At 51.1% G+C, this 72089-nt stretch overlaps 2 protein-coding genes across 3 annotated transcripts in view; one reads left to right on the top strand and one right to left on the bottom strand.

Moving 5' to 3' along the window:
- Positions 1-1904: 1904 nt before the first annotated feature.
- LOC142471038 (beta-1,3-galactosyltransferase 2-like) lies at positions 1905-29765 on the top strand. Its single transcript, XM_075577836.1, has 2 exons — positions 1905-2071; positions 28758-29765. The coding sequence occupies exon 2, from the start codon at positions 28770-28772 to the stop codon at positions 29763-29765; it is 996 nt and encodes a 331-aa protein (XP_075433951.1). The 5' UTR covers positions 1905-2071; positions 28758-28769.
- Positions 29766-64705: 34940 nt separating this feature from the next.
- LOC142470766 (beta-1,3-galactosyltransferase 2-like) overlaps positions 64706-72089 on the bottom strand; it is an 83073-nt gene continuing 75689 nt past the window's right edge. For both annotated transcript variants that reach the window (XM_075577468.1, XM_075577467.1), the window contains exon 2: positions 64706-68395. In XM_075577468.1, the coding sequence (XP_075433583.1) occupies positions 67272-68309 (1038 nt within the window). In that variant the 5' untranslated portion in view covers positions 68310-68395 and the 3' untranslated portion in view covers positions 64706-67271. The remainder of the gene's footprint in view (positions 68396-72089) is intronic.

The raw sequence follows: 72089 nt of genomic DNA on the forward strand, positions 1-72089 counted from the left end.
CTCTCTGTGTGTTTACTAGAGTAATAGAAGGGGATAAGGGTGAGTAGTAGATGCTAAGCTCCACCCTGTGGGGACTCAGAGGTACTGTGTCACAGGATGTATAAAAAAGGAGGGAGTTCCAGAAGTTAGGTTCCAGCATGGCAGGAGGAGATGAGCCTCGGGGTGTAGAGGTAGGCGATCTGTTCCCACAGTTATAGTGTAGATCAGGCCCCCCTTTTATTGTGTTTCAGCTAGGTACAGTTCCCTATCTGTTAGGATCCCATAGTGTGGCCATAAGAGAAGAGCAGGTCCCAGAGAGGGAATGCAGACACGCCACAGTGGTCAAAGCAGAGAAGCCCCCAGGACGTCAGGGGATAAGCCCTACAAACGGATCCCCATCTAATTATCCCTGAGGAAGTGGCTGTTTCATAACAGGACTGGAGAGTAATAGTAACGTACACAGAACAGGCCAAGATCTCAGCAGGGGCCCGCAGTATAAGGGACCAAAAGGATGTTGCTAAAAATGTGGTCCCGGACCACAAATAAAATCAGTAACAAATGAACGCACCTCCCATGTGTGTTAAGAGTGGGCACCCAGGGAAGAAATGTCTCAAGAGTGATAGCGGTATGGATTAAATAAGGTACCACTAGGCCAATCTGATTGTATATGCCAAGTGTTCCCATGCCCGGGAACATGAATAAAGATTGCTGTTGTACCTGTAACCCCCCTAGTGGGGTTACTAGTGTCCATATAAGGTGTTATTAGGGTGTTAACAGGTTAAAGTTTAGGAGAAGGCCCCAGCTACCTGTAACTAATGTGATGGAGCGTATTCCATGTAACATATTTCAGGATCACTGATGTTGCCAGAGTAGTCCCTGTCGGGTGACCAGCCCCTCCTTAGTTCCAGAACCTGCCAACGGTGGATCCTATTGGTTAAGGGTGTCTGTATCTTGCCCAGTTACATGGGCAGGATAGTGACATCACACAGGGGTATAAAAGGAGCTGTTCCAGACCCCGGGCTCCTGGAGGACACCAGAGGAGAGGAGTCCCGCTGTGTTACATGTATGGTGATCCTAGTATGTCCTTTATGTGTAACCTTGCATGAAGAAGGCCCTTTTCACCTTATGTTGTTTTGCAGTTGGTGAAGAGTGTCCCCAGTTAGAGAGCTCCCCTAATAAATTATGATGATGTCATAGGTGCTATCTATCCTTCAAGGAGGACGCCTGTGACAGGCCAAGACCAGGGTTCCTGGGAACTGTCATAGCTAGCGTTTCTCTAACGCCAACTCTTAGTACAGACGCAACTGCCAGTTGTAGACTGCTTGCCAAGGAAAATCTGTGACCATCTTGCAGCAACTCGTGAGAAGGTCCACAGCAGGCTGCAATGGCCCGTCAGATTAACACAGCGGGAGCCCCTGCTTTTGAATCGGACTCTTAGTTCGGTAGGATTGACACAGCGTGAGTCCCATTCAAATGCAGAGACCCCCGCTGTGTTAATCCAATGGGCCATTAGTCTGGCTGCAGGAATCTCGCAGCGCAGGATGGGTTTAAGTGCAGAATTGTCAAGGCAATCGGTCTACAACCGGCAGTTCCAGCTGTATATGCACACCAGGTTGCTACAGTGAAGGCTGCTAGGTCAGTGTAACGATGATGGGTAGATGGGAACCTGGGTAGAAGTACACCCCTATCCCGATTCTAGGAAAGTACCTGGGAGTGACTCCAGATCGCTGAAGTTACAGAAGCGCAGTACCCCTTAACCGTGGGCAAGGGAAGGTGATTTCAAGCCGTGTGTGCCTCCTTGAGAAGCTACCTGGCACCCAGCGAAGAAGGATGTAGGAAGCCTTGCCTTGTGTCAACAAAGAAATGATCTGTCACATAAAGTTCCTGGCAACCTTTCTCAGCTTGCAGAACCAGCCAGCACAAACACCAGCACCCCGGTAAAGAGGTATGAGAATCTACCTCCAACTTCCATCACTACCTCACACACGTGTGGCTCTCCTTAGTAAGAGCCAGGCAAGGAAGGGAGTTACATACCATACAAAGCTTCTGGCGCCCGTCTGCATCATCGCCCAGCCGACCACCACCAGACAAGGTAAATCAAGGCTGTTGGGGATATAGACCAGGCACTGATGCAGGCTCCCCGGGGGGTCGGGCAGGGAGGGTTCCTTTTGTCACAGAGTTGTTGCTTTTTGTTGTTGCATGCGTTTAGCTTCTTCACTATATATAAGTTGTGCTTTCGACTTTGTGTCTTGCATGTTGTTTTGTTTCGCCTATACGCCACAGCGTTGGCTCGTAACGGTGACTTTTGTGCCTTACAGGAAGTCGGTGGCTTCGCAACTGCCGTCAAGACGCCCCCCCCCCCCCCACCCCCACAAAAGTCAAGTTTGGAGCATATCCCTTAGGCCGCGCTTATAGTGCCGGCGACGCGACGTCGCCCGAAAACAAATGCATTGTCGCCGCCGCCGCGTGCGCTTATAGTAAGCGCGACGGCGACAAAGTGATGGGGATACGGGGCGACGCGATTTTTGGAAGCCGGGAATATTTGATTTTTCAGAGGCTGTCGCCTCATGTGACAGCCGCTGAACCAATCAATGGCCTGGTCACCCGCGCCGCCGCCGCAAAGCGAAATACAACTTTCGCTAGCGGCGATGGGTGACGTCGCGGTCGCGGTGGCAGGCACTATATGCGCGGCCTTAAGTAGCACCGGTGGCTCAATCAGTGCCTGCTTCAGCACAGATGGCTCCATCTTCGACTGAGCCACTGATTAAGCCACTTGTGCTGAAGCAGGGATATCCTGAAAAACCTGAGCTGTTGGGGGGGTCTTGAGGACTGGATTTAGGGAACCCCTGCATTAGTCTCAACACCAACCTCAGCATCTTGCATAAAGACACTGCTTATGTATTCATGCAACAGCATTGGAACTTTGACTATTACACACCGTGTGTGTATGTGTGTGTGTCACTGTGTGTGTGTCACTGTGTGTGTGTGTCACTGTGTGTGTGTGTCACTGTGTGTGTGTGTCACTGTGTGTGTGTGTCTGTGTGTGTCACTGTGTGTGTGTGTGTCACTTTGTGTGTGTGTCACTGTGTGTGTGTCACTGTGTGTGTGTGTCACTGTGTGTGTGTGTCACTGTGTGTGTGTGTCACTGTGTGTGTGTGTCACTGTGTGTGTGTGTCTGTGTGTGTCACTGTGTGTGTGTGTCACTGTGTGTGTGTGTCACTGTGTGTGTGTGTCTGTGTGTGTCACTGTGTGTGTGTGTCACTGTGTGTGTGTATATGGGGACCCCACATTTTTCTGTACCATAGTTCTGGTTCTGTTTGCTCACTTTCCCACTGTATGTATGGGTGCAGGGTTTAATTTATCACTTTTTCACCCACCATAACCTAAGTAATGTGTGGCTGAAACGGATCCCCGCTTCACGTGGCAAAGCCGGTATAACCAGCCGCACACTGGAGAGAGCCAAAAGGCTGAGGGGCTTATTCTAGTGGCGTCGGTAAAATCACTGCCAAATGGAACGGTGTGACATGACCCTACCTCACGGTGTGACATGACCCTGCCTCACGGTGTGACATGACCCTGCCTCACGATGTGACATGACCCTACCTCACGGTCTGACGGGACCCTACCTCACGGTGTGACGTGACCCTACCTCACGGTGTGACATGTGTGTTATCACGGTGTGACATGACCCTACCTCACGGTGTGACATGACCCTACCTCACGGTCTGACATGACCCTACCTCACGGTCTGACATGACCCTACCTCACGGTGTGACATGACCCTGCCTCACGGTCTGACATGACCCTACCTCACGGTGTGACGTGACCCTACCTCACGGTGTGACATGTGTGTTATCACGGTGTGACATGACCCTACCTCACGGTGTGACATGACCCTACCTCACGGTCTGACATGACCCTACCTCACGGTCTGACATGACCCTGCCTCACGGTGTGACATGACCCTACCTCACGGTGTGACATGACCCTGCCTCACGGTGTGACGTGACCCTACCTCACGGTGTGACATGACCCTGCCTCACGGTGTGACGTCACCCTACCTCACGGTCTGACATGACCCTACCTCATGGTCTGACATGACCCTGCCTCACGGTGTGACGTGACCCTGCCTCACGGTCTGACATGACCCTGCCTCACGGTGTGACATGACCCTGCCTCACGGTCTGACATGACCCTACCTCACGGTCTGACATGACCCTACCTCACGGTCTGACATGACCCTACCTCACGGTCTGACATGACCCTGCCTCACGGTCTGACATGACCCTACCTCACGGTGTGACGTGACCCTACCTCACGGTGTGACATGACCCTGCCTCACGGTGTGACATGACCCTGCCTCACGGTGTGACATGACCCTGCCTCACGGTGTGACATGACCCTGCCTCACGGTCTGACGTGACCCTACCTCACGGTGTGACGTGACCCTACCTCACGGTGTGACGTGACCCTACCTCACGGTGTGACGTGACCCTACCTCACGGTGTGACATGACCCTGCCTCACGGTGTGACATGACCCTGCCTCACGGTGTGACATGACCCTGCCTCACGGTGTGACATGACCCTGCCTCACGGTCTGACGTGACCCTACCTCACGGTGTGACGTGACCCTACCTCACGGTGTGACATGACCCTACCTCACGGTGTGACGTGACCCTGCCTCACGGTGTGACATGACCCTGCCTCACGGTGTGACATGACCCTGCCTCACGGTCTGACGTGACCCTACCTCACGGTGTGACGTGACCCTACCTCACGGTGTGACGTGACCCTACCTCACGGTGTGACATGACCCTACCTCACGGTCTGACATGACCCTACCTCACGGTGTGACATGACCCTGCCTCACGGTGTGACATGACCCTACCTCACGGTGTGACGTGACCCTACCTCACGGTCTGACATGACCCTACCTCACGGTGTGACATGACCCTACCTCACGGTCTGACGTGACCCTACCTCACGGTCTGACATGACCCTACCTCACGGTGTGACATGACCCTGCCTCACGGTGTGACATGACCCTACCTCACGGTGTGACGTGACCCTACCTCACGGTCTGACATGACCCTACCTCACGGTGTGACATGACCCTACCTCACGGTCTGACGTGACCCTACCTCACGGTGTGACATGACCCTGCCTCACGGTGTGACATGACCCTGCCTCACGGTGTGACATGACCCTACCTCACGGTGTGACGTGACCCTGCCTCACGGTGTGACGTGACCCTACCTCACGGTGTGACGTGACCCTGCCTCACGGTGTGACGTGACCCTGCCTCACGGTCTGATGTGACCCTACCTCACGGTGTGACATGACCCTGCCTCACGGTGTGACATGACCCTACCTCACGGTGTGACATGACCCTACCTCACGGTGTGACGTGACCCTACCTCACGGTCTGACATGACCCTGCCTCACAGTGTGACATGACCCTACCTCACGGTGTGACGTGACCCTGCCTCACGGTGTGACATGACCCTACCTCACGGTCTGACATGACCCTACCTCACGGTCTGACATGACCCTACCTCACGGTGTGACGTGACCCTACCTCACGGTGTGACGTGACCCTGCCTCACGGTCTGACATGACCCTACCTCACGGTCTGACATGACCCTGCCTCATGGTCTGACATGACCCTGCCTCACGGTGTGACGTGACCCTGCCTCACGGTCTGACATGACCCTACCTCACGGTGTGACGTGACCCTGCCTCACGGTGTGACATGACCCTGCCTCACGGTGTGACATGACCCTACCTCACGGTGTGATGTGACCCTACCTAACGATCTGACATGACCCTACCTCACGGTGTGACGTGACCCTGCCTCACGGTGTGACATGACCCTACCTCACGGTCTGACATGACCCTACCTCACGGTCTGACATGACCCTACCTCACGGTGTGACGTGACCCTACCTCACGGTGTGACGTGACCCTACCTCACGGTCTGACATGACCCTACCTCACGGTCTGACATGACCCTGCCTCACGGTCTGACATGACCCTACCTCACGGTCTGACATGACCCTACCTCACAGTCTGACATGACCCTACCTCACGGTGTGACATGACCCTGCCTCACGGTGTGACATGACCCTGCCTCACGGTGTGACATGACCCTGCCTCACGGTGTGACATGACCCTGCCTCACGGTCTGACATGACCCTACCTCACAGTCTGACATGACCCTACCTCACGGTGTGACATGACCCTACCTCACGGTGTGACGTGACCCTACCTCACGGTCTGACATGACCCTGCCTCACGGTGTGACATGACCCTACCTCACGGTGTGACGTGACCCTGCCTCACGGTGTGACATGACCCTGCCTCACGGTGTGACATGACCCTGCCTCACGGTGTGACATGACCCTGCCTCACGGTGTGACATGACCCTGCCTCACGGTGTGACATGACCCTGCCTCACGGTGTGACATGACCCTGCCTCACGGTGTGACATGACCCTACCTCACGGTCTGACATGACCCTGCCTCACGGTGTGACATGACCCTGCCTCACGGTGTGACATGACCCTGCCTCACAGTCTGACGTGACCCTACCTCACGGTCTGACATGACCCTGCCTCACGGTCTGACATGACCCTACCTCACGGTCTGACATGACCCTACCTCACGGTGTGACATGACCCTACCTCACGGTGTGACGTGACCCTGCCTCACGGTCTGACATGACCCTACCTCACGGTGTGACATGACCCTACCTCACGGTGTGACATGACCCTACCTCACGGTCTGACATGACCCTGCCTCACGGTGTGACATGACCCTGCCTCACGGTGTGACATGACCCTACCTCACGGTGTGACATGACCCTACCTCACGGTGTGACGTGACCCTGCCTCACGGTCTGACATGACCCTACCTCACGGTCTGACATGACCCTACCTCACGGTGTGACATGACCCTACCTCACGGTGTTACATGACCCTACCTCACGGTCTGACATGACCCTACCTCACGGTCTGACATGACCCTACCTCACGGTGTTACATGACCCTACCTCACGGTGTGACATGACCCTGCCTCACGGTCTGACATGACCCTACCTCACAGTCTGACATGACCCTACCTCACGGTCTGACATGACCCTGCCTCACGGTGTGACATGACCCTACCTCACGGTCTGACATGACCCTGCCTCACGGTGTGACATGACCCTACCTCACGGTGTGACGTGACCCTGCCTCACGGTCTGACATGACCCTACCTCACGGTCTGACATGACCCTACCTCACGGTGTGACGTGACCCTACCTCACGGTCTGACATGACCCTACCTCACGGTCTGACATGACCCTACCTCACGGTCTGACATGACCCTACCTCACGGTGTGACATGACCCTACCTCACGGTGTGACGTGACCCTGCCTCACGGTGTGACATGACCCTACCTCACGGTGTGACATGACCCTACCTCACGGTGTGACGTGACCCTGCCTCACGGTGTGACATGACCCTACCTCACGGTGTGACATGACCCTACCTCACGGTCTGACATGACCCTACCTCACGGTGTGACGTGACCCTACCTCACGGTCTGACGTGACCCTACCTCACGGTGTGACGTGACCCTACCTCACGGTGTGATGTGACCCTACCTCACGGTCTGACATGACCCTACCTCACGGTCTGACGTGACCCTACCTCACGGTGTGACGTGACCCTACCTCACGGTCTGACATGACCCTACCTCACGGTCTGACATGACCCTGCCTCACGGTGTGACGTGACCCTGCCTCACGGTCTGACATGACCCTACCTCACGGTCTGACGTGACCCTACCTCACGGTGTGACGTGACCCTACCTCACGGTGTGACATGACCCTGCCTCACGGTCTGACATGACCCTACCTCACGGTGTGACGTGACCCTACCTCACGGTGTGACATGACCCTACCTCACGGTGTGACGTGACCCTGCCTCACGGTGTGACATGACCCTACCTCACGGTCTGACATGACCCTACCTCACGGTCTGACATGACCCTACCTCACGGTCTGACATGACCCTACCTCACGGTCTGACATGACCCTACCTCACGGTCTGACATGACCCTACCTCACGGTGTGACGTGACCCTACCTCACGGTCTGACATGACCCTACCTCACGGTCTGACATGACCCTACCTCACGGTGTGACATGACCCTACCTCACAGTCTGACGTGACCCTACCTCACGGTGTGACATGACCCTGCCTCATGGTCTGACATGACCCTACCTCACAGTCTGACATGACCCTGCCTCACGGTGTGACATGACCCTGCCTCACGGTCTGACATGACCCTACCTCACGGTCTGACGTGACCCTGCCTCACAGTCTGACGTGACCCTACCTCACGGTGTGACATGACCCTACCTCACGGTCTGACATGACCCTACCTCACGGTCTGACATGACCCTACCTCACGGTGTGACGTGACCCTGCCTCACGGTGTGACGTGACCCTACCTCACGGTGTGACATGACCCTACCTCACGGTCTGACATGACCCTGCCTCACGGTGTGACATGACCCTACCTCACGGTGTGACGTGACCCTGCCTCACGGTCTGACATGACCCTGCCTCACGGTGTGACGTGACCCTGCCTCACGGTCTGACATGACCCTGCCTCACGGTCTGACATGACCCTGCCTCACGGTCTGACATGACCCTGCCTCACGGTCTGACATGACCCTGCCTCACAGTCTGACATGACCCTGCCTCACGGTGTGACGTGACCCTGCCTCACAGTCTGACTTGACCCTACCTCACGGTGTGACGTGACCCTGCCTCACAGTCTGACGTGACCCTACCTCACAGTCTGACGTGACCCTACCTCACGGTCTGACATGACCCTACCTCACGGTCTGACATGACCCTACCTCACGGTCTGACATGACCCTGCCTCACGGTCTGACATGACCCTGCCTCACAGTCTGACATGACCCTGCCTCACGGTGTGACGTGACCCTGCCTCACAGTCTGACTTGACCCTACCTCACGGTGTGACGTGACCCTGCCTCACAGTCTGACTTGACCCTACCTCACGGTGTGACGTGACCCTGCCTCACAGTCTGACTTGACCCTACCTCACGGTGTGACATGACCCTGCCTCACGGTCTGACATGACCCTACCTCACGGTCTGACATGACCCTACCTCACGGTCTGACATGACCCTGCCTCACGGTGTGACATGACCCTGCCTCACGGTCTGACATGACCCTACCTCACGGTGTTACATGACCCTGCCTCACGGTGTTACATGACCCTGCCTCACGGTGTGACGTGACCCTGCCTCACAGTCTGACGTGACCCTACCTCACAGTCTGACGTGACCCTGCCTCACGGTGTGACGTGACCCTGCCTCACGGTGTGACGTGACCCTGCCTCACGGTCTGACATGACCCTACCTCACGGTGTTACATGACCCTGCCTCACGGTGTTACATGACCCTGCCTCACGGTGTGACGTGACCCTGCCTCACAGTCTGACGTGACCCTACCTCACAGTCTGACGTGACCCTGCCTCACGGTGTGACGTGACCCTACCTCACGGTCTGACATGACCCTACCTCACGGTGTGACGTGACCCTGCCTCACAGTCTGACGTGACCCTACCTCACAGTCTGACGTGACCCTACCTCACGGTGTGACGTGACCCTACCTCACGGTCTGACATGACCCTACCTCACGGTCTGACATGACCCTACCTCACGGTGTGACGTGACCCTACCTCACGGTCTGACATGACCCTGCCTCACGGTGTGACATGACCCTGCCTCACGGTGTGACGTGACCCTGCCTCACGGTGTGACGTGACCCTACCTCACGGTGTGACATGACCCTGCCTCACGGTGTGACATGACCCTACCTCACGGTGTTACATGACCCTACCTCACGGTCTGACATGATCCTGCCTCACGGTCTGACATGACCCTACCTCACGGTCTGACGTGACCCTACCTCACGGTGTGACATGACCCTGCCTCACGGTCTGACATGACCCTGCCTCACAGTCTGACATGACCCTGCCTCACGGTCTGACATGACCCTGCCTCACGGTCTGACATGACCCTACCTCACGGTGTGACGTGACCCTGCCTCACGGTCTGACGTGACCCTACCTCACGGTGTGACATGACCCTGCCTCACGGTGTGACATGACCCTGCCTCACGGTGTGACATGACCCTGCCTCACGGTGTGACGTGACCCTACCTCACGGTCTGACATGACCCTACCTCACGGTGTGACGTGACCCTACCTCACGGTGTGACATGACCCTACCTCACGGTGTGACGTGACCCTGCCTCACGGTGTGACATGACCCTACCTCACAGTGTGACATGACCCTACCTCACGGTGTGACGTGACCCTGCCTCACGGTGTGACATGACCCTACCTCACGGTGTGACGTGACCCTACCTCACGGTGTGACATGACCCTACCTCACGGTGTGACGTGACCCTACCTCACGGTGTGACATGACCCTACCTCACGGTGTGACGTGACCCTACCTCACGGTCTGACATGACCCTGCCTCACGGTCTGACATGACCCTGCCTCACGGTGTGACGTGACCCTGCCTCACGGTGTGACATGACCCTGCCTCACGGTGTGACATGACCCTGCCTCACGGTGTGACGTGACCCTACCTCACGGTGTGACGTGACCCTGCCTCACGGTGTGACATGACCCTGCCTCACGGTGTGACATGACCCTGCCTCACGGTGTGACATGACCCTGCCTCACGGTGTGACGTGACCCTACCTCACGGTGTGACATGACCCTGCCTCACGGTGTGACGTGACCCTGCCTCACGGTGTGACATGACCCTGCCTCACGGTGTGACATGACCCTGCCTCACGGTGTGACGTGACCCTACCTCACGGTGTGACATGACCCTACCTCACGGTGTGACATGACCCTGCCTCACGGTGTGACATGACCCTGCCTCACGGTGTGACGTGACCCTACCTCACGGTCTGACATGACCCTGCCTCACGGTGTGACATGACCCTGCCTCACGGTGTGACATGACCCTGCCTCACGGTGTGACGTGACCCTACCTCACGGTCTGACATGACCCTACCTCACGGTGTGACATGACCCTGCCTCACGGTGTGACATGACCCTGCCTCACGGTCTGACATGACCCTACCTCACGGTCTGACATGACCCTGCCTCACGGTCTGACATGACCCTACCTCACGGTGTGACATGACCCTACCTCACAGTCTGACATGACCCTACCTCACGGTGTGACGTGACCCTGCCTCACGGTCTGACATGACCCTACCTCACGGTGTGACGTGACCCTGCCTCACGGTGTGACATGACCCTACCTCACGGTGTGACATGACCCTGCCTCACGGTGTGACATGACCCTGCCTCACGGTGTGACGTGACCCTACCTCACGGTGTGACATGACCCTGCCTCACGGTGTGACATGACCCTGCCTCACGGTCTGACATGACCCTACCTCATGGTCTGACATGACCCTGCCTCACGGTGTGACGTGACCCTACCTCACGGTGTGACATGACCCTGCCTCACGGTGTGACATGACCCTGCCTCACGGTCTGACATGACCCTGCCTCACGGTCTGACATGACCCTACCTCACGGTGTGACGTGACCCTGCCTCACGGTGTGACATGACCCTACCTCACAGTGTGACATGACCCTGCCTCACGGTCTGACATGACCCTGCCTCACGGTGTGACGTGACCCTGCCTCACGGTGTGACGTGACCCTGCCTCACGGTGTGACATGACCCTACCTCACGGTGTGACATGACCCTACCTCACGGTGTGACGTGACCCTGCCTCACGGTGTGACATGACCCTACCTCACGGTCTGACATGACCCTACCTCACGGTGTGACATGACCCTACCTCACGGTGTGACATGACCCTACCTCACGGTGTGACGTGACCCTGCCTCACGGTGTGACATGACCCTGCCTCACGGTCTGACGTGACCCTGCCTCACGGTGTGACATGACCCTACCTCACGGTGTGACATGACCCTACCTCACGGTGTGACGTGACCCTGCCTCACGGTGTGACATGACCCTGCCTCACGGTCTGACATGACCCTACCTCACGGTGTGACATGACCCTACCTCACGGTCTGACGTGACCCTACCTCACGGTGTGACATGACCCTGCCTCACGGTGTGACGTGACCCTACCTCACGGTGTGACATGACCCTGCCTCACGGTGTGACATGACCCTGCCTCACGGTGTGACGTGACCCTACCTCACGGTGTGACATGACCCTACCTCACGGTGTGACGTGACCCTACCTCACGGTCTGACATGACCCTACCTCACGGTGTGACGTGACCCTACCTCACGGTGTGACATGACCCTACCTCACGGTGTGACGTGACCCTGCCTCACGGTGTGACATGACCCTACCTCACGGTGTGACGTGACCCTACCTCACGGTGTGACATGACCCTACCTCACGGTGTGACGTGACCCTACCTCACGGTCTGACATGACCCTGCCTCACGGTCTGACATGACCCTGCCTCACGGTGTGACGTGACCCTACCTCACGGTGTGACGTGACCCTACCTCACGGTGTGACGTGACCCTACCTCACGGTGTGACATGACCCTGCCTCACGGTCTGACATGACCCTGCCTCACGGTCTGACATGACCCTACCTCACGGTCTGACGTGACCCTGCCTCACGGTGTGACGTGACCCTACCTCACGGTGTGACGTGACCCTACCTCACGGTGTGACGTGACCCTACCTCACGGTCTGACATGACCCTGCCTCACGGTCTGACATGACCCTGCCTCACGGTGTGACGTGACCCTGCCTCACGGTGTGACATGACCCTGCCTCACGGTCTGACATGACCCTGCCTCACGGTGTGACATGACCCTGCCTCACGGTGTGACATGACCCTGCCTCACGGTGTGACGTGACCCTACCTCACGGTGTGACATGACCCTGCCTCACGGTGTGACGTGACCCTGCCTCACGGTGTGACATGACCCTGCCTCACGGTGTGACATGACCCTGCCTCACGGTGTGACATGACCCTGCCTCACGGTGTGACATGACCCTGCCTCACGGTGTGACGTGACCCTACCTCACGGTCTGACATGACCCTGCCTCACGGTGTGACATGACCCTGCCTCACGGTCTGACGTGACCCTGCCTCACGGTGTGACGTGACCCTACCTCACGGTGTGACATGACCCTGCCTCACGGTGTGACATGACCCTGCCTCACGGTGTGACATGACCCTGCCTCACGGTGTGACGTGACCCTACCTCACGGTCTGACATGACCCTGCCTCACGGTCTGACATGACCCTACCTCACGGTGTGACGTGACCCTGCCTCACGGTGTGACATGACCCTACCTCACGGTGTGACATGACTCTGCCTCACGGTGTGACATGACCCTGCCTCACGGTGTGACGTGACCCTACCTCACGGTGTGACATGACCCTGCCTCACGGTGTGACATGACCCTACCTCACGGTGTGACGTGACCCTGCCTCACGGTGTGACATGACCCTGCCTCACGGTCTGACATGACCCTACCTCATGGTCTGACATGACCCTACCTCACGGTGTGACATGACCCTGCCTCACGGTGTGACGTGACCCTACCTCACGGTGTGACGTGACCCTGCCTCATGGTCTGACATGACCCTGCCTCACGGTCTGACATGACCCTGCCTCACGGTGTGACATGACCCTGCCTCACGGTCTGACATGACCCTGCCTCACGGTGTGACGTGACCCTGCCTCACGGTCTGACGTGACCCTGCCTCACGGTGTGACGTGACCCTGCCTCATGGTCTGACATGACCCTGCCTCACGGTCTGACATGACCCTACCTCACGGTGTGACATGACCCTGCCTCACGGTCTGACATGACCCTACCTCACGGTGTGACGTGACCCTGCCTCACGGTGTGACATGACCCTGCCTCACGGTGTGACGTGACCCTGCCTCACGGTCTGACATGACCCTACCTCACGGTGTGACGTGACCCTACCTCACGGTCTGACATGACCCTACCTCACGGTGTGACGTGACCCTACCTCACGGTGTGACGTGACCCTACCTCACGGTCTGACATGACCCTACCTCACGGTGTGACGTGACCCTACCTCACGGTGTGACATGACCCTGCCTCACGGTCTGACATGACCCTACCTCACGGTGTGACGTGACCCTGCCTCACGGTGTGACATGACCCTGCCTCACGGTGTGACGTGACCCTGCCTCACGGTCTGACGTGACCCTACCTCACGGTGTGACGTGACCCTACCTCACGGTGTGACATGACCCTGCCTCACGGTGTGACGTGACCCTGCCTCACGGTCTGACATGACCCTGCCTCACGGTCTGACATGACCCTACCTCACGGTGTGACATGACCCTACCTCACGGTCTGACATGACCCTGCCTCACGGTCTGACATGACCCTGCCTCACGGTGTGACATGACCCTACCTCACGGTGTGACGTGACCCTGCCTCACGGTCTGACATGACCCTACCTCACGGTGTGACGTGACCCTGCCTCACGGTGTGACATGACCCTGCCTCACGGTGTGACGTGACCCTGCCTCACGGTGTGACATGACCCTGCCTCACGGTGTGACATGACCCTACCTCACGGTGTGACATGACCCTGCCTCACGGTGTGACATGACCCTACCTCACGGTGTGACATGACCCTGCCTCACGGTCTGACATGACCCTACCTCACGGTGTGACATGACCCTGCCTCACGGTCTGACATGACCCTGCCTCACGGTGTGACATGACCCTACCTCACGGTGTGACGTGACCCTGCCTCACGGTCTGACATGACCCTACCTCACGGTGTGACGTGACCCTGCCTCACGGTCTGACATGACCCTGCCTCACGGTGTGACGTGACCCTGCCTCACGGTCTGACATGACCCTGCCTCACGGTGTGACATGACCCTGCCTCACGGTGTGACGTGACCCTGCCTCACGGTGTGACGTGACCCTGCCTCACGGTGTGACGTGACCCTGCCTCACGGTGTGACATGACCCTGCCTCACGGTCTGACATGACCCTGCCTCACGGTGTGACATGACCCTACCTCACGGTCTGACGTGACCCTGCCTCACGGTGTGACATGACCCTACCTCACGGTGTGACATGACCCTACCTCACGGTCTGACATGACCCTGCCTCACGGTCTGACATGACCCTACCTCACGGTGTGACATGACCCTGCCTCACGGTCTGACATGACCCTGCCTCACGGTCTGACATGACCCTACCTCACGGTGTGACATGACCCTACCTCACGGTGTGACATGACCCTACCTCACGGTCTGACATGACCCTGCCTCACGGTCTGACATGACCCTACCTCACGGTGTGACATGACCCTACCTCACGGTGTGACGTGACCCTGCCTCACGGTGTGACATGACCCTACCTCACGGTGTGACATGACCCTGCCTCACGGTGTGACATGACCCTGCCTCACGGTGTGACATGACCCTGCCTCACGGTGTGACGTGACCCTGCCTCACGGTGTGACATGACCCTACCTCACGGTCTGACATGACCCTGCCTCACGGTCTGACATGACCCTACCTCACGGTGTGACATGACCCTACCTCACGGTGTGACGTGACCCTGCCTCACGGTGTGACATGACCCTACCTCACGGTGTGACATGACCCTACCTCACGGTCTGACATGACCCTGCCTCACGGTGTGACGTGACCCTGTCTCACGGTCTGACATGACCCTATCTCACGGTGTGACATGACCCTACCTCACGGTGTGACGTGACCCTGCCTCACGGTGTGACATGACCCTGCCTCACGGTGTGACATGACCCTACCTCACGGTGTGACATGACCCTGCCTCACGGTGTGACGTGACCCTGCCTCACGGTGTGACATGACCCTACCTCACGGTGTGACGTGACCCTACCTCACGGTGTGACGTGACCCTACCTCACGGTGTGACGTGACCCTGCCTCACGGTGTGACGTGACCCTACCTCACAGTCTGACATGACCCTACCTCACAGTCTGACATGACCCTACCTCACAGTCTGACATGACCCTGCCTCACGATGTGACATGACCCTGCCTCATGGTGTGACGTGACCCTACCTCACGGTGTGACATGTGTGTTATCACGGTCTGACATGACCCTGCCTCACGGTCTGACGTGTGTTATCACGGTGTGACATGACCCTGCCTCACGGTCTGACGTGTGTTATCACGGTATTCAGAAAGAATGATCACGTCAGAAACAGTGAGGTAGGAAAATGCCAATCCCGCTCGGGATAGCAGTGTCCGTATCTCAGCCGTTTTCTACGTTCTGCCCGCAGTCTGTAAGAACTGCACGGAGAGAGCAGCAACTCCCTGCGCAGAGAGAGCAGCAACTCCCTGCACGGAGAGAACAGCAACTCCCTGCACAGAGAGAGCTGCGTCTCCCTGCACGGAGAGAGCAGCAACTCCCTGCACAGAGAGAACAGCAACTCCCTGCACAGAGAGAGCAGCAACTCCCTGCACAGAGAGAACAGCAACTCCCTGCACAGAGAGAACAGCAACTCCCTGCACAGAGAGAGCAGCAACTCCCTGCACAGAGAGAGCAGCAACTCCCTGCACGGAGAGAGCTGCGTCTCCCTGCACAGAGAGAACAGCAACTCCCTGCACAGAGAGAGCAGCAACTCCCTGCACGGAGAGAGCAGCAACTCCCTGCACGGAGAGAGCTGCGTCTCCCTGCACAGAGAGAACAGCAACTCCCTGCACAGAGAGAGCAGCAACTCCCTGCACAGAGAGAACAGCAACTCCCTGCACGGAGAGAGCAGCAACTCCCTGCACGGAGAGAGCAGCAACTCCCTGCACAGAGAGAGCAGCAACTCCCTGCACAGAGAGAGCAGCAACTCCCTGCACAGAGAGAGCAGCAACTCCCTGCACAGAGAGAACAGCAACTCCCTGCACAGAGAGAACAGCAACTCCCTGCACAGAGAGAGCAGCAACTCCCTGCACAGAGAGAACAGCAACTCCCTGCACAGAGAGAACAGCAACTCCCTGCACAGAGAGAACAGCAACTCCCTGCACAGAGAGAACAGCAACTCCCTGCACAGAGAGAACAGCAACTCCCTGCACAGAGAGAACAGCATCTCCCTGCACAGAGAGAACAGCATCTCCCTGCACGGAGAGAGCAGCAACTCCCTGCACGGAGAGAACAGCAACTCCCTGCACAGAGAGAACAGCAACTCCCTGCACAGAGAGAACAGCAACTCCCTGCACAGAGAGAACTGCAACTCCCTGCACAGAGAGAACAGCAACTCCCTGCACAGAGAGAAAAGCAACTCCCTGCACAGAGAGAACAGCAACTCCCTGCACAGAGAGAACAGCAACTCCCTGCACAGAGAGAACAGCAACTCCCTGCACAGAGAGAGCAGCAACTCCCTGCACAGAGAGAGCAGCAACTCCCTGCACGGAGAGAGCAGCAACTCCCTGCACGGAGAGAGCAGCAACTCCCTGCACGGAGAGAGCAGCAACTCCCTGCACGGAGAGAGCAGCAACTCCCTGCACGGAGAGAGCAGCAACTCCCTGCACAGAGAGAACAGCAACTCCCTGCACAGAGAGAAGCTGCATCTCCCTGCACAGAGAGAACAGCAACTCCCTGCACAGAGAGAGCTGCATCTCCCTGCACAGAGAGAACAGCAACTCCCTGCACAGAGAGAGCAGCAACTCCCTGCACAGAGAGAAGCTGCATCTCCCTGCACAGAGAGAACAGCAACTCCCTGCACAGAGAGAGCTGCATCTCCCTGCACAGAGAGAGCAGCAACTCCCTGCACGGAGAGAGCAGCAACTCCCTGCACGGAGAGAGCAGCAACTCCCTGCACAGAGAGAGCAGCAACTCCCTGCACGGAGAGAGCAGCAACTCCCTGCACAGAGAGAACAGCAACTCCCTGCACGGAGAGAGCAGCAACTCCCTGCACGGAGAGAGCTGCGTCTCCCTGCACAGAGAGAACAGCAACTCCCTGCACAGAGAGAGCAGCAACTCCCTGCACAGAGAGAACAGCAACTCCCTGCACAGAGAGAACAGCAACTCCCTGCACAGAGAGAACAGCAACTCCCTGCACAGAGAGAACAGCAACTCCCTGCACAGAGAGAACAGCAACTCCCTGCACAGAGAGAACAGCATCTCCCTGCACAGAGAGAACAGCATCTCCCTGCACGGAGAGAGCAGCAACTCCCTGCACGGAGAGAACAGCAACTCCCTGCACAGAGAGAACAGCAACTCCCTGCACAGAGAGAACAGCAACTCCCTGCACAGAGAGAACTGCAACTCCCTGCACAGAGAGAACAGCAACTCCCTGCACAGAGAGAAAAGCAACTCCCTGCACAGAGAGAACAGCAACTCCCTGCACAGAGAGAACAGCAACTCCCTGCACAGAGAGAGCAGCAACTCCCTGCACAGAGAGAACAGCAACTCCCTGCACAGAGAGAACAGCAACTCCCTGCACAGAGAGAACAGCAACTCCCTGCACAGAGAGAACAGCAACTCCCTGCACAGAGAGAACAGCAACTCCCTGCACAGAGAGAGCAGCAACTCCCTGCACAGAGAGAACAGCAACTCCCTGCACAGAGAGAAGCTGCATCTCCCTGCACAGCTCTCACAGGCGATCTCCCTGCACAGAGAGAACAGCAACTCCCTGCACAGAGAGAACAGCAACTCCCTGCACAGAGAGAAGCTGCATCTCCCTGCACAGAGAGAGCAGCAACTCCCTGCACAGAGAGAGCAGCAACTCCCTGCACAGAGAGAGCAGCAACTCCCTGCACGGAGAGAGCTGCGTCTCCCTGCACAGAGAGAACAGCAACTCCCTGCACAGAGAGAACAGCAACTCCCTGCACGGAGAGAGCTGCGTCTCCCTGCACAGAGAGAACAGCAACTCCCTGCACAGAGAGAACAGCAACTCCCTGCACAGAGAGAGCAGCAACTCCCTGCACAGAGAGAACTGCAACTCCCTGCACAGAGAGAACAGCAACTCCCTGCACAGAGAGAGCTGCATCTCCCTGCACAGAGAGAACAGCAACTCCCTGCACAGAGAGAGCAGCAACTCCCTGCACAGAGAGAGCAGCAACTCCCTGCACAGAGAGAAGCTGCGTCTCCCTGCACAGAGAGAACAGCAACTCCCTGCACAGAGAGAGCAGCAACTCCCTGCACAGAGAGAGCAGCAACTCCCTGCACAGAGAGAACAGCAACTCCCTGCACAAAGAGAACTGCAACTCCCTGCACAGAGAGAACAGCAACTCCCTGCACAGAGAGAACAGCAACTCCCTGCACAGAGAGAACAGCAACTCCCTGCACAGAGAGAGCAGCAACTCCCTGCACAGAGAGAACAGCAACTCCCTGCACAGAGAGAACAGCAACTCCCTGCACAGAGAGAACAGCAACTCCCTGCACAGAGAGAACAGCAACTCCCTGCACAGAGAGAACAGCAACTCCCTGCACAGAGAGAACAGCAACTCCCTGCACAGAGAGAACAGCATTTCCCTGCACAGAGAGAACAGCAACTCCCTGCACAGAGAGAACAGCAACTCCCTGCACAGAGAGAACAGCATCTCCCTGCACAGAGAGAACTGCAACTCCCTGCACAGAGAGAACAGCAACTCCCTGCACAGAGAGAACAGCAACTCCCTGCACAGAGAGAGCTGCATCTCCCTGCACAGAGAGAACAGCAACTCCCTGCACAGAGAGAACAGCAACTCCCTGCACAGAGAGAACAGCAACTCCCTGCACAGAGAGAACAGCATCTCCCTGCACAGAGAGAACTGCAACTCCCTGCACAGAGAGAACAGCAACTCCCTGCACAGAGAGAAGCTGCGTCTCCCTGCACAGAGAGAACAGCAACTCCCTGCACAGAGAGAACAGCAACTCCCTGCACAGAGAGAACAGCAACTCCCTGCACAGAGAGAACAGCATCTCCCTGCACAGAGAGAACTGCAACTCCCTGCACAGAGAGAAGCTGCGTCTCCCTGCACAGAGAGAAGCTGCATCTCCCTGCACAGCTCTCACAGGCGATCTCCCTGCACAGAGAGAAGCTGCATCTCCCTGCACAGCTCTCACAGGCAATCTCCCTGCACAGCTCATACAGGCGATCTCCCTGCACAGAGAGAAGCTGCATCTCCCTGCACAGCTCTCACAGGCGATCTCCCTGCACAGAGAGAAGCTGCATCTCCCTGCACAGCTCTCACAGGCGATCTCCCTGCACAGAGAGAGCTGCATCTCCCTGCACATCTCTCACAGGCGATCTCCCTGCACAGAGAGAAGCTCCATCTCCCTGCACAGCTCATACAGGCGATCTCCCTGCACAGAGAGAAGCTGCATCTCCCTGCACAGCTCTTACAGGCGATCTCCCTGCACAGAGAGAGCTGCATCTCCCTGCACAGCTCTTACAGGCGATCTCCCTGCATAGAGAGAGCTGCATCTCCCTGCACAGCTCTTACAGGCGATCTCCCTACACAGAGAGAAGCTGCATCTCCCTGCACAGCTCTTACAGGCGATCTCCCTGCATAGAGAGAGCTGCATCTCCCTGCACAGCTCTTACAGGCGATCTCCCTGCACAGAGAGAAGCTGCATCTCCCTGCACAGCTCTTACAGGCGATCTCCCTGCACAGAGAGAAGCTGCATCTCCCTGCACAGCTCTCACAGGCGATCTCCCTGCACAGAGAGAAGCTGCATCTCCCTGCACAGCTCTTACAGGCGATCTCCCTGCACAGAGAGAAGCTGCATCTCCCTGCACAGCTCTTACAGGCGATCTCCCTGCACAGAAATAAGCTGCATCTCCCTGCACAGCTCTCACAGGCGATCTCCCTGCACAGAGAGAAGCTGCATCTCCCTGCACAGCTCTTACAGGCGATCTCCCTGCACAGAAATAAGCTGCATCTCCCTGCACAGCTCTTACAGGCGATCTCCCTGCACAGAGAGAAGCTGCATCTCCCTGCACAGCTCTCACAGGCGATCTCCCTGCACAGAGAGAAGCTGCATCTCCCTGCACAGCTCTTACAGGCGATCTCCCTGCACAGAGAGCTGCATCTCCCTGCACAGCTCTTACAGGCGATCTCCCTGCACAGAGAGAAGCTGCATCTCCCTGCACAGCTCTTACAGGCGATCTCCCTGCACAGAGAGAAGCTGCATCTCCCTGCACAGCTCTCACAGGCGATCTCCCTGCACAGAGAGAAGCTGCATCTCCCTGCACAGCTCATACAGGCGATCTCCCTGCACAGAGAGAAGCTGCATCTCCCTGCATAGCTCATACAGGCGATCTCCCTGCACAGAGAGAGCTGCATCTCCCTGCACAGCTCATACAGGCGATCTCCCTGCACAGAGAGAGAGCTGCATCTCCCTGCACAGTTCTTACAGGCGATCTCCCTGCACAGAGAGAAGCTGCATCTCCCTGCACAGCTCATACAGGCGATCTCCCTGCACAGAGAGAGAGCTGCATCTCCCTGCACAGCTCTTACAGGCGTACTCCCTGCACAGAGAGAGCTGCATCTCCCTGCACAGCTCTTACAGGCGATCTTCCTGCACAGAGAGAAGCTGCATCTCCCTGCACAGCTCTTACAGGCGATCTCCCTGCACAGAGAGAAGCTGCATCTCCCTGCACAGCTCTCACAGGCGATCTCCCTGCACAGAGAGAAGCTGCATCTCCCTGCACAGCTCTTACAGGCGATCTCCCTGCACAGAGAGAAGCTGCATCTCCCTGCACAGCTCTTACAGGCGATCTCCCTGCACAGAGAGACGCTGCATCTCCCTGCACAGCTCTCACAGGCGATCGCACTGTTTTAATTTACATTATAATAACACAGTATTGAAGCAGGGGGCCTCCGGAGCTGAACCGCTTCTCCTGTGCGTTTAAATGACCGTCACGTGACACGGGACATTTAAAGAATGCAAGGAGATACCGGCAACCCATACAGGGGCCTGTAACCCGGATAAGTAGGGACCCGACCGGCACACGGAAGAAGTGGGCGCTGGAACGCAAACGCTGACGACGCATGCGCAGAAGAGAAGAGAGACGAAGGAGTCCAATCAGGAGTGGAGAAGGCGTCACTGAAACGCAACACCGGAAAGAGGCTCTCACAAATATTTGTGGTAAAGCATGATGACTGGACTGATCAGGGGAGACGGATTGGGGTCAGCTGGGGTGATTTTTTACTTGTTTTCACCTGTTGTATTGTCTTTGGTTGAGGATATATATACTGGGTTTACCCTCAGTTGGGTCATGCCTAGTCACTTGAGAAAGACCTATTGGTCGAAACGTTGTGTGGCACAATAAATTTACTTTATTTAAAAAACCGTGGAGCATTGGATCCTTCCTTCCTAAGCTCAAAGCAGCAGCAGCATGCTGGCAGAAATGCAAAGAATACCCCGTCTCAAACTCAAACGCCTCAGACATATCTGCAACCCTCTGCCTTTCTCCCTTATCGTGCAATGCGTCCACTGCAGCAGGGGATTCTGGGTAATGACATGTGTAGCAGTGTTTCTCCCACCCTATGGGAGATTTGCCCTGTGTGTAGTACTGTTCACCTGCTGGTTTACAGAAGCTCTGAGTGTAGAGGGAGAAAGGGGGTGGCCCGGTATTAAAGGGGTTGCACCCCATTTGGCCATCCCCTGACCTCACCAGGGAGACAAGGGGTTAACTGGGCTGAGGTCCAGAACTGTGATTTAACCCTTGTTATAACCTGTAAATGTATTTTCCCCTGTTCCCCTGTTCCATTGTAGTGTCTGCATCACACACACACTAGAATCCATCCGGGAGCACAAGGGTTAATAGTCCTTTAATGATTATAGATCTTTGTGTAATTTTTCCGCCTTTTCAGGCACCATTTTGCAGGTCCCCATTGGCCGCCATTAGGGCTCAATGCATTCTAATGGAGAATCTTGTTGTTTTAGTCCTGTTTCCTGTAAAGACCAGCAGGTGGCGTCCGAGAGGGAGAGCGGCGGTTTCCCATTGAAAGTCAATGGGCCCATTGACTTCAATGGAGATTCCTCGAGGTAACTTTCGAAGAACAAGTTGGCTGCCGTCCAGACTGCAAACCGCAAAGCGGATACATTTTCAATAGGAGAGCTTTGATCACTTACAAGTCAAGGTCAACGTCAAGTGGAGTGGGAATAAACAGTTCTAGGGCCCCTAGGAATAAAATTATTTTTGCCCCTAGTTCCTAGGCTTCCCCCCACTCGACCACAACCGGGTCCCCGAATCCTGGACCCCCGATAAGGGTCGAACCAGATGGAGCGGGTCGCGCCATAGGCTTTGCCGACGGCGGCAGAAACGGCTCAGAAAAATGACTAAGTGGAAAAAGCTGAAATTTGGTACTCCATATCTCCGGTTCCGGATGGCCCAGCAGATCAAGGTTTGGGGTATCTGCAGTCACTGCTCCGGCATCACTGCAGAACCATTCTTGACCCTCCTGGACCAACCCGACGGAGTATGGACCCCCTTGAAAGTTCGGGACTTTTCCCATAGACTTCAATGGCGGAGAAACCCCATTGACTTCAATGGCGGCAATTTACCATTGAAAGTCTATGGCGGAGAAGCCCGTTGTTTTCAATGGGGATTTAGTGAAAAGCTGAGATTTCTTTTTTAGCTGAGATTTTTGTATTAAAGTGAAAAATTATTTAATGTGCATTTGTGTATCTCCGGTTCCGAAGGTCGTAGCAAGTCGCTTTTTGGACCATATGGTGTCCCAGTTCTGGCAATGAGAACTGGGAAGTTTGGTTCTGCTAGACCCAACAGAACCGGATATTTTAATACGTTTATGTTTTATGTTTACTACTGTGTCCCAAGGTATGGACAAAGACCCAGAGGAAATTCCTTTGCATACGAGGGTAGCAGATGGCCCTAGAGGCGACCCAATGTCTAGGACTTAAGTATTGTTCAAAGGGTTTTTTCACCCTCCCTGTTTATTTGAGGGCGGAGAAGTCTCAAACCAGAGCAGTTTTTAAGTGTCCCATTTAACACCTTCCAACAAAGGTTTTCCTGCCAGAGATCCAAATGGGTAGACTGGCTGGCATTCCATTTGCATATGTGGGGCTACAGAAATGAGACCTCAGAGTTCTACTGCGCCTATGCCAGCTAGCAGGGGGGCATGTATTAAAATGTGTTCCCACATTAAAGATTGGCTGGAGGTAATTGAAAACCAATCACAGGTACTTAATGTTAAGGATAGAGGGACAAAAGGTTTATAAACTGCTGTCCACCCTATATCCTTTATCTTCGTTTGCTGATATGGTTACCTGATATCACCTGAATGATTACCTGATTGCTGAGAGAGATGCTACATCATACTTCTCATTCCCCAACCCCTAAGTAAGTGTACTTCTTTTCTGTTACTGTATTATTCGTGTGTTCACCTATCCTAAATAATAAAATCACTTTATTATATCTTAAGCCTCGTTCAGTTCAAACCCAGTTATTTTTGTGTAATATTAATAGACCTGTGTAGGCTATCGTCACACTGAGCTTCTGCCTGTTGTTGTTGGGGAAGACAGGACAGGCTTTTTGGGGGTGATAGTTGTTTCTTTCTCACTTTGGCGTCAGCGCCTCCATCTGCCGCAGGCTCCAGGAGTGCTGGAAGCGGTCCCTGCGGAAAGAACTCTCTCCTACTCCCCCTGATAGACTGCAAACTCAGACAAGAGTATATTTTGTAATAAGGACAGTCTTTATTCTTCTCCGTACACAGCATACACTGAACCACAGCATACTCTCTAACACTGGTCTCCAGCCTCTGGAGGGTCCCTGGACTCACACCCCCAGCCATGGGCACCACTGGCGGTCCTAGCTCTTCTCTTACTCCCTGATAGAGTAAGGGTTATAGTCCTCACTCCCACTCCCCTAAGGGAGGGAATAGCAGGTGACAGAGCCCTGCACACCTCTTCTCGTGGGACCGGTCTCTCTCAGGGGCGAGACACAACTGAAACAATTTGGTAATGCCACCCCTTAAGTACCAAGGGGGAGGATCCAAGGTCTGAACCCCTTATTGGGCAGAACACTGGCCTTAGACATCCTCCCCCCCCCCCTGTCACTCAAGAGAGCTGCTGGCTGGTGGGGAAAACCCTGGATTGGGCCTGTAACAGGGGACTTATCCCTGTTCACAAATGTGCCTCTAATCCAGCAGTGTGGTGGTTAACTTCTGGTAGGCAATTAACTAACACCACCTGCCTGATTAGATTGCTTAGAAAAGCCTGTCTTTTGAGACAGGAAGAGAGACTCTTTTGCTCACACCTGAGCTGAACTTGGAAACAGAGCAGAGATTCCTTAGTCCACAACTGGACTGAACCAAGGAAGGGCAGATCTCTTGAGTGACAAGCTGACCACAAGACAAAGAGGACAAGATTCTAACTTGGAGCCTGACATTTTCTGTGCACACAACGGTGCGGTTCCAGGAGAGCAGAGAAGCTTCCCCTACAGCAGCCCAGCTAACAGATAAGACTTTTTCGTATAAGACTATTATCTATGTCTGTGTATTGATAAATGTCTCCATGATTTGGGGCTGGTAAATAGCTTAGCTAACCAACCCAGTCAGACAGGGCTGAGCTACATGTGTAGATAGTCTCCAAAGCAGAGATAGGTTTTCTTTGTTTGGCTCACTATTTCGCTTATGTTTATTTTTTTACTGTGTTTTAAGCGACAGGCACAATAAAGCATTGTTATAATTTCACCTTACAACAGTCTCCATTGTGTACCTCTGCACATGTCTTCTTACAGGGCCTAACACTGCCTGCACTGATACCAGGACTTACATGTCAGGCAGGGTAGATTAGTAGCCAAGCCAGGCATGGCTACACATGCAAATGAACTCCGAGTGCGTCACTTTTGGCTTCTTTTCAATTATAACAGGGACACGTATAAGTTCAATTATAACAGGGACACGTATAAGCGCACGCCTACCGTATTACACAGCTTTTCAGCACAGCCTGGGGTAAAGAAGTGCAGTGCCGGTAACCCTGCTCGCCGACAGCTGTTGATGCAGACATGAATAACTCTACAGTCACCCCTCCGGCAGAGACAGCTAGAGAAGTAATTACATTCATCTCGCCGCTCCTTAGAGGCAGAGCAGCAAAGCTCCGTAATGGCTTAATTAGGAGTTAACTTCAGTTATCTTCTCGTTTAAGTGCCAGCGGTTATCTTCAAAGCTCCGTAACGAGAAATTAAGTGCCATCTTAAAGCTAAAACGGCCTGCGGTTAACTTTACTGCTTCAGCAGTGCGGTAAAGTTAATGAGGGACTTAACGCTATCTTAGATTAGGTCATGGGTTCTTCCTGCGATGATGTGCGGGGAACAGAACGCAAGAATGTGATGAAAAGGTGCAAATATGTTCAAAGATTCGCTCCCGGCACAAAAGAAAGCAATCCAAGTACAGCTCAATCCCGTTATAGCGCAATGCGTAACAACGCGGATCCGCTTATAGCGCAATGCATGCGTGGCTCCCGTGCTTTTCGTACTTATGAATACTTTACAACACGATTATTGGTGTCTTAAATACTTTATTGTACAATGCATAGAATTGTACATTATTTCTAACGCGATCCGCTTATAACGCAACGTGATTCTTCGGACGCCCAAGCACAGCGTTATAAGGGGGGTTGGGCTGTATTAAATGATTTCAGTAACCTACACAAAAGAAGGGGTAGGAACAGCTGACATCCAGAAAAATATGAAAAACCTACAAAAACTATTATAATAATAATTGTTTGTTCTTGTAGCGGTAAAATTGTGAGGCGGTGCACCTGCTTTGCGGGACAGGAATGAGCTGGACTGCTATTGACTAGTAGAAAAAACTATTTATTGGCACATAAAAGGCAGCAAGGGGGGAAAAAAACTCCTCTTACGCGTTTCACACCGACAACTGCGCTTTATCAAAGAGTACAGTAAAGCGCAGTTGTCTGCGTGAAACGCGTAAGAGGAGTTTTTTTTCCCCTTGCTGCCTTTTATGTGCCAATAAATAGTTTTTTCTACTAGTCAGGGTTAATTGGGGCTTGGTTTATCTTTGGCGTGGAAGGGGTTAATCGGTGCTCTGCTTGTCTGGTTGGGAAGGGGTTAATCGATGTCATGTCTGGTGGGGAATGGGGTTAATTGGCGCTCTGCTTGTCTGGCGGGGAGGGGGGTTAATAGATGCTCTACTTGTCTGGTGGGGAAGGGGTTAATGGGCGCTATGCTTGTCTAGCGGGGAAGGAGTAATCGGTGCTCTGCTTGTCTGGCGGGGAAGGGGTTAATCGGTGCCCTGCTTGTGTTTGGTGGGGGAAGGGGTTAATCGGTGCCTCTGCTTGCCTGGCGGGGAAGCGGTTAATCTGTGCCACCGCTTGCCTGGCGGGGAAGGGGTTAATCGGTGCCACCGCTTGTCTGGCGGGGAAGGAGTTAACACACACCTGCATGCTCCAGACCAGCAAACTGCTAAATCTTCGGCTTTTATAGAGGTGGTCACACTTGTCGATGATCAATTAATCAAGGGCATTTGATTAGCAGCACCCGTCTGCTACTTAGCATCTTAATTCCTATGGAAGCTGTAAGGGTGTACAGCCATACCCCGGTTTAAGGACACTCACTTTAAGTACACTCGCGAGGAAGGACATATCACCCAATAGGCAAACAGCAGCTCACGCATGCGCCTGTCAGCACGTCCTGAACAGCAATACCGGCTCCCTACCTGCACCGAAGCTGTGCGCAAGCGGGGAGACTATAGAGCCTGTTACACATGTTATTTACATCAGTTATGCACGTATATAACGATTGCCGTACAGTACATGCATCGATAAGTGGGGAAAAGGTAGCGTTTCACTTTAAGTACATTTTCGCTTTACATGCATGCTGCGGTCCCATTGCGTACGTTAATGCGGGGTATGGCTGTGTTACATACACGCTCCGGTCCCATTGCGTACGTTAATGCGGGGTATGCCTGTGTTACATGCATGCTCTGGTCCCATTGCGTACGTTAATGCGGGGTATGCCTGTGTTACATACATGCTCCGGTCCCATTGCGTACGTTAATGCGGGGTATGCCTGTGTTACATACATGCTCCGGTCCCATTGCGTACGTTAATGCGGGGTACGCCTGTGTTACATACATGCTCCGGTCCCATTGCGTACTGTACGTTAATGCGGGGTGTGCCTGTGTTACATACACGCTCCGGTCCCATTGCGTACGTTAATGCGGGGTATGCCTGTACTTAGTTTTTCACACATGGCTTCTCCATTTTGGCTTTATTTTTGTTAAATAAATCATGACACGGTGTAATATGTCATGTGTTGTTGTTCATCTGAGGTTGTCTTTACCTAACTTTAACACCTGCTAAGGAACAGATGATTGTTATTATGTCCTGAAATGTAAAACCATAAAATTCAAAGAGGGTGCACTTTCTTTTTCACACCACTGTATGTATATAGACAATGTAATATCTGTATTATTCATGATTTGAAATCATCATTTCTTCAATTACTCTGCATACCACATTCCTCTGCGTGGTATTATATTGCTCTGCATGTTAATATATCACGTTTCATGTGATTACACTGCTCTGCGTGTTATTATATTGCTCTGCATGGTATTATATCGCTCTGCATGTTTCTATATCTCTTCTTGTTATATTGCTCTGTATATTCACAGTATAGTCAATATACTTAATATAAAAGCAAACATTCAGACATGGTTAATAATACTGCTGCTTGTTGTTCTCCTGGCAGGGGCACCTGGGTATGAACAGGACAGGCACTTCCCATCCATGCCCAACCCTACATAAGACTTTAAAGATCTTCATGTTGGCCATTTCCTGGCTTGTGATATTCTATGTTGGGTACATGAGTAATTGGAAGACGACGTACACGGAGGTCACAAGCTCAGCAACACCCACTGAGCTGATGGAGCTCGAGTCTGCATTGCCAATGTACCCCTACCTCATAGAGGAGGCCGACAAATGTGCAGGACGGCCACCGTTCTTGTTGCTGCTCATCCCTTCTTTGCCACAAGACGCCTCCATCAGGGACGCCCTAAGGAAGACGTGGGCCAACGAGAGCTTGGTGGAGGGGGTCATCATCACCAGGCTTTTCCTCTTGGGGACGCCAATTTCTAATGCCACCCAGGAGGAGGTGACACGGGAGAGCTCCACTCACCGGGATATCATCCAGCAAGATTTTCTCGACACGTACCGCAACCTCACGGTCAAGACTCTGATGGGCATGGAGTGGGCCAGCCGCCGGTGCCCGGATGCCAGCTACGTCATGAAGGTCGACAGCGACGTGTTTTTGAACCCGTGGTTCCTGGTGCGCCAGATTTTGCACCCAGAGAGCGTGGCCAAGGTGGGATTTTTTACCGGGATGGTGATCGCAGGCAGCTCCCCCTTCAGGGATAAGGCAAACAAGTGGTACGTGGCGCCAGAAGTCTACTCCAATAACAGTTACCCAACCTACTGCTCTGGCATGGGCTACGTCTTCTCAGGGGAGCTGACAGGAAGGATATACAACCAGGGGCTTCTGTTGACCATCTTCCCATTCGAGGACGTCTTCGTAGGGATGTGTTTGGAAAGGATAGGGGTTAAGATCTCCAGACCGGGTGGACACTGGTTCATAGACAACAGGGTCGAGTATAACAGGTGCCAGTTCGCGAAGCTGGTCACTGTTCACAATTACAAGCCGGACGAGCTGCTGAAGATCTGGCCTGATTTCCTGAAGGCCGGGGATAGCTGCCCCGGGTAGGAGGGTGGCGGGGGCGGGGCGGGGTCTTGTCCGTTTGTCACATCGGTGCCTTTTCGAAGTGGACGAATCCCAGTTTCCTTGTGAAGTTGCTTCATCTCACATCAAATATTAGAGTGTAAGCTCCGGGGTGAAGGGACCTAACGCAGCTAATGTAGAGTGTAAGCCCCGGGGTGAAGGGACCTAACACAGCTAATGTAGAGTGTAAGCTCCGGGGTGAAGGGACCTAACACAGCTAATGTAGAGTGTAAGCTCTGGGGTGAAGGGACCTAACACAGCTAATGTAGAGTGTAAGCTCCGGGGTGAAGGGACCTAACACAGCTAATGTAGAGTGTAAGCTCCGGGGTGAAGGGACCTAACACAGCTAATGTAGAGTGTAAGCTCCGGGGTGAAGGGACCTAACACAGCTAATGTAGAGTGTAAGCTCCGGGGTGAAGGGACCTAACACAGCTAATGTAGAGTGTAAGCTCCGGGGTGAAGGGACCTAACACAGCTAATGTAGAGTGTAAGCTCCGGGGTGAAGGGGCCTAACACAGCTAATGTAGAGTGTAAGCTCCGGGGTGAAGGGACCTAACACAGCTAATGTAGAGTGTAAGCTCCGGGGTGAAGGGACCTAACACAGCTAATGTAGAGTGTAAGCTCTGGGGTGAAGGGACCTAACACAGCTAATGTAGAGTGTAAGCTCCGGGGTGAAGGGACCTAACACAGCTAATGTAGAGTGTAAGCTCCGGGGTGAAGGGACCTAACACAGCTAATGTAGAGTGTAAGCTCTGGGGTGAAGGGACCTAACACAGCTAATGTAGAGTGTAAGCTCCGGGGTGAAGGGACCTAACACAGCTAATGTAGAGTGTAAGCTCCGGGGTGAAGGGACCTAACACAGCTAATGTAGAGTGTAAGCTCCGGGGTGAAGGGACCTAACACAGCTAATGTAGAGTGTAAGCTCCGGGGTGAAGGGACCTAACACAGCTAATGTAGAGTGTAAGCTCCGGGGTGAAGGGACCTAACACAGCTAATGTAGAGTGTAAGCTCCGGGGTGAAGGGACCTAACACAGCTAATGTAGAGTGTAAGCTCCGGGGTGAAGGGACCTAACACAGCTAATGTAGAGTGTAAGCTCCGGGGTGAAGGGACCTAACACAGCTAATGTAGAGTGTAAGCTCCGGGGTGAAGGGACCTAACACAGCTAATGTAGAGTGTAAGCTCTGGGGTGAAGGGACCTAACACAGCTAATGTAGAGTGTAAGCTCCGGGGTGAAGGGACCTAACACAGCTAATGTAGAGTGTAAGCTCCGGGGTGAAGGGGCCTAACACAGCTAATGTAGAGTGTAAGCTCCGGGGTGAAGGGACCTAACACAGCTAATGTAGAGTGTAAGCTCCGGGGTGAAGGGACCTAACACAGCTAATGTAGAGTGTAAGCTCTGGGGTGAAGGGACCTAACACAGCTAATGTAGAGTGTAAGCTCCGGGGTGAAGGGACCTAACACAGCTAATGTAGAGTGTAAGCTCCGGGGTGAAGGGACCTAACACAGCTAATGTAGAGTGTAAGCTCCGGGGTGAAGGGACCTAACACAGCTAATGTAGAGTGTAAGCTCCGGGGTGAAGGGGCCTAACACAGCTAATGTAGAGTGTAAGCTCTGGGGTGAAGGGACCTAACACAGCTAATGTAGAGTGTAAGCTCCGGGGTGAAGGGACCTAACACAGCTAATGTAGAGTGTAAGCTCTGGGGTGAAGGGACCTAACACAGCTAATGTAGAGTGTAAGCTCCGGGGTGAAGGGACCTAACACAGCTAATGTAGAGTGTAAGCTCCGGGGTGAAGGGACCTAACACAGCTAATGTAGAGTGTAAGCTCCGGGGTGAAGGGACCTAACACAGCTAATGTAGAGTGTAAGCTCTGGGGTGAAGGGACCTAACACAGCTAATGTAGAGTGTAAGCTCCGGGGTGAAGGGACCTAACACAGCTAATGTAGAGTGTAAGCTCCGGGGTGAAGGGACCTAACACTGCTAATGTAGAGTGTAAGCTCCGGGGTGAAGGGACCTAACACAGCTAATGTAGAGTGTAAGCTCCGGGGTGAAGGGACCTAACACAGCTAATGTAGAGTGTAAGCTCCGGGGTGAAGGGACCTAACACAGCTAATGTAGAGTGTAAGCTCCGGGGTGAAGGGACTTTTCATAATTTGTTGTGTGGGCGCGCATGCATGCATGCGTGTGTGCCTGCGTGTGTGCGCATGCATGCATATGTGTGTAAACTACAAACTGACTAATAACGCTCTCTATCAGCGCTGGATCCAATTGGCTATAGTGATATTTGACATCAAACAGAATGTGCGTGATAAAACAAAATAAGTGAAACAACAGCTGCCAAGGGGACCGCAAACAATAGACAGTTCCAAATCTAACATAACATACAAAAGTACAAAGAGCTGAGTCCCCAGCGCTAATGAGTTAAAGTCCACAGTACCATGATCCAGAATTCAGTCCTTGATGGAAAAGACAGTCCTGGCAATGGGTGGGTTAACCAATACAGTTCAGAGTGGCTTTGATGGTTTTCAGAGTATGCTCCAGATGGTCTCTGTGATGAATAAAAAAAGACACACCAAATACGCAGTATATAGAGAACCACAGCCCCAACTGAGATGGAAATAACCCTAACTTACAAGATAAGATCTTGTGCAATCAGGGGAGAGAATCTGTGCTGCGCTGTGTGTCCACCTCGACATCCACGAACCCCACGTGGTTGAAACCGGGTGATCTCCCTTGTACTCGGTTAGTGCCCTCAGGGATCCAGCATGAGCCGCCGCAGCAAGCGTGTAGAGAAATGAATACAGCCTAGTGTAAAAACGTACTTACACTTTATTACATAAAACAAACATGCTAACAACACTTACAATTTGTGTTGGTAGCGAATGTGGCCAACGGATGCCGTCCGCAACCTGCCTCACTCCGGCAGAAACGAGGGACTCACGCAGTCGTGCACTACTCGCCGATTGATGACGTCAGCAGCGCGGGGTCAATCTCGAGCGCCGGAAGAGTACAGCAGTGGAGAGGCATACATGTGGGATACTAAGCTCCTCCTCCCTACGCGTTTCGTGACGTAGTGTCACTTCCTCAGGGGTTCTTTTTTTGTATGCATATGTGTGTGCCTGCGTGTGTGCGCATGCGTGCGTGTACGTGCATGCGTGTGTGTGCGTGTATGGGTGTGTGCACATGCATGCGTGTGTTTGTGCGCATGCATGTGTGTGTGTGCACGGGCATGCGTGTGCGTGTATGGGTGTGTGCGTGCCTGTGTGTGTGTGTGTGTATGTGTGTGTGTATGCGCGCGTGTGTGATCCCTGAAAAATTAACCCCTTTCATTTGATAAATAAATGAATAAATCGGCCCATTCCTAATGCCTTTTAACCCTCTTCGTGCCAAAGACCCTTAATGCCCGTCTAACCGTGAGATCTACTCAGCACCATTATACAGTTCAACTTGCTCATTATCCGGGGAGTGGGAGTGTAAAGAGATACTCATCATCAATATACAGACGCGGCGTTATAGTCGGTTGCGCTGCCGTCCCGAAACCCGCTGAGGTCGCGTTTTTTTTCTACGTCAGTGCGGGCGGAATCCCAGCGGCCGGATCACATGGCCCATCGGGATTAACACAGCGGGGGAGGGGGTCCCTGCGTCTGAATGGGACGCGCGCCGTGTGTCCGCCTGTAAGAGACGCGCAGTATGAGTGAGACTGACTCTCCCTTCGCGCCTCTAACAGACGATCGCGTGGTTTTTATTTTATTGTAATGGCGCAGTATTGAAGCGGGGGGGTGGGGGGGGGGGGGTCTCCAGAGCTGAACCGCATTAATTTCAGCCTCGGGGACCCCCTGCTTCCCGAGTTACGGGCCCCCCCCCCCCCCCGGGTATGGGGTGCCGGTATCTCCTGTGTCCCTTTAAATCTCCCGGTCACGTGACATCTTCCCGAGATAGTTACCTCCGAAGGTGCCGGTATCGTGGTGCGGTTTAAAGGACCAATAGGAAGCCGCGAGGGGTGACATCACAGTTTCTGATTGGCCCGCGTGACGTGTCAGCTTTGAAGCCGCCATTACGAGAACCCCATCCGGAGCTCCTACCGGCACCCCGTATGCAGGTAAGTATCTCTGATAGTAGGAGACCCCCGGAGCTGAAATGAATGGGGTTCGGCCCCAGAGACCCCCTGTGTGTGTGTGTGTGGGACACTGTGTGTGTGTCAGACACTGTAGGGTGGGGACCGGAGCTGCGGAGAAACATACAGGGGGAGTGGAGAGGAGGGACCCGGAAATTTTAAGCAACCCCCCCCATCTGTCCACTGTCCCCCTCCCCTCCTGTCCACTGTCCCCCCCCGCCCTTCCACGCCCCTTGCCCCCCCCCCCGCCGTCCGGGGGGAGACATCTACAAACCGCCCTGTCATCCGCTCACCCTAGGTCCCCCTTATCATGGTCGCCTGGGCCTACCCGACTAGGATATAGAGCCCAGCTTCCTAAGATCGGTGCCAGAGGTACGGTGCCCGACGCCTGCGGATCTGATAACAGATTCATAAGATATGGTTAGACATAACACAACATTACACTCTCACTGTGGTGGGTGGGTGGGCAAAAACAAAGTCACTGCAGGGCTCGAGCAAGCGCCGGGTTTAAATACCCCGCACGACTTCCCCCTTACTCCCCCCTCCCCCGTTGGCGCGTACACGAATCTAACAACCCGCGTGGTGGTGGGGAGGAGAGACATCCACAGCTCCCGCACAGCCGCCCTTATGAGGGTGACAGCCCCATGCTGGGCCTCTGTCTCCCTATATTACTCTGACAATCTCCTCCAGAATACATCAAACCCAGCTAACTTCTGGAAGGTTATCTACAACATTAAAGGCTTTATGCGCCGCCCCTCCTTTGTGACGCTAAACCAAATAATGGAGACCACACAATGTTGGAAGAAAAGGGTCACAGCTTTATTTTAACATCCGCTGTTAAAATCCTACCAGCCTGCCCGCCAGCCCAGCAGGATCCATGCAAAGTGCGGGGGAGATCCTTGCCCAGCGGCCAGCGATTGGCCGCGCTCCTTCCCCCGCCCGTAGCACTGGCCGCGCTCCTTCCCCCGCCCGTAGCATGTGAATGGGGGGGAGATCCTTGCCCAGCGGCCAGCGAGTGGCCACGATCCCTCTGCCCCGCAGCATGTGAATGGGGGGAGATCCTTGCCCAGCGGCCAGCGATTGGCCGCGCTCCTTCCCCCGCCCGTAGCATGTGAATGGGGGGGAGATCCTTGACCAGCGGCCAGCGAGTGGCCACGATCCCTCCGCCCCGCAGCATGTGAATGTGGGGAGATCCTTGCCCAGCGGCCAGCGATTGGCCGCGCTCCTTCCCCCGCCCGTAGCATGTGAATGGGGGGGAGATCCTTGCCCAGCGGCCAGCGATTGGCCCGCTCCCTCCCCCCGCCCGTAGCATGTGAATGGGGGGAAGATCCTTGCCCAGCGGCCAGCGATTGGCCGCACTTCCTGCCCCCGCCCGTAGCATGTGAATGGGGGGGAAATCCTTGCCCAGACAGCCAGCAATTGGCCCGCTCCCTCCCCCCGCCCGTAGCATGTGAATGGGGGGGGGGGAGATCCTTGCCCAGCGGCCAGCGATTGGCCGCGCTCCCTCCCCCGCCCGTAGCATGTGAATGGGGGGGGGGGAGATCCTTGCCCAGCGGCCAGCGATTGGCCGCGCTCCCTCCCCCGCCCATAGCATTTGAATGGGGGGGGGGAGATCCTTGCCCAGTGGCCAGCGATTGGCCCGCTCCCTCCCCCCGCCCAAAAGCACTGTAAAATGGGAGGGGGAGATCCTCATTCAGCCGATGTTGGGCTGCTTCCCTCCCCCTCCCGCCCCTTGGGTCAGCTTAGGCCCAGCCCTAAACCTGGCGCCCAGCCTTTTACCAGCGTTGATTGGGCATAGGCCGGCCCGGCCCTACAGCCGGCGCCTCCAGCCTGCCGCGCTGTTCTAGGGGCTCCAGCTGAGGGACAGACCCTAAAGTCCTCACCCGTTCTCGGTCTCCTGAGCTTGGCTGGCGCGGCAGCTCCGCTGTGACGAGGAGACAACCTGCTCCTGGGTGATACAAAATCATGTTAATATAACAATCCAACAGCTCAATACAATAGCAAAACATTGGGGATGGGTGGGTGGGAATTCCGTTAGCGCTGTCTCTCTCCCCTGAGGGCCCCACTCTTTAAACCCTCTCCCCCCTCCCCCTGCATGGGAGGGGACAAGCAGCCTTTCCACTCCGTGTGGGAAGGGGGGGGGGGGTTGACCGACCCCCCCCCTCCCAGCTCTCGCCAATCAGGACGTCGCAGCCCTTAAGGAGCCTACGACCCCATGCTGGGGCCTCTGCCTCTTCAATACCAGCCTTCTAGCCATCAACAACCAAGTAATATCACTAAGGGGGATATTACTCAAACAAACCCCATTCACATCGCAAATGCATTCAATGATTACTTTGTGGGGTGTGTCACTAACTTATTAGCGTAACGCAACCCAAACCACAAACCTGAATCTCATCCTGGGAGTATCCCTACAGTCCCACCCCCTCCCAACACTGCCCCCAATTTTCAATTTGGCCCAGTATCTGAAGATGGGATTACACACGCGCTCCTCAAATTAAAACTAAGCAGCCGATGTGGACCTAACTTTCCTCAATCTAAGTTCCTAAGACTTGGTGCCCCAACCATTGCCAAACCAATTGCTTCCCTAGTCAACTCTATCCTGTCTGCAGGCCGTATCCCACAGACCTGGAAAACTGCCAGAGTTGTCCCAATCTTCAAAAGTGGGGACAAAAACACTGTCTCCAACTACAGGCCAATCTCCCTTCTCCCAATTCTATCCAAAGTTATGGAAAAATGTGTCTACTCCCAACTAAGCGATTACTACACCAAGACAAATTTCTCTAGCCAATTCCAATCTGGCTTTCGCCCCAAAAACTCCACCGTAACTACCCTGCTAAAAGTTTGCAATGAGATCCAGCGTGGTAAGTTACCTGACGAAGAAGGACCACCTTTGAAACGCGTAAGGTTGCCGGGAGGACCAGTTACGGCGTAACACCAAAGACCGGAAGTGACGTAGCACGCCGGCTGTATCGGCGGTGGATGTCGCAGAAACCGGAGGAAAACACACAAACTGGTCTGTCCCTATTTGTTTTTACACTATCATGTGTTTAATCAGTGCCTGAATTTTTATAAAGCTGGAGCTTTAATAAAAGAAGTCCCTCTTGAAATTATTATTGCCAAAACGGAGGTGAATTGTCTTCAAAAGATACCGTTACGTGCCTGGTATAAGCACTTTTAAGTAAGTGCATATCTTACCACTTCTATGTGCTGAAATTTTCATGTGAACGTACTTCACTCTATTGCTCTTTTCTTTCTCACATCTTTTCCATATCACGAGGAGCGCTGGACATTTTTGCTGCTTCTGGGAATTGGGAACAATTCAACTGTTCAAGCTGCACCACATCAACATATCTGTAAAAGTTTGGACTTTATTTATGTCAGAGCGCTTCCTATTTTTGCTAAAATTATGTATGCTGCTGACACAATCCTATATGCACACAGCCATAGCCTCTCCGACCTTCAACACATACTTCAGTCTGACATTTTTGAGACATGAAAACTGGATTTCCCAAAACAAACTGTTTTTAAACACTGACAAGACTGTAACAATGGTATTTAGGACCAAAGCTACATTTTTAAAGCTTCCAGTGACTGAGCTCCAGATCAGAACCAACGCTAACACCACCCTAACTCCGGTTGCTAGTTTTAAATACCTGGGCATACGGTTTGACTTTCATTTAACATTTGGGGTGCACATTGATACCCTGACATCCAAGACCTATGCCAAACTAGGGGTACTTTACAGGAACAAATCCTCCTTAAGTCTCCTGGTCAGAAAGCGTATCGCACAGCGGATGCTAATGCCAATTATCGACTATGGGGGCATAGTATATGGCTCGGCACCCCAAACGAGGCAGAAGGGGAATCCCCACCGGTATCTAACTTCATGGCTTCTAAGTGAGCTAGTAATTTCTCTCGGTCCTCTCCTTTTTGCCAGTGTTATTGGCGCAATGTCCGTGAAAATCAGAATGTCGGCTTCTTCAAAACAGATAGTGTTCAGATTTCTGGTTTTGTGGAGGATCCCTTCCTTCATTGAGAAGTAACGGAGTCCGGTTATGATATCCCTTTGGCCTCTTCCCTCGTAGTCTGTGGGTCTCAATGCTCTATGCGCTCTGTCCATCTCCAACCTCTCTGTTGTCGCTTCTGGCAGTATACTCTGGAACAGTCTTTGTAGGTAGGCTCTGATATCACCGATCTTACTGACTCTCGGAAATTCCTTATCCTGATGCTATTTCATCTAGACCTGTTCTCTGCATCTTCCCGTGCTTCTTGTAGCTCTATTATGTGTTCCTTAAGCAGCTTGATATCTGAGTCCACCGTGATCTGGCTTTCTGTGATATTTTCCATGGCTTCTTCGAGGCCTGTAGTTCTCTTTTCTACTGCCTTGATCTCTGATTCTAGACCCTTCACGGCGCCTTGAAGCTCTTCATGGAAGGTCTGTTTAATTTCTTTGACCCACGCTCTCATATCTCCTCTGATGCTTGACCTTCTCTGTGTCTGTATCCAAGTCGACCTCCTCCTGTTCATGTGATGAAGCCCTGTCCTCTTTTCCTGGTGTGGTCAGATTCATTGTTTTTTTATTGAAGAACATCGACGCTTCTGGCTTTTGCGGGTTTTTTTGGGGGGGGGGGGCATCTCGTTGCTATGTCGGACTCTCTTATTGTGTTTTGTTCACTTTGTTTGCTTGGGATTGTTTATTAGCATTTATTTTGCTCAGGTGCTTAGACAGGACTGGGATCTCATGTGTTCACTTTAGATGTTGTCTTGCATGCCACTATGTAGGTTCTTCCCGACTCTCGTTTCGCTCTGTCGGATTATTTGTGTTTTAGTTTGCCCTATTTCAGCTGTCTGGTGATGGTGGCAACATGTAGCTAAGTTTTGTCTGACCTTTCTTTCCTTCTGGGCCTATGGTCTTAAGTGTCATTAGTTCTTCCCTTGGTTGTGCCACGAGCGTGAGGTCCCCAGCACTCGTCTGTAGCTTTGGTTGGGTGTCTGGGCAATGAAGGAGCAGCCTGCACAATTAGCCAATATTTTGATGGTGGTAGGTGTAGAGTGTTTATATTTTGAGGGAGTCCGAAAGCCCTGAGTTCAGGTTGCTATCTAGCGCTTGTTTAGGGGAATGTTTTAAACCGTCCCAGGCCGATTTTGGCTAATTGTAACTGTTGTTTTGTCCTTGTTCTGGCGCAGTAAGTATTTCATGCGACTGACACGTTCAGCGTCCAAGTACCTTCACTTTACTTTTTAATACGCTTAAGTCACGATTTGACATTGTATGACTGCACTTGAAGTCACTTTGCTTTGTGGATCCTTGGTGTATCCGTATCACTTTGTTTATCTTCACTTAGTGCCCGTTTACTCACTGTCTAATACCCGTTGCACGAGAAGGCGCCACCCTGGACGTTTCTGTTGGCGATAGCTGCTTGTAGACTTAACGTGCTGTAAGTGTGTCACACGTGTCTGCCGGCCTATCCCGTGTTTAATTAGTTTCAGCCTGTGCTTTTATCAGGCCTAAATATACAGCGGGTGTTAGATTTGGCTACAGGCCCGGGGAGCCTTTGTTAAAATGCGGCCAATCTCAAAGGCCCAACCCCCCCTCCCCCGCAGTCCTTTTTATAGTTTATATATTCACTTTATTATTTTAAGCTTATCATTATTTGTATTTATATGTGTGTGGTTTTTTTTTATCACACAAGTGATTTATGGTTTTATCACCTCTTGTTTTATATGTGAATTCTCTGGTATGTTCTACTTTGAAGGGATTTTCCTATATTTTATTGTATTTGTTTTATGATTTTCTTTTTTATTTTTCTTTTACACCTTTCCAGACTGTTCGCCCAGCTCTTCCCACACATTTTTATTTTCATTATATTTGATTTGGTTGTGGTATAGTATTTCCATTGTGTTGTCACATGTTGTATATTATACGTGGTTTTCTTTACGTATCTGTTTGTCGGTCAGGCTTGGCCGGAATATCGTGTTCGACACACACCTCTCACCGCTCCATGCTGTTTCCTCCTCTCCATGGCCCAACCCCAAGGCTCCTGACACCTCCTCCTGATTGGCTTCATTACCCAGCAGCAGCCAATCAGGATGGAGGAAGCCACAGCCTAGCAACAGCCCGGCTCTCTCCCTGCTCAGGGAAATCCCGCGTCGTTCCCCAAGCCGGTCAGATCACTATGAGAGGTAATACCGGTATACACGTACACGCTCAGAGAGGTAATACCGGTATACACGTACACGCTCAGAGAGGTAATACCGGTATACACATACACGCCCAGAGAGGTAATACCGGTATACACATACACACCCAGAGAGGTAATACCGGTATACACATACACGCCCAGAGAGGTAATACCGGTATACACATACACACCCAGAGAGGTAATACCGGTATACACATACACGCCCAGAGAGGTAATACCGGTATACACATACACGCCCAGAGAGGTAATACCGGTATACACATACACGCCCAGAGAGGTAATACCGGTATACACATACACGCTCAGAGAGGTAATACCGGTATACACATACACACCCAGAGAGATAACACCGGTATACACGTACACGCTCAGAGAGGTAATACCGGTATACACATACACGCCCAGAGAGGTAATACCGGTATACACGTACACGCCCAGAGAGGTAATACCGGTATACACATACACGCCCAGAGAGGTAATACCGGTATACACATACACACCCAGAGAGGTAATACCGGTATACACATACACGCCCAGAGAGGTAATACCGGTATACACGTACACGCTCAGAGAGGTAATACCGGTATACACATACACGCCCAGAGAGATAATACCGGTATACACATACACGCCCAGAGAGGTAATACCGGTATACACATACACGCCCAGAGAGGTAATACCGGTATACACACATGCCCAGAGAGGTAATACCGGTATACACATACACGCCCAGAGAGGTAATACCGGTATACACACGCCCAGAGAGGTAATACCGGTATACACATACACGCCCAGAGAGGTAATACCGGTATACACATACATGCACAGAGAGGTAATACTGGTATACACATACACGCCCAGAGAGGTAATACCGGTATACACATACACGCCCAGAGAGGTAATACCGGTATACACACACACGCCCAGAGAGGTAATACCGGTATACACATACACGCCCAGAGAGGCAATACCGGTATACACATACACGCCCAGAGAGGTAATACCGGTATACACATACACGCCCAGAGAGGTAATACCGGTATACACATACACACCCAGAGAGGTAATACCGGTATACACATACACGCCCAGAGAGGTAATACCGGTATACACATACACGCCCAGAGAGGTAATACCGGTATACACATACACGCCCAGAGAGGTAATACCGGTATACACATACACACCCAGAGAGGTAATACCGGTATACACATACACACCCAGAGAGGTAATACCGGTATACACATACACCCCCAGAGAGGTAATACCGGTATACACACACACGCCCAGAGCGGTAATACCGGTATACACACACACGCCCAGAGCGGTAATACCGGTATACACATACACACCCAGAGAGGTAATACCGGTATACACATACACGCCCAGAGAGGTAATATCGGTATACACATACACGCCCAGAGAGGTAATACCGGTATACACATACACGCCCAGAGAGGTAATACCGGTATACACACACACGCCCAGAGCAGTAATACCGGTATACACATACACACCCAGAGAGGTAATACCGGTATACACATACACGCCCAGAGAGGTAATATCGGTATACACATACACGCCCAGAGAGGTAATACCGGTATACACATACACGCCCAGAGAGGTAATACCGGTATACACATACACACCCAGAGAGGTAATACCGGTATACACATACACCCCCAGAGAGGTAATACCGGACACATACACGTCCAGAGAGGTAATACCGGTATACACATACACGCCCAGAGAGATAATACCGGTATACACATACACGCCCAGAGAGGTAATACCGGTATACACATACACGCCCAGAGAGGTAACACCGGTATACACATACACGCCCAGAGAGGTAATACCAGTATACACATACACACCCAGAGAGGTAATACCGGTATACACATACACGCCCAGAGAGGTAATACCGGTATACACATACACACCCAGAGAGGTAATACCGGTATACACATACACGCCCAGAGAGGTAATACCGGTATACACGTACACGCCCAGAGAGATAACACCGGTATACACATACACGCCCAGAGAGGTAATACCGGTATACACATACACGCCCAGAGAGGTAATACCGGTATACACATACACGCCCAGAGAGGAAATACCGGTATTCACATCCAGAGAAGTAATACAGGTATACACATACACGCCCAAAGAGGTAATACCGGAATACACATACACGCCCAGAGAGGTAATACTGGTATACACATACACGCCCAGAGAGGTAATACCGGTACACACATACACGCCCAGAGAGGTAACACCTGTATACACATACACGCCCAGCGAGCTAATACCGGTATACACATACACGCCAAGAGAGGTAATACCGGTATACACATACACGCCCAGAGAGGTAATACCGGTATACACATACACACCCAGAGAGGTAATACCAGTATACACACGCATGCCCAGAGAGGTAATACCGGTATACACACACACGCCCAGAGTGGTAATACTGGTATACACACACGCCCAGAGAGGTAATACCGGTATACACATACATGCCCAGAGAGGTAATACCGGTATACACATACACGCCCAGAGAGATAATACCGGTATACACGCCCAGAGAGGTAATACAGGTATACACATACACGCCCAGAGAGGTAATACCGGTATACACATACACGTCCAGAGAGGTAATACCGGTATACACATACACGCCCAGAGAGGTAATACCGGTATACACATACACGCTCAGAGAGGTAATACCGGTATACACATGCACGCCCAGAGAGGTAATACCGGTATACACATACACGTCCAGAGAGCTAATGCCGGTATACAAATACACGCCCAGAGAGGTAATACCGGTATACACATACACGCCCAGAGAGGTAATACCGGTATACACATACATGCCCAGAGAGGTAATACCAGTTATCCACCGGAATCGGTTTGGGAGTAGCCTTGGATAGTGAAACCGTTGTAAAGTGAGTCCCATGTTAATCAGTGGCGGTGAGCGTCGGACAACGCATTTTAGCGTCGAGAAACGGCCCCTATGTTTGCATTGTAAAAGCGTTTGATATGCCGTTCGTTGCAAAGTGAAACGTTGGATAGCGAAGACTACCTGTACTATCATTTTCCCTTTAAACGTTGGCAGGATGCCTTGACAAAGCTCAGTGTGTTTGACCGGAAACGTCGATCTGCGCGGATTCAAATCTCTTACTTTTTTGTATGAAGTTCTCTGGAGCGCCTGTCCCTTGTAGGAGGAAGTGCCCTGCATCAAAGGTCTTCCCGATGGGCATACGATCCCTCTGCACCCGAGGCAGTTATATAGATTCTGTGAGTGTTCCTAACTTCTTTCGCCCCCTCCACCCCCCCGCCCCCCCTTATCCTCCGCTGCAATTTTTACTGCCCTGGACTAAGGACTCTGCCACTGCCGCTTGTAGACCTCTTGCCTTGAGAATTCTGCACTTAAACCCATCCAATGCTGGGAGATTTCAGCAGCCGGACTAACGTCCCATCGTATTAACACAGTGGTGGGGGGGTCCCTGCGTTTGAATGGGACTCACGCTGTGTGAATCTTACCGGGCTGCGAGTCCCATTCAAACGCAGGGACCCCCCCCCCCCCCACTGTGTTAATCTGACGGGCCATTGCAGCCTGCTGTGGACCATCTCACGAGTTACTGCGAGATGGTCACAGACTTTCCTTGGCAAGCAGTCTACAACTGGCAGTTGCGTCTGCACTAAGAGTTGGCGTTAGAGAAACCCTAGCTGTGACAGTTCCCAGGAACCCTGGTTAAGGCATCACTGGTCTTGGCCTGTACATCTGTGTCACCTTTGGTGGCAGCCAACGGGGCGTCAGCCGTTAGCTGCCGTTCGCCTGATGTTACAGCTGCTCTGTTATAATTCCAAAACTTCCCAACCTTCTCATCCCCCCTGCACCCTGTGTCTCCCCTTACCCTTCCTTATTAGAGTGTAAGCTCCTTTGGAGCAGAGGCCCACGTCCTTACCCACTGTAACAATGTATGTTCATGTTTGTTATCTTAGTGTTTTCCCCCTGCGACTGTACTGTAGCGCGGTACACAGTATGTTGGAGCGTTATAAATAAAGGACAATAAAGTAATAATAATACTCTTGTTGATACTACATTTGTATAGATATCACATGCCCTCTAGTGGTCACTGTAGTGTAGTACTTTTATTTCCATCAGTACAGATAGGATTAACCTAAGGTTATAAATAGAGAGCATACACAGGGGTCCGCATTTGCTGAGACTCTGGTGTTATTTCCAAGAGAGTCTGAGTAGGAGTGCTTGAGTAACTGTGTTGTCTTCCTCTTTAGGTCCGAGGTTTGGTGGAGGTGCGGGTGGGGGTGGGGAGTAGTGGTGCAGCCAGACCAGTTCGACTCTGGGACTCTTCCACTGCCGTGCCCCTCCAGCATGTACATGTACCACTGCCAGTGGCTTTAAGTGAACATGGCAGGGCCGTGTCCCAGTCTTTATTTGTCCCGTCACAGGTCTATTCCCCAGATCCCCTGAGCATGCGTAGTCCTAGACAATGGATTTTAGTGCGAGTTCCCCGCTATCCTCCATGTTAGTACAACCTTCCTTGGGCACTCTTCTCCTGGTCTCCGAGATGCGTTCGTACCTGTGATGGCGCATCGGGCTCCTGAACCTGAGAAGATCCCGTCAACGGGTCATGGTGGTCATATCCGCAACATCGTTCCTCAGCCACACATCGGCAGGAATAGCATCCAACACCTTCCTGCCCACCCTTTCCATGGACACAATATGGCAGCCTCCTCCCAGCCACCTCCAACCAAGGTTCACCCGGGCCTAATTTTGATCGATCATACCAAAGAGTAAACAGTTTAGATATATTGGTAAACTTGAATTACATGATTTATCAATATAAACTTGCAACACTCCTTACCACGCTCCATAGGAGTACACATCAGATCGACTACATACATGGCAGTGCTCAGTCTCTCATACGTGTTCAGGATGTTGGGTAGGTGCAGGCTGGACGTGGATGCTTCAATGTCCCCAGGATGGACGCCAGGAACGTTTATAAAACATATAGTGCTTTGTTGGACACCCGTTAAACTGGCAGCCTCTTGCAAAGAGTTGGGGATGTCCCATGTTAAATGGACCTCTCTGGAGGACCTCTTCACGTTGCTGAATTAGGAAGCCGCTACTGTGTACCGCATACTTCTTCCATAGCTATCTGATGAAAATTGCACTAGGGACAACCTGTTTGGGCCGACTCAAACACACCCCGGAATTACTAAGACTGGGAACTCCTTCCTAAAAGCATGATTCGTCCCGTTCAAATGTGAAAACAATCTCTGACCCACACTACTGGCGCTCACGTAGAGGGCGTGTTTCCTAACTGAAAACAACAAATGGCGACTTCTTAATACACTTAACTTTATACACAAACATATATACAGGACTCACTGTGAGGCCCTTTGTCAGAACTCCGAGGGACCTGCTTCTAGAACATTGGGTGGAGCTATATATACCCTTCTGTCACAAGACATACAAAGGAATGGAAATCCCTTCTGCAGAGTCATCCTACATCACATGATGGGAAGAGGAGTAACCTGAGGGATCCCAAACAGTAAAGTCATTAAGGCCGTTAACCCCTTAACACCCCAGTGTACATCTGCGTTGGCCCCAAAAGCAGACAGCCTGATGGGGCTCCCCAAGAGCTGCTTCCCTCTGCACAGGACCAGCGTGCTAAGGGTTAACATTTGCTTGTACTTTGTGGAACATCAGCCCCACCCACTGGAATGTTAATGAGTCAAGAGGGGGCGGGGGGCGAGAAGGGGTTGAATTGGCAGAGGCAGGGAGAAACATTACAAAAAAATTAGGACGATGTGTAAAAAAAACCAGATCAGCATTAAATCCTCTTTTATTAGCGCCCAAGGGCGTTATCGTTTTGAGTTCCAATGTTTTCCGTTCTTGAGTGTTTGTAAACCTTCCGATGAGGATTTAGATTTGTAAGTTATTCGGGGAATGATCCGGCTGTGAGAAGCGGTGTCCCACTGGGGTGTAGTGTCCCCCTTCTTCATGGTGTGTTATTGTGTGTCTGTGCAGTGTCCCCCTTCTTCATGGTGTGTTATGGTGTGTCTGTGCAGTATCTCCCTTCTTCATGGTGTGTTATGGTGTGTCTGTGCAGTATCTCCCTTCTTCATGGTGTGTTATTGTGTGTCTGTGCAGTATCTTCCTTCTTCATGGTGTGTTATTGTGTGTCTATGCAGTATCTTCCTTCATGGTGTGTTATTGTGTGTCTGTAGTATCTCCCTTCTTCATGGTGTGATGTTGTGTGTCTGTGCAGTACCTCCTTTCTTCATGGTGTGTTGTTGTGTGTCTGTGCAGTATCTCCCTTCTTCATGGTGTGTTATTGTGTGTCTATGCAGTATCTTCCTTCATGGTGTGTTATTGTGTGTCTATGCAGTATCTTCCTTCACGGTGTGTTATTGTGTGTCTGTAGTATCTCCCTTCTTCATGGTGTGTTGTTGTGTATCTGTGCAGTATCTCCCTTCTTCATGGGGGGGTGTGACATAGTCCCAGGATATTAGGCAGCTTCTGTTCGACGTATATCAGAAAGTGCAGCCACAATGTAAATGTGATCCACCGCACAGCTTCACAGTTACTCAGACTGGTGGATGGGAAATCCAGACCAGAGTTCCCAGGTGCTCTAATCCCTCTCACCTGCCCTGCTAATAGGGGGGCAACAGATACTTAAATCAGTTTGGTTTGCTGCCTCACTCTCTCTCCTGGAGCCTGGAGCCTGGACCTGCTGCCAGCAGACAGACAGACAGGGGAGGGCCTTCCTGTAAGGTATCAAAAATCCTTTATTCTTGTGCTTCTTTGAAACCTATGACGACCGCCTTGTATTTTTGTATAGTTGGAAAGCGGATACGCCGCCCAACCCTTGAAAGGGAAGTTCTTGTATAGTAAGTGCTCAGAAGAGCAGGTTTTCATTTGTATGTTTCACTCAAAGAGTTGCGGTCCCCCGATGGGACCAATAAAACAGGCGGAAGCCTGAGTAACCCCAAATGTATCTCAGCGTTGCTGTCCCACTGCCTGGGAGGAATCAAACGGTTATTTCCGGTCAAGTGTTGTGCAGTCCCCTGATGGGACCAATAATGGGAATAATACAACCTTGTGCTACGGGTTGTGCCTTTGTTTACCCTGAAAGACCGTGTCCTAAAGACCTCGGGCAGATGGCAGAGCAGTGTAAGGAAGCCGTCTGTCACGGGTGTTATTGTGTGTCCGTGTAGGTTCATTCTGGGTTGAGGTTTTTGGCTGGTTTCACCAGTGTGGCATCCTTGGTCACATTTGCTGCAGTCCTGGATATGCCGCAGTATGATCCTTTAAAACCCAGGTGTGCGCAAACTGGAGGGTGCGTGAGATTTTTCGGGGGCCTCTGGTGGTTACAGAGGTCCCCGCGCTCTTCCCCCACCAAAGCATTAAAATTTAAATCCCGGGGGGATCCGCGTGAGGCCTCTGGAAACCCAACTAACCTTGCTTCAGCCGGCGTTTGGTTACCGTCTCCATGGCAAATGGCGCCGCGGGGCGATGCGGCGTGCCATCCCGCGCGGCAACGAAGCGTCAAATGACGCCACGGGCGACGTGACATCACATGACGCCGCACTGAGCGAAGGGGGGGCACGAGCACTGGGGGACAAGAGGCAGGGGGGTGGCATGCAGGAGCAAAAGTTTCTGCACCCCTGCTTTAGCATATGTATAGTATATACATATGAGAGAAGGAGCGGCTGTGAGTAAAGACACTGACGGGCACTGAGTTTGAAGCAGGGGAACCTGGTTCAATTCCCGGTGTCGGCTCCTTGTGACCTTGGGTAAGTCACTTTATCTCCTTGTGCCTCAGGCACCAAAAATATAGATTGTAAGCTCCACGGGGCAGGGACCTGCGCCTGCAAAATGTCTCTGTAAAGTGCTATGTAAAACTAGAAGCGCTATACACAAACAAATTATTATTATTATTATATCGCTATATCAAGACAAGCTGCACCGCTACATATGCCCACTAGGTGGTGCACTAACACAGTATGTATAAATAATTTGGAGTGGTGACTATTGGTCAATCTAATTCAGCTCTGCAGCAAGAATTTTGCCGGCATCACAAACCCCAATGAAATTTTTTCGGGTGAGGAATGGTTGCGCGGGCAGGGGGGAGGTGGGGGGCATGTTAGCGTGGTAATTAGGTACCTGTGTGGACTGCCCCGTGCCTGTGATTTGGAACCAACTGAAGACGCAGTGATTTGCCAATTATCCGTATGCCAACCACTTTACTCAACACTGGTGTAACGGTGTTACACCTACTGGGGATCATTGTCAAGTATACAGCGAGTAGGTGCAGCTATCTGTATGCTGGGTTGCCACCTTCTGTTCAATGATAACCCAGAGACTTAAAAACATAAAATTATTATTATTGTTATTTTTAATCTATATATATATTTAGCTGTCTTACCTTCTCCGGCGCTATCTCCCCCTGCACGGTCCCGCCAAGATGGCTCCACGGCGTCATGTTGCCATGACAACGGGAGCGCCCTGTGATGTCACGGTGCCGCGACGTCACGCTGCCATGACACCGTGACGTCTCGTGGCGCCGGGACGTGCCGTCGTCGTGGCGACACGACTCCGTTTTCTGGAGCCATCTTTTGACAGGGGCCGGCGCAGAGGAAGATGCAGAGACGGGAAGATGCCGAGACTCTCCCCCGCGTCATGTTCCCTGCACCGAACGCCCCAGCCGGCGCTGCAGCAACCCGGGAGATTTCAAAAATGTCAACGTGTAGCCCAGAGATACCGAGCCGAAACGCGTCGTCTCCGGGGGCAAACCAGGAATGGCGGCAACCCTATCTGGGCGCCAACTGGTGTAATCTTCCAGCGTTAACACAGCTGGAAATGCTAGGCTAATGTACCAGCAGAGAGTAGATGGGGCTATATGTACGTCAACAAGCCCTGGCGGCAAGTGAAGGGTGGGGCGTATTTCTATGGAGGGGGAAATGCCACTATGGACTAAATAAACCCAAGTGGTGATCCCTGTACAAATGAATAAACAACGTGAATTGTGAACCTATAAAAAATAAAGGGATAAAATATCCCAATGGATCCTGGGGCAGCTCTTACAAGGAGTCATCCCGCACTCGTCCAACCGAAAACGTACAAGCGGCAGAGCGTACTACTGGTCCCAAATATTACAGGGTGAATAAAAACGAGTGCTCCGCAGTCTTAATCAAAAACGGTGTGCAAGACAAAGTGCTCCCGAATATATAACATCAGACCTACTTACTTAAGGAAAGAATTCGGATGGGATATGGGTCCTTAATGCAAAGTGTCTGGATATCAGGACGAGGCCTTTGCAGAGATATTCATAAAGTGTATTGCACAGGAAAAGACAAGTTACAACAAAAAGGGATGTAGTGTGATGCTGTATTGCATAAACACCAAAAAAGGTACAGAGTACACTCACAATTAGCCCAGAGGCCAGGCACAGATGGACCACACAGGGTCTCCCAGGAAGAAAACCGCCCCGTTCCTCCTTTCAGTTCTGTAGATGCTTGAGTCCTGTTTTTTTGGGGGGCGTGCGACGCCACTTACGGTTGTGACGTCACCACCGCTGGTCAGATTTCGGTGTTTCCACGGGCATCTGTTACGCCGGTACTGCCCGCAGACCAGACCCGTCCCTTCTACTGAGGTGAGGAACGTATATGGGCACGCACCCGCAGCAAAAGGAGCGTGTCCGGAGTGTGGTGATTTAGGCGTTGTCAGGCCAGGTGATGTTAGCTAGCAATACTTGTCGGTACCGGTGTAGAAGTGCCGTCGTCGTTGCCGTTTTAGCCAAGGTCAGGGATTGGAGAATGCCGGAAGGTCGTTGTCCAAGCAGGGGTCGAGAGCCAGAGATAGACGTCCGCCAAGCCAAGTCGTAACCTGAGTGAATGAGAGAGATAATGCCAGAGTAGTATCCTAGTGGAAACTATGTCGAGCAATGAGTGAGTGGGAGGACAGGCATTATAAAGTGTGGCTGACCAATCAGAGGTGGGGGCAGACCTGGAGTAGTGCGTGGAGCAATCCTGGATAGGTCCACTTGATTGGCAGGCAGGTGAGGACTCTTGTTTTGGTAGGAGGTCCTATTAGTCTGCTGGGGGCGTGGTTTCACTGCTAGAGCAGTGAATAAATTATCTTCACCCGGCGCGCTGTTCACGCGCGCGACCGGAACACATGGCAGCCGCATGGGAGAGGGGGGATCTCGCAGGACCGAGAGGACGGCGGGGAACCCCCAGAGCAGCAGGAGGTAAGTGGAGCCGGCGAGTGGCACGCACCACGGCAGCGGGGGTTAAAGAAGGTGAGGAGGGGTCAGGGCGCGGGCGCCGCGATCCCAGACTCCTCACAGCATCAGATTTTCTATGACTACCCAGGGGTATCCGGTGAAGACCCAGCAGTTAATCGATGTAGAGGGGGGGGGGGGGAAGATGGAGCGCTGCAAAAATGGGAAGAGGGCTAGAGGCAGGTATAAAAATTAAACTATTTATTAGGCATATAATCCCCTTAGCCATCTTTCCCCCTTCTACATCGATTTACTTCTTCCAGGCGGAGGCGCGCTTAGATGGAACCGGCGGGAGCAACTTACTGCGAGTACAGCGGCTGCTTATTTCATGTGCAGGCTGATCTCCGCGTTCTGCAGCCAGTGGGGTCACGGAACCTGCTTGACAACACGGAACAGGGTGTAGAGAGTGTTCGGTCACTCAATGGAGGTCTCACCGCTGTACACGGAGAGAACTCGAGGGTTTACTGAACCAGCATTCTGAACACCCCCCCCCCCCCCACACAGTTATCTACACTATTCAGTTCTTACTGACGTAGCAGGCTGCCCCAACACCCCACATCTACTTGGCTGACATGTGCTCTACTTTACAAACCGCCTGATTGCTCAAGGTTCCTTGGTTTCTTCATCATTACTGGACTTTATTGTTACATACATGTGATTGGCTTCATGCGTTGACTATGTTCACAAACGTTTTTTTGTAGCCCCACTTGGGGGGGACCAGTGTCCCATTTTTTTCCTCTGAAGTCCCAGCAGTTAGTACGGCCAAATAGGTGGTCCCACCAACAGTGGACGCCGATATTGTGATTTCCGGTGGTGCCCAAAGGAATCAGAATGTGGAACGCGTCATTAAATGACGTCACCTATTGTTATAACTGTCTGTGTTTTAGTTAGGTATCATTTGTTGGCCAGAAATGCATTTATATGTAGTTATTATATAAATATTCTGTTACGTAAGGATTATTGGGGGCATGAGTGGTTTTAGTAAGGGGGAGAATGTATCCCCCTGCTACAAATGTATGTATACTGTGGACAATACAGAATTAATCTGCTCCACCTATCTCCTAGTGCGATAAGGAATGAGACATTGTCCCTGATCCTTTTTAAAGAGGCTCAAGGTATAAAAACCCATGGTTTAGTCCCTCCTCGTCCCAGGTGCAGCCACCGGTAGATGTTCAAAGCCAGTTCTAGCTGTATACCCTAGCCAGGGTTTTCAGCTGTGTCGTGGTATAGCCGGTGCCCCCTGCGTTTTTCGGTGCGGCGAGACGCTTGGCGCTTCACTCCGATCCATTCTCCAACTGGTGTGACATCACTCCGTGACATGGGACCCGGAAGGATCACTGCGTCTCGGTGCTGGAGGCAGAGGGCAGCCGTACACACCGGGAGGATGCAGTGGGACATAGTAAATTCATCCAACGCGTTTCTCTCTGCAAAGAGCTTCCTCAGGGATCCCTGGTTACATACTTGTATAGCCTGTTTCACCATTGTGGCATTGTTCTCAATTGTATAGTATTTACTCCCTACAAGTTCTGCGATTGTTTGAACACACAACAGCGCTTACAGACACACCCCTGTTTAAGGACACTCACTTTAAGGACACCCACGAGTAAGTACATAATCGTCCAATAGGCAAACGGCAGCTCGTGCATGCGCCTGTCAGCACGTCCTGAACAGCAATACCAGCTCCATACCTGTACCGAAGCTGTGCGCAAGCGGGGAGACTATAGAGCCTGTTACACATGCGTTATTTACATCAGTTATGCACGTACATGACGATTGCAGTACAGTTCATGCATCGATAAGTGGGAAAAGGGAGTGCTTCACTTTAAGTACATTTTCGCTTTACATACTGTACATGCTCCGGTCCCATTGCGTACGTTAATGCGGGGTATGCCTGTATATTACTTAGCAGTTAACAACTCTGGCTATGTACCTTGTAGCTTGCCTTACTACATTTTTTTTTCAACATGCATGACACTTATTCCTTGCATACTTTTGTTGTGATTGTTTTAAACCCCTTCTGACAGCTCATGTTCACTGATTTTTTTTTTTTGCTGACCGCCTCTATTTCTTTATTTTAACAGTTTTATTATTTATACAAAGTCTCGTTTGCCGCATTTTCATGTCTGGCTCCTTTGTCCGGCTCACGCGTCCCTCTCCGGCACTTCTGTGCGCGTTCACTTTGTTACTGTTAATTGCCTAGTACAGGGGTGCGCAAACTGGGGGGGGGGGCGGCGTGCCCCCCATGAGGGGTGGGAGATTTTTTTTAAGGGGGGCGCGGTGCTTGCAGAGGCCCCGCCCTCTTCCCCCACGGCATTTAAATGAAATGCCGGGGGATCACGTGAGGCCCTTGCAACCTATCGCTTACCGAGATTCAGACGGCTGTTGACGCCCCGTCGCCATGGCAACGCGGCGTCATTTGAAGCCCGTCGCCATGGCAACGTGGCTTCAAATGAGGTTGCGGGGTCACGTGACATCACATGACCCCCCGCAGTGTCGTTTGACGCCGGGAACTGAGCCATGGGGGGGCGTTTGCCTAGTGAACCAGCGCAGATGCGAGCAGCAGCTGTCTCAACAGAGAGGCGACACGTTATTTGTTTTCCCCCTTGAAGAACACATGTAATATAATTATACACATTATTGTAAAACTGTAAGCTCTCCTGAGCTGGGGCCTGGTAAAAAAAATAAACGTTATCCAGCGTGTGAAAATAACGATTCTTTGTTCCGATAATTACAGGTTCGGCACAGGTTTCTTTGCCGTGCCAAATATACTTTGTTATTCTAGAAGCACTTACAGATAATTCTCACGCATTGGCAGGTTAAGACTGGAGAACATATCCTCGGGCTGTGTATTTTCTGCTCTGGCATATCTACTCTAAACGAAGGATTCATATAGTTATTTCCCTAGCTACTAAATTTAACCTATGCACAGCTTGTTAGAATGCAGTTACAATAATACGTTCCTTGTCTGGGCACAAAGCTTATCTTATGGTAAGGAATCGGCGAGCGCGTCCCCTTCGGCGCCCTCCCTCCTTACCTGATGTCTCGCGCAACCCGGCTGTCCTTACAGGAGCTTTCTGGACGTCGCGGAGTCTGGCTCCGCCCCCTCCGCTTGCAACGCGCATCAGCGTCACGTGGCGCGCACATGTGACGCGTGTGCACCATTCCCAGTTTAAAGCATGCTTCCCTATCCCAGAGCTACTGGAGTTTGTTGAGCAGGATAGCATGATCAACAGTATCAAAAGCCTTTGCAAAATCTAGGAATACTGCACCGGTGAGTTGTCCCCGTTCCATCCCACACTGGATTTCATTGCAAACTTTTAGCAGGGTAGTTACGGTGGAGTGTTTGGGGCGAAAGCCAGATTGGAATTGACTAGGGAAATTTGTCTTGGTATAGTAATCGCTTAGTTGGCAGTGGACACATTTTTCCATAACTTTGGATAGAATTGGGAGAAGGGAGATTGGTCTGTAGTTGGAGACAGTGTTTTTGTCCCCACTTTTGAAGATTGGGACAACTCTGGCAGTTTTCCAGGTCTGTGGGATACGGCCTGCAGACAGGATAGAGTTGACTAGGGAAGCAATTGGTTTGGCAATGGCTGGGGCACCAAGTCGTAGGAACCTAGATTGTAGTTCACTGGCGACACACTTTATTGAAGTGTGGCCAGTTCCGCAAGCCGGGAGATTTCCCGGCTTGCAAGTGGCATCCCCTCGGCGTGCCGCGCGTCACCGATGCGCGGTCACGCGTCATCGGGTGCCTGCGCCCCCTGCACGTGCGTCCAGGGCTCCCCGAGGGAGCCCTGGTGTCCCGCGATGTGGGGGACGGCGGCAGGGGGTTCCGGGGGACCCGGAGAGGAGAGGAGAGGGGGAAGCCGCGATCGGCGGGCCTCTCCTCCGCTGCTTCGGCGCGCGCCCGGCACCCTCCGGCGCACGCCAGGTAACTGCTGCGGCCGAGAACGGGCAAATGCTCGAATAAACTCGGCCGCAGCAGTAAGTCGGGTCCACATCGGCTGCTTTGTTTTACTTTTAGGAGCGCTATATGGACTTGCCGATGGTTAAAGCTCCATTTTTCACTGTTTTACTTAGCGTTGCAGCTAGAATTTTGCAGACGTCACATTACTGAGGGGGGGGGGGGGGGAGAATCAGAGAGGGGTTAGTAATTGAGAGCACTACCCCTCTCTGCTAGCGACAAAAGTGTTAACACCTGGGAGCCTGAGGGAAGTAATTGTGAAGCATTGGGGTGTGACCTCTGTCATCTCCTGTTTCATGTCAGCGTAGTAATTCGGCACCTGTCCTGCCAGGTAATTTAAACACCTGCAGCCTGGGATCCATGCGTGGACTCTGCAGCAAACCAGCGCGTTTGCTTGCTATGTGTATCCTGTTTTGTCAGTGGCCTTAAGGTACAATTTAGGGTGAATTCATTATGCTACGGTTTCTGGACTGATTATGTATAATACCTCCACTTTAACATATAAGTGGTTGGTTACTTAACCGGTAAGTGCCACACCCAGAACCTGTCATAAATTCATTTACATATCCCCAGGGTTAGCTTATAATAGCTTCCATTCATATACAATATCGTTGTGTTCTGTATCTTGGTCTCTAGCACCACGCAAGTTTTTTTTTCATTTTCTTTTTAATCGCGGCTACTTCTAATATTAAATCAGTACCGTGATTCCCAATAGGAGGTTCGTGAGGCGTCTCCCAGTGCTTAACCAAAAAAAAAAACAACTGTTATGGCGGCTCGCAGGCAGTGTAGCGGGTTCCTGAGCCCGTGTGGGGGCTGCGCACTTAGTAAGGCCTCAAACTGCGCCTTAGCGTGGGGAGGTATCGCTGTCACTTTACAGCAGGAACTTCCCAGAATGCTTTGCATCCACAGCAGTAAGGCATTGTGGGGGAGTGACTTGGGAAGCCCCCGCAGTGAGTGACAGCTATACCCCCCATGCTGCCTGCACACAATGAGGGGCAGTTTGGGGCATGTGTTCCCCCCCCACGGGCTCAGGACACTACGAGCCTGGGAGCGGTCACACACGTTCTGTTGGCGATAGTCTGAGGAGTCGGCAATAAAATTTATTTGTTAGGGGTTTGGGGGAAGAAATATTTTCTAGCAGGGGTAAGGGGGGGGGTGGTGTAAGAAAGGTGGGGGGTCCGCTGGACGAGGACTTTGCAGGAATTGTGTGCTTCGTGATTTCATGGCTGCGATTTTTATTTATTTATAATTTTATTTATTTATAAAACGTGTTACCAGAAAGTAATACATTGAGAGTTACCTCTCGTTTTCAAGTATGTCCTGGGCACAGAGCCAGATACAGAGATAGATTTACAGATTGGTAGATACATACACAGATAGATATAGATAGATACATATACAGGTAGATAGTGGACACTGGTGTTGGATAGTGGACACTGGTGTTGGATAGTGGACAATGGTGTTGGATAGTGGACACTGGTGTTGGATACTGGACACGTTAGATACTGGACACTGGTGTTGGATAGTGGACACTGGTGTTGGATAGTGGACACTGGTGTTGGATAGTGGACACTGGTGTTGGATAGTGGACACTGGTGTTGGATAGTGGACACTGGTGTTGGATAGTGGACACTGGTGTTGGATACTGGACACGTTAGATACTGGACACTGGTGTTGGATAGTGGACACTGGTGTTGGATAGTGGACACTGGTGTTGGATAGTGGACACTGGTGTTGGATAGTGGACACTGGTGTTGGATAGTGGACACTGGTGTTGGATAGTGGACACTGGTGTTGGATAGTGGACACTGGTGTTGGATACTGGACACGTTAGATACTGGACACTGGTGTTGGATAGTGGACACTGGTGTTGGATAGTGGACACTGGTGTTGGATAGTGGACACTGGTGTTGGATACTGGACACTGGTGTTGGATAGTGGACACTGGTGTTGGATAGTGGACACTGTTGATGGATACTGGACACTGGTGTTGGATTGTGGACACTGGTGTCTCGGTAAACACGATATACAGAAGGCCATTGGTCCACCAACTGAAAGTCTCCCAAGTTTCCATTGGCCGCTGGAGCGAGCTTTTCCTTGCAACCATTTTGTGCCCAAGGACAACACTGCTTGTATCTTGGGAAGCAGGAGATCCTCTGAGGTCGGAGGTCAGCGAATTGATTCAGAGAGCCCCGACCCCCCTCCCCCTCCATCCAGGTAATAATCTTTTTTTTTTTTAAATTATCCCCTGAAAAATGTGTGAACAAAACAGACTGGTGCTTTAAAGCAGAGATGGCTGGAATGTTCCATGGGTTAAACTCCGGGCCAGTGGCTCAATGCGGCTTAAAACTAGCTGTACCGTGCTTCCTCTGCAGCCAGGGATTCTGGGTAATGATGTGCAAGTCAGCACTCGCAGTGTCACCCCTTTTGCTTCCCGTCCATTGTAACACGGACCCCTGTAGGCTTACGCCTACCGCCTTGCAGAGCCTTTTCAGCACAGCCTGGGGTTACGGAAGTGCAGGGCCAGTAACCCTACCCACAGACAGCTGTTTCCACCTTTTTTACTGGCTTTGCCATGTGACGCGGGGATAGGTTTCAACCGCAGCATTATATAAGTTATGGAGCGTAAATAATGATTATTTTTTTTTTAAAAGCAGTGGTACTTTGTGGCGAGGAAATAGGAAAGTCTTGGGACTCCATACGCCCCCCCCCCCCCCCTAATATCCTCACATGGAATTGTGGTGATTTGCCATATTTCGACACACACAAGTTATCTGAAAGCATTGTTTTCAAGTTAACAGGCGTTGAGGGGCTAGATTTGACTACGTTTCCCTCCCATTGTGTGATGGGCAAGGTGGTGCTCGGGTGGTGCCCGCCCCTGTCTTCTACTCTCTGGGGCAGAGAAATCTCTTCGTATTAAGATATTATCGGGGGGATCCCTCCCATTGTGTGATGGGCAGGGTGGTGCTCGGGTGGTGCCCGCCCCTCTCTTCTACTCACAAGGGCAGAGAAATCTCTTCGTAATAAGATATTATCGGGGGATCCCTCCCATTGTGTGATGGGCATGGTGGTGCTCGGGTGGTGCTCGGGTGGTGCCCGCCCCTGTCTTCTACTCTCCAGGGCAGAGAAATCTCTTCGTAATAAGATATTATTGGTGGGATCCCTCCCATTGTGTGATGGGCAGGGTGGTGCTCGGGTGGTGCCCGCCCCTCTCTTCTACTCACAAGGGCAGAGAAATCTCTTCGTAATAAGATATTATTGGTGGGATCCCTCCCATTGTGTGATGGGCAGGTTGGTGCTCGGGTGGTGCCCGCCCCTATTCTCTACTCACAAGGGCAGCGAAATCTCTTGATAATAAGATATTATCTGGGGGATCCCTCCCATTGTGTGATGGGCAGGGTGGTGCTCGGGTGGTGCCCGCCCCTGTCTTCTACTCTCCGGGGCAGAGAAATCTCTTCGTAATAAGATATTATCTGGGGGATCCCTCCCATTGTGTGATGGGCATGGTGGTGCTCGGGTGGTGCTCGCCCCTGTCTTCTACTCTCCGGGGCAGCGAAATCTCTTGATAATAAGATATTATCGGGGGATCCCTCCCAGGTAAGATGAAAGTGGTTAGTCTGCTAGATGCTTCATTGCTGGTGCGTTGTAAACGGGGAGCGGTTTGTCAAAGAACAGGAAAGAGGCCGTCGGTTCATTCATCAGAGAAAGGGTTGCGTTTAATCATGGTGCCCGCCAAAGTTGATTGGTGATCTACAGCGCGTTCAGTGCAGCTGTGCCATTCATTAAGGAAAATCCCTTCAAGGGGCAGTCCCCTTGGGTTAAAGGGTTAATCCCATGAAGGTACAAAGTGACCTAATAACTGTGATATGTTTACTGTCGCCCCCATATAACCCCTCCCTATAACTCCTCCTATTGCTCCATATAACCGCTCCCTATAACTCTTCCTATTGCTCCATATAACCCCTCCCTATAACTCCTCCTATTACCCCATATAACACCTCCCTATAACTCCTCCTATTACCCCATATAACCCCTCCCTATAACTCCTCATATTAACCCATATAACCGCTCCCTATAACGCCTCCTATTACTCCATATAACCCCTCCCTATAACTCCTCCTATTACTCCATATAACCGCTCCCTATAACTCTTCCTATTGCCCCATATAACCCCTCCCTATAACTCCATATAACTCCTCCCTATAACTCCTCCTATTACTTCATATATCCTCTCCCCATAACTCCTCCTATTGCTCCATATAACCTCTCCCTATAACTCCTCCTATTGCTCCATATAACCCCTCCCTATATCTCCTCCTATTGGTCCATATAACCGCTCCCTATAACTCGTTCTATTGCTCCATATAACCCCTCCCTATAACTCCCCCTATTGCTCCATATAACCTCTCCCTATAACTCCTCCTATTACTTCATATAACCCCTCCCTATAACTCCTCCTATTGGTCCATATAACCCCTCCCTATAACTCCTCCTATTACCCCATATAACCCCTCCCTATAACTCCTCCTATTGCTCATTATAACCCCTCCCTATAACTCCTCCTATTGGTCCATATAACCCCTCCCTATAACTCCTCCTATTGGTCCATATAACCGCTCACTATAACTCGTTCTATTGCTCCATATAACCCCTCCCTATAACTCCTCCTATTGTTCCCTATAGATCCTCCTCTTTCTCCATATAACGGTTCCCTATAACTCCTCCTATTGCTCCATATAACCCCTCCCTATAACTCCTCCTATTGCTCAAGATATCCTATCTCTATAACTCCTCCTATTACTCCCTATAGATCTCCTCTTTCTAAATATAACCGCTCCCTGTAACTCCTCCTATTGCCCCATATAACCCCTCCCTATAACTCCCCCTATTGCCCCATATAACTCCTCCCTATAACTCCTCCTATTGCTCCATATATCCTATCTCTATAACTCCTCCTATTACTCCCTATAGATCTCCTCTTTCTCCATATAACCGCTCCCTGTAACTCCTCCTATTGCCACATATAACCCCTCCCTATAACTCCCCCTATTGCCCCATATAACTCCTCCCTATAACTCCTCCTATTGCTCCATATATCCTATCTCTATAACTCCTCCTATTACTCCCTATAGATCTCCTCTTTCTCCATATAACCGCTCCCTGTAACTCCTCCTATTGCCCCATATAACCCCTCCCTATAATTCCTCCTATTGCTGCATATAACCTCTCCCTATAACTCCCCCTATTGCCCCATATAACTCCTCCCTATAACTCCTCCTATTGCTCCATATAACCTCTCCCTATAACTCCTCCTATTGCTCCATATAACCCCTCCCTATAACTCCTCCTATTGCCCCATATAACCTCTCCCTATAACTCCTCCTATTGCCCCATATAACCCCTCCCTATAACTCCTCCTATTGCTCCATATAACCCCTCCCTATAACTCCCCCTATTGCTCCATATAACCGCTCCCTATAACTCCTCCTATTGCTCCATATAACCGCTCCCTATAACTCCTCCTATTACCCATATATCCTCTCCCTATAACTCCTCCTATTGCTCCATATAACCCCTCCCTATAACTCCTCCTATTGGTCCATATAACCGCTCCCTATAACTCGTTCTATTGCTCCATATAACCCCTCCCTATAACTCCTCCTATTACTTCATATATCCTCTCCCTATAACTCCTATTACTCCATATAACCCCTCCCTATAACTCCTCCTATTGGTCCATATAACTGCTCCCTATAACTCGTTCTATTGCTCCATATAACCGCTCCCTATAACTCCTCCTATTACTCCATATATCCTCTCCCTATAACTCCTCCTATTGCTCCATATAACCCCTCCCTATAACTCCTCATTTTGGTCCATATAACCGCTCCCTATAATTCGTTCTATTGCTCCATATAACCCCTCCCTATAACTCCCCCTATTGCTCCATATATCCTCTCCCTATAACTCCTCCTATTACCCCATATAACTGTTCCCTATAACTCCTCCTCTTGCCCCATATAACCCCTCCCTATAACTCCTCCTATTGGTCCATATAACCTCTCCCTATAACTCCTCCTATTGCTCCATATAACCTCTCCCTATAACTCCTCCTATTGGTCCATATAACCTCTCCCTATAACTCCTCCTATTGCTCCATATAACCCCTCCATATAACTCCTCCTATTGCTCCATATAACCCCTCCCTATAACTCCTCCTATTGCTCCATATAACCCCTCCCTATAACTCGTTCTATTGCTCCATATAACCCCTCCCTATAACTCCCCCTATTGCTCCATATAACCGCTCCCTATAACTCCTCCTATTACCCCATATAACCCCTCCCTATAACTCCCCCTATTACTTCATATATCCTCTCCCTATAACTCCTCCTATTACTTCATATATCCTCTCCCTATAACTCCTCCTATTGCTCCATATAACCTCTCCCTATAACTCCTCCTATTACTTCATATATCCTCTCCCTATAACTCCTCCTATTGCTCCATATAACCCCTCCCTATAACTCCTCCTATTGGTCCATATAACCGTTCCCTATAACTCGTTCTATTGCTCCATATAACCGCTCCCTATAACTCGTTCTATTGCTCCATATAATCTCTCCCTATAACTCCTCCTATTACCCCATATAACCCCTCCCTATAACTCCCCCTATTACTTCATATATCCTCTCCCTATAACTCCTCCTATTACTCTATATAACCCCTCCCTATAACTCCTCCTATTGCTCCATATAATCTCTCCCTATAACTCCTCCTATTACTTCATATATCCTCTCCCTATAACCCCTCCTATTGCTCCACATAACCCCTCCCTATAACTCCTCCTATTGCCCCATATAACCTCTCCCTATAACTCCTCCTATTACTCCATATAACCCCTCCCTATAACTCCTCCTATTGCTCCATATAACCGCTCCCTATAACTCGTTCTATTGCTCCATATAATCTCTCCCTATAACTCCTCGTATTGCTCCATATAACCCCTCCCTATAACTCCTCCTATTGCTCCATATATCCTATCTCTATAACTCCTCCTATTGCTCCATATAACCTCTCCCTATAACTCCTCCTATTGTTCCCTATAGGTCCTCCTCTTTCTCCATATAACGGTTCCTTATAACTCCTCCTATTGCTCCATATAACCCCTCCCTATAACTCCTCCTATTACCCCATATAACCCCTCCCTATAACTCCTCCTATTGGTCCATATAACCGCTCCCTATAACTCGTTCTATTGCTCCATATAACCCCTCCCTATAACTCCTCCTATTGCTCCATATATCCTATCTCTATAACTCCTCCTATTACTCCCTATAGATCTCCTCTTTCTCCATATACCCCCTCCCTGTAACTCCTCCTATTGCCCCATATAACCCCTCCCTATAATTCCTCGTATTGCTCCATATAACCCCTCCATTTAACTACTCCTATTGGTCCATATAACCGCTCCCTATAACTCGTTCTATTGCTCCATATAACCGCTCCCTATAAGTCGTTCTATTGCTCCATATAATCTCTCCCTATAACTCCTCCTATTACCCCATATAACCCCTCCCTATAACTCCCCCTATTACTTCATATATCCTCTCCCTATAACTCCTCCTATTACTTCATATATCCTCTCCCTATAACTCCTCCTATTGCTCCATATAACCCCTCCCTATAACTCCTCCTATTGGTCCATATAACCGCTCCCTATAACTCGTTCTATTGCTCCATATAATCTCTCCCTATAACTCCTCCTATTACCCCATATAACCCCTCCCTATAACTCCCCCTATTACTTCATATATCCTCTCCCTATAACTCCTCCTATTGCTCCATATAACCCCTCCCTATAACTCCTCCTATTGCTCCATATAACCGCTCCCTATAACTCGTTCTATTGCTCCATATAATCTCTCCCTATAACTCCTCCTATTACTTCATATATCCTCTCCCTATAACTCCTCCTATTACTTCATATATCCTCTCCCTATAACCCCTCCTATTGCTCCACATAACCCCTCCCTATAACTCCTCCTATTGCCCCATATAACCTCTCCCTATAACTCCTCCTATTACTCCATATAACCCCTCCCTATAACTCCTCCTATTGCTCCATATAACCGCTCCCTATAACTCGTTCTATTGCTCCATATAATCTCTCCCTATAACTCCTCGTATTGCTCCATATAACCCCTCCCTATAACTCCTCCTATTGCTCCATATATCCTATCTCTATAACTCCTCCTATTGCTCCATATAACCTCTCCCTATAACTCCTCCTATTGTTCCCTATAGGTCCTCCTCTTTCTCCATATAACGGTTCCTTATAACTCCTCCTATTGCTCCATATAACCCCTCCCTATAACTCCTCCTATTACCCCATATAACCCCTCCCTATAACTCCTCCTATTGGTCCATATAACCGCTCCCTATAACTCGTTCTATTGCTCCATATAACCCCTCCCTATAACTCCTCCTATTGCTCCATATATCCTATCTCTATAACTCCTCCTATTACTCCCTATAGATCTCCTCTTTCTCCATATACCCCCTCCCTGTAACTCCTCCTATTGCCCCATATAACCCCTCCCTATAATTCCTCGTATTGCTCCATATAACCCCTCCATTTAACTACTCCTATTGGTCCATATAACCGCTCCCTATAACTCGTTCTATTGCTCCATATAACCGCTCCCTATAAGTCGTTCTATTGCTCCATATAATCTCTCCCTATAACTCCTCCTATTACCCCATATAACCCCTCCCTATAACTCCCCCTATTACTTCATATATCCTCTCCCTATAACTCCTCCTATTACTTCATATATCCTCTCCCTATAACTCCTCCTATTGCTCCATATAACCCCTCCCTATAACTCCTCCTATTGGTCCATATAACCGCTCCCTATAACTCGTTCTATTGCTCCATATAATCTCTCCCTATAACTCCTCCTATTACCCCATATAACCCCTCCCTATAACTCCCCCTATTACTTCATATATCCTCTCCCTATAACTCCTCCTATTGCTCCATATAACCCCTCCCTATAACTCCTCCTATTGCTCCATATAACCGCTCCCTATAACTCGTTCTATTGCTCCATATAATCTCTCCCTATAACTCCTCCTATTACTTCATATATCCTCTCCCTATAACTCCTCCTATTACTTCATATATCCTCTCCCTATAACTCCCCCTATTGCTCCATATAATCTCTCCCTATAACTCCTCGTATTGCTCCATATAACCCCTCCCTATAACTCCTCCTATTGCTCCATATATCCTATCTCTATAACTCCTCCTATTGCTCCATATAACCTCTCCCTATAACTCCTCCTATTGTTCCCTATAGGTCCTCCTCTTTCTCCATATAACGGTTCCTTATAACTCCTCCTATTGCTCCATATAACCCCTCCCTATAACTCCTCCTATTACCCCATATAACCCCTCCCTATAACTCCTCCTATTGGTCCATATAACCGCTCCCTATAACTCGTTCTATTGCTCCATATAACCCCTCCCTATAACTCCTCCTATTGCTCCATATATCCTATCTCTATAACTCCTCCTATTACTCCCTATAGATCTCCTCTTTCTCCATATACCCCCTCCCTGTAACTCCTCCTATTGCCCCATATAACCCCTCCCTATAATTCCTCCTATTGCTCCATATAACCCCTCCCTATAACTCCTCCTATTGGTCCATATAACCGCTCCCTATAACTCGTTCTATTGCTCCATATAACCGCTCCCTATAAGTCGTTCTATTGCTCCATATAATCTCTCCCTATAACTCCTCCTATTACCCCATATAACCCCTCCCTATAACTCCCCCTATTACTTCATATATCCTCTCCCTATAACTCCTCCTATTACTTCATATATCCTCTCCCTATAACTCCTCCTATTGCTCCATATAACCCCTCCCTATAACTCCTCCTATTGGTCCATATAACCGCTCCCTATAACTCGTTCTATTGCTCCATATAATCTCTCCCTATAACTCCTCCTATTACCCCATATAACCCCTCCCTATAACTCCCAATATTACTTCATATATCCTCTCCCTATAACTCCTCCTATTACTTCATATATCCTCTCCCTATAACTCCTCCTATTGCTCCATATAACCCCTCCCTATAACTCCTCCTATTGCTCCATATAACCGCTCCCTATAACTCGTTCTATTGCTCCATATAATCTCTCCCTATAACTCCTCCTATTACCCCATATAACCCCTCCCTATAACTCCCCCTATTACTTCATATATCCTCTCCCTATAACTCCTCCTATTACTCCATATAACCCCTCCCTATAACTCCTCCTATTGCCCCATATAACCTCTCCCTATAACTCCTCCTATTACTCCATATAACCCCTCCCTATAACTCCTCCTATTGCTCCATATAACCTCTCCCTATAACTCGTTCTATTGCTCCATATAATCTCTCCCTATAACTCCTCCTATTACTTCATATATCCTGTCCCTATAACTCCTCCTATTACTTCATATATCCTCTCCCTATAACTCCCCCTATTGCTCCATATAATCTCTCCCTATAACTCCTCCTATTGCTCCATATAACCCCTCCCTATAACTCCTCTTATTGCTCCATATATCCTATCTCTATAACTCCTCCTATTGCTCCATATAGCCCCTCCCTATAACTCCTCCTATTGTTCCCTATAGATCCTCCTCTTTCTCCATATAACGGTTCCCTATAACTCCTCCTATTGCTCCATATAACCCCTCCCTATAACTCCTCCTATTGGTCCATATAACCGCTCCCTATAACTCGTTCTATTGCTCCATATATCCTATCTCTATAACTCCTCCTATTGCTCCATATAACCTCTCCCTATAACTCCTCCTATTGTTCCCTATAGATCCTCCTCTTTCTCCATATAACGGTTCCCTATAACTCCTCCTATTGCTCCATATAACCCCTCCCTATAACTCCTCCTATTACCCCATATAACCCCTCCCTATAACTCCTCCTATTGGTCCATATAACCGCTCCCTATAACTCGTTCTATTGCTCCATATAACCCCTCCCTATAACTCCTCCTATTGCTCCATATATCCTATCTCTATAACTCCTCCTATTACTCCCTATAGATCTCCTCTTTCTCCATATAACCGCTCCCTGTAACTCCTCCTATTGCCCCATATAACCCCTCCCTATAATTCCTCCTATTGCTCCATATAACCCCTCCCTATAACTCCTCCTATTACTCCATATAACCCCTCCCTATAATTCCTCCTATTGCTCCATATAACCCCTCCCTATAACTCCTCCTATTACTCCATATAACCTCTCCCTATAACTCCTCCTATTACACCATATAACCCCTCCCTATAACTCCTCCCATTGGTCCATATAACCGCTCCCTATAACTCGTTCTATTGCTCCATATATCCTATCTCTATAACTCCTCCTATTGCTCCATATAACCTCTCCCTATAACTCCTCCTATTGTTCCCTATAGATCCTCCTCTTTCTCCATATAACGGTTCCCTATAACTCCTCCTATTGCTCCATATAACCCCTCCCTATAACTCCTCCTATTGGTCCATATAACCGCTCCCTATAACTCGTTCTATTGCTCCATATATCCTATCTCTATAACTCCTCCTATTGCTCCATATAACCTCTCCCTATAACTCCTCCTATTGTTCCCTATAGATCCTCCTCTTTCTCCATATAACGGTTCCCTATAACTCCTCCTATTGCTCCATATAACCCCTCCCTATAACTCCTCCTATTACCCCATATAACCCCTCCCTATAACTCCTCCTATTGGTCCATATAACCGCTCCCTATAACTCGTTCTATTGCTCCATATAACCCCTCCCTATAACTCCTCCTATTGCTCCATATATCCTATCTCTATAACTCCTCCTATTACTCCCTATAGATCTCCTCTTTCTCCATATAACCGCTCCCTGTAACTCCTCCTATTGCCCCATATAACCCCTCCCTATAATTCCTCCTATTGCTCCATATAACCCCTCCCTATAACTCCTCCTATTACTCCATATAACCCCTCCCTATAATTCCTCCTATTGCTCCATATAACCCCTCCCTATAACTCCTCCTATTACTCCATATAACCTCTCCCTATAACTCCTCCTATTACACCATATAACCCCTCCCTATAACTCCTCCCATTGGTCCATATAACCGCTCCCTATAACTCGTTCTATTGCTCCATATATCCTATGTCTATAACTCCTCCTATTGCTCCATATAACCTCTCCCTATAACTCCTCCTATTGTTCCCTATAGATCCTCCTCTTTCTCCATATAACGGTTCCCTATAACTCCTCCTATTGCTCCATTTTTATCCCTCCCTATAACTCCTCCTATTACCCCATATAACCCCTCCCTTTAACTCCTCCTATTGGTCCATATAACCGCTCCCTATAACTCGTTCTATTGCTCCATATAACCCCTCCCTATAACTCCTCCTATTGCTCCATATATCCTATCTCTATAACTCCTCCTATTACTCCTTATAGATCTCCTCTTTCTCCATATAACCGCTCCCTGTAACTCCTCCTATTGCCCCATATAACCCCTCCCTATAATTCCTCCTATTGCTCCATATAACCCCTCCCTAAAACTCCTCCTATTACTCCATATAACCCCTCCCTATAACTCCTCCTATTGCCCCATATAACCTCTCCCTGTAACTCGTCCTATTGCTCCATATAACCCCGCCCTATAACTCCTCCTATTGCTCCATATAACCTCTCCATATAACTCGTCCACTTTCTCCATATAACCAAACCGCTCCCTATAACTCCTCCAATGACAATTCATCAGGTCACTTTGACCTCACTGACCCTATAATCATCTCTCCTACTTCGCACAACCAGAGTTGTTCTTGCCCCAGAAGTCCGGCCAGATAAGTTGCAGTTCCTCTGGCCCGTAATGATGAACCGTCACCAGTCTATGAAACACGCACCGGTCATAATCAATCCTGTGCCCGTTAAAAATATTGGCGGGGGGACTTGTTGGTGGGATCTTCAGCTCGTACAAGCAGATCCCCATGAATGAGTCCTCCATGGGGACAGTCCGAATAACCTGCGCCACCTCGTAAATCTTTCTTGCCATGTCCACCGAAAAGACATATCCCGGGCCGGCGCAGTAGGGAGGGTAGGTATCGTTGGGATAGATTTCCTTGGGTACATACCACTTGTACGCCTTGCTCCGTAAAGGTCCCGTGTTGGACACTATATAACCTGTAAAATAATCCCTCCGGGCCGGCATCTCTGGACGCAGGAGGTGGTGGATGAGGTAGTCCACGTTGAGAAACATGTCGTTGTCTATCTTTATGACGTATCTGGCATTGGGGCAGAATTTCGCCACCCACTCCATGCCCATTAGAGTCTTGAGGGTCAAGTTGTAATAAGTGTCCAGGAAGTCCTGCTGAACGATATCAGCATAGGCCTCACTCTCCTCTTCCAACAACATTTGGGTGGCCTTGCTTGCAATGGTAGATACCCCCACCAGGAAGATCCTTGCCACACTAACATTGGGGTGGTTGCTCTCATTCCCCCACGTTTGGCGAATGGCGTTCCTTGTATGGACATCATGACTCTGTCCCACCACGAGGATAACGAGGAAAGGGTTATGTGCCCGGCACTTCTCTGGCTGGTTGATAAGGAACTTGTATGGGTGTGGATATGGAGGAGCCAAGGGGTGGCGGGTGGTAACGGTTGACGAGCTCAAGGTGGCACTGCTTGCTGTGGTGCATGGTTCCGGGTTGCTCTGGAACCGAGGCCAGCTAACAAAGATGTTGATCTTGATCTCGGAGAGGAAGGAGAACATGAAAATGGAGAGCAGAACCAGAGTGGAGAATTTACAGTACCGAGAGAAATTGCGTTGAGCGCTCATGTTCACCCCCAAGAAGATGGCAACTCCTGAAGTTTCCGACGCAAATCAGAGCAAAGAGCTTGTGTTAAAGGTGCAATCCTTGGCAGCTGTAAAAAAAAAAAAAAAAAAAAAGCATAATTTTACATCTGATGACATTGTCTTCCTTTATCAAATGGAATCAGACCTAATGCAAAGATTTGGCCTTTGCCCCTAGGAGGGACTGACCCCTTAAACATGTCACTGCCATTAGTACACTTTGCCCCTAGGAGGGACTGACCCCTTAACCATGTCACTGCCATTAGTACACTTTGCCCCTAGGAGGGACTGACCCCTTAAACATGTCACTGCCATTAGTACACTTTGCCCCTAGGAGGGACTGACCCCTTAAACATGTCACTGCCATTAGTACACTTTGCCCCTAGGAGGGACTGACCCCGTAACCATGTCACTGCCATTAGTACACTTTGCCCCTAGGAGAGACTGACCCCTTAACAATGTCACTGCCATTAGTACACTTTGCCCCTAGGAGGGACTGACCCCTTAACCATGTCACTGCCATTAGTACACTTTGCCCCTAGGAGAGACTGACCCCCTAACCATGTCACTGCTATTAGTACACTTTGCCCCTAGGAGGGACTGACCCCATAACCCTGTCACTGCCATTAGTACACTTTGCCCCTAGGAGGGACTGACCCCATAACCATGTCACTGCCATTAGTACACTTTGCCCCTAGGAGGGACTGAGCTCTTAATCATGTCACTGCCATAAGTACACTTTGGTCCTTTGTATCTCCTATCTATACATCAGCTAAATATACATGATATATCTACATAGCTATAGTAATGCATTGGGTAGAGTTTTCATAATTTGCTTACAGTTTTATATATGTAACCCCCCTCCTAAAGGGTTACTAGCAGTGTTAGTGTTTACGACGCCCAACCCTGGTTACTATGGGGATCCATACATCACACGGGGGTATTTTAAGGGGGAGGGACTGTTCTGGAAGGTTAGGTTCCTGGAGGGCCAGATGAGGGGAGCCTCGGGGAGTGTCGATGGGTATGTTAATAATGTGATCGCATAGACCAGCCCCCCCCCCTGTTTTATGTTGCCGATAGGGACATTACCTCTTAAGTAAGGAGCCCCTAAAGACGGAAGAAGAGTCAGTAAAAGGAATACAGCACGCCATAGAGGGTCCCAAGAAAAGAGGACCCCCGGCTGCCTGCTGATCAGCTCTATCCGCGGATCAAAGTATGGGTCAAGAGTCCATGAGACCTATCAGGATTTCCCATAGGGGCCCCGCTAATAATCGGATCAATATCTAAAGTGTTCTGAAGGGACAAGGGGGGGTCGGGTCCCACAACTACCCAAGCAACTGAGTCAGAGGACCTCCGTCTAAGTGTTGAGTGTGGCAGAGAACTGAAGAGAAGTATTCGTGTACAACGTGTGACGATGTGTGTGAGCGGTCCCTGAGTTGGCAACGCGAGTAAACGACAGTTGTGCTCTAAAAGTTCCTGCACCTTCAGTTTGACCCGGGCCCCAAGATTGCTGTTGGCGGTCTTGACCTTGCGCACACAAAGGCTTCAATCAAGCAATAGGTAGACGATGTGTGTACATAATAGAATAATACACACAGTCTTATTTATGCATTGGGTGGGGCAGGCCATTTATTTCCAGCTGTCAACCTCCTTAAGAACAATAGCAATTTCCTCATCATAACCCAAGTGTTTAACAAAGCTACTCACCGGCTCAGGTGATAGACACAGCACCCTGATTTCTGCTCTGGGGAACGTCCATTTCACAGTAGGCAAGATATTATATAAAGAGATATCAATGACTAAAATAGATGTTAGACCGTTACAAAATCAACTTTTTTTTTATTGTTGTTGTTGTTGTAATATAATATTTAACACGTTTCCTTTAGATCCGTGCCATAGACGTCACATTTTGTTAATAAAACATGTCTGCTTTGTAATGTATTTGCACTTCACATTGTCAGAATTCCAGCTCGTTCCGTGACATGACGATATTTGTAATTAGGTTTGAGTTCCGGAATATGAAAACAAACGCCACACACATGATATTAATCTGATTTGCAACGAATTCTTCCTTAATACAGACTATGTCGCATACTTGAATGATTCTAATAGTAAATTAATCTTCTCTGTCGATCCATTGTTACATTGGGATAGGGTTCAAAGTTATAACGGGACACAACTGTCTTGAGATGTCTGGGGAAGGGTCACGCGGGTGATATTTGAGTTACAATCGACAGGCAGTTGCTACCCTTCTATCTGAACAAGCTCCTCACCCCTACCACACGCAGCACTTATCATCTGAGATCTGACTACAAAAGACTGTTCATGGTCCCAAGGCTCAACAAAGTATCCGGCCGCTCCTCCTTCTCTTAACGTGTACCCCAAAACTGGAACAGTCTACCGGAGACTCTCACATCCACCACCAGTTTAAGTTCTTTCAAAACTAAAGCTGTCTTACATTGTAATCTGGTCTGTAACTGTTACATTCGCCTATAATATATATTATCTCTAACAGTGCATGCAATGTATCTTACTATATATTTCTGAAAGCACTGTATGCCTGTCTGCGTCCCTCAGGCCAATGAGATTGCTCCCATGGCCCGCCCGCCCCCGCACACCTCTCATTGGCCTGAGGCGGAGTGACGGGCCAAAGGAGACACACACACACACACACTCTCTCTCTCCCTCTGTCCCCTCCCCCACCGTCCCCCCCATCACGTGCGCCGCCCTGCACCGGCTCCCGACGGAGGGGAAGCGCGGCACGGCCCTCCTACCCCAGCCGCCAACACTCCCTTACCTCCCTGGCGCTATCTCCCCCTCCTCCCGCCGAGGTAAGTCACACCACTGCGCGTCCCGCATCAGCTTATGGCGCCAGTGACTCACCTATTTCAGCCGCGCAGCCTCGCGCCTCAGGCCGACACAGGAACACACAGGCCCCAGGCCCACACAGGGCGCTTCCTGCCGCCGCCTGCACGCGCCTCAGTCAGCCGGGCGGCACATCGGGGGACCAAGCGATTGCCCGGGGGGGGAGAGGGCATCGGGGGGAACGGGCGAGCCCCGAGTCACGGGGAACGGGGGAGCGAGCCCCGAGTCACGGGGGGGCGAAAAGCGAGTCACGGGAAACGGGAGGGTGAAGAGCGAGCCCCGAGTCATCGGGGAACCAAGAAGGGGGACCGGTCAGCAGCCGAGCCAGCGGGGGGACGGACGCCCGGACGGGGGGGCATGCGGATACATACATTATGACAATACATATGCCCCCTGCTCTCCACCCCCTTTCCCACCCCCCACTCCCCTTCCCCCCTCCACTCCCCTTTCCCCCCCCACTCCCCTTTCCCCCCCCCCCACTCCCCTTCCCCCCCCACTCCTCTTTCCCCCCCCACTCCCCTTTCCCCCCCCCCACTCCCCTTTCCCCCCCCTCCCCTTTCTCCCCCCCACTCCCCTTTCCCCCCCCCACTCCCCTTTCCCCCCCCCACTCCCCTTTCCCCCCCCCCACTCCCCCCCCCCACTCCCCCCCCCACTCCCCCCCCCACGGGACTAGCGGACTAAGGGGTAGTCTCTGGATCAATACAGTAACGGCAGATTTTAGCTAGTAGAAGAGAAGGATTACGCCAAGAAGGAGAGACACAGGGTTAACATCGGGAGAGAAGATATACAGCTCAACCCCCTTATAACGCGGTGCTTGGGGTCCAAAGAATCACATCGCGTTATAAGCGGATCGCGTTAGAAATAATGTACAATTTGTTTGCATTGTACAATAAAGTATTT

This window comes from Ascaphus truei, chromosome 20 (genome assembly GCF_040206685.1).
Source record: "Ascaphus truei isolate aAscTru1 chromosome 20, aAscTru1.hap1, whole genome shotgun sequence".
In the NCBI taxonomy this organism is placed as follows: domain Eukaryota; kingdom Metazoa; phylum Chordata; class Amphibia; order Anura; family Ascaphidae; genus Ascaphus; species Ascaphus truei.

What these genes read in the sequence shown, in the direction of transcription:
- LOC142471038 (XM_075577836.1), top strand. Translation starts at nt 28,770, where the DNA reads ATGAACAGGACAGGCACTTCCCATCCATGCCCAACCCTACATAAGACT.